We start from the raw sequence: 72,089 nt of genomic DNA, 5'->3' as shown, positions 1-72,089 counted from the left end.
TTTTTCTCCTATCAATGCATCTGAAATGATGCTATGTTTCAATGCAGGAGCCTTCTGGGACATATGGTGAGGAGGTTAAGCTGCCAGGGTGCTTAGGGGTGCTTACAAGGTGCTGCCACTATAGCAAAACTGTTTTAAAATGGAAAGGAAAGCCTCTGTCAACTTTTTTCCAGTAAGCCCTCAACCCACGCACAATTTTGTGATTTTTCTCCTGTCCTCCCAAATGTTTATCTCTCCTTTCCTCACCACTGTTTTGCTTTTCCAAACCTCTTCAAATGTTGTCAAAAAATGATCTACAGAATGTTTAATCCACCAGAGTTTGTAGTAACATTTATAGATACAATTAACTGTCAGTGTAACAGTTTGAGGTTCTTCAACAAAAATTGGAACACAGCATTGGAAAATGTAAACATGGGCTCATCATTTGGAAATTTCAGGACAGGATAAATTTATTTGGAAAGGTTTATCAGAGAGAGATTAGCCAGAGAAGGAATGCTACAGTTAGAAACTTTATGAGATAGGGATGAAGTATCATTTGTATTCATATCTAATCACATGGTTGGGACCAAGGCTGAAATTAATTCACATCTAAATCTTCTCCTCAAAATTCTCCACTGTATATTCTGTTCACTGGACCTCCTTTGAATATGCAAATATTTTGCTGAATTTTCACTGTCATAGTTAAAGGTGAATTACTAAAGCTAACTGATTGTATGAGCTGAAGAAATGGGACAATGAGAAGATGCATTCATCGACCTTAATTATATAATGATCATTCAACACTGAGATAGACATAAGCTCATTGGGTACAATTTTTATCTTACTTTTCTCTACTGTAAATATTATATATTAGTAACTGTAATAATATACAGTATTTGTATCTTTTTTAAAAATGACATGAAATTGTTAAAAATGTGCTCTTGCATAGTGATGGGCATGCTCTCTTGGCTCAATTATTACAAGCTGTTTTGGCAAGTGTTTGTTTCTGAGAGTTCTCTCTCAGTTCAAAATGTTGGCACATGCAAGCTGATGGTGTCATATGCATGCACATTATTGTATTGGGTTCTGGGATTTGTACTTCCCAGCACCATCTATGGCAAATAACAAGTTGGAAATGAAATCCCCTCAAAAAACAGACACACCCTGGAACAAGAGAAGGTATCAGAACTGGATGACAAAAAAACGACTCCAGAACAAAACCTGTTTGGTCATGTAGTTCACAGCAATCAACAAGACTTTGGTTGTTGGTCAGGGATTAATAGTAAAGTTCTTTTGTTCATATAACTACAGTACATCTGACTTTGGCTTCCTGATCAGTTGAACGCTGTCTGCAGATCCACAAAATATCATTTTGCATTCCATTACACTCTGAGCTGGAGAAAAACATGGGAGGAAATGACATTACATTGCTAATAAACCTGAGCATTACAAGCTGGAGAAATTCACGTTCCAAACCAAGTAATTCTGAACTTCAGTGGCATCACTACTCTTACACAGTTATTCTAATAGCTTCTGTCCTTGTCACTGTGGCAGAAATAATCTTTGACATTCAGCATGTCAGGAACTCCAGGGTTAACAGACAAGGCTGGGGGCTAGCCTAGTGAGATACATTCCAGAGCGTGGAAAAGTTACTTTTTTTGAACTACAACTCCCATCAGCCCAATCCAGTGGCCATGCTGGCTGGGGCTAATGGGAGTTGTAGTTTAAAAAAGTAACTTTTCCAAGCTCTACAGTGGACTATACACATTTTGGCTGCAAATGTCTCTTCAGTTGCTAAAGAGAATAGAATATGGGTGTGCAACATCAGCCCCTGTAATTGGCAAGCAAAACTGGCCAGACCTAGTATAAATACTAGGATCCTGGCCTTGTGCCTTTTACTGGTCAGTTTATGCTTGCTGTACTTCACGTTGCTACTCCTCCAGCTTCAGGGTCAGGCCGTCAACCTCATTCTAGATTCTAGTACAGCTATCCATGGCCACAGCTTGACCCTGAAACAGCCACACATCCATCAGGTGAATATAACTCGGTAAGTGGCAGAGGCAGCAGCCTCAGCAGGATGCAGATAAATGCTCTAGGTGGGGAGGTGACCTAGGAATGCTGCGCAGAGCTGCTCAGTGGCACCATTTGTCAAAGGGGAAGTGCTGGTGTGGAGAAGCAGTCAGGGCAGTGACACAGTGCAGGAACAGACAAGGAAGGTTAGTGCCCATTTTGACTGGCACACAACGTCACCTGGAGGCACTAGGGGTGATTGTGAGGGGGGCTGGCAAGGGGAGGGGAGTGTCTGAGATGATATTTGCAAGAACCTGGGGGCACATTTGTGAGTGCATGCGTTTCAGAGTCCCTGTGTGTGTATGCTTGCGTACATGTGTTTGGGGTGCCTGGTGTGTGTGTGTGTACACACTGACTGAGAAGATGGGGGGTTGGCAAGCAAAGCGAGCAGGGAGGGCAGACCCCCCTAGTATATATATTTTCATATATTCTCAGTACTACGTGAGGCATAAGAAATAAAACCCCAATGCAGTTATCACTTTGATACACACTGTGATGGAAACCAAATGATGTAATAATAAGAAAAAATAACCTTCTCTATTCCTGAGTTGCCATTCTGGACATAAACCAAAGCTCATCTACAAAGCATCCCCCAAGAAAGATTTCTTGGCTTTTAACAGGTTTGCCCTACTCAATATTATGTCCTAGTTTTGTGTCTAAGTGGCTTATATTTGATTACTAAATACTTAAGAACTCCAAGCTAACATAGCAACTGATATTCATTTCAGGTGATGTTGTCTAATATGAAAGTTTCTCTGTGATATTAGAAATATGTTTGCTTATTCACCCAGCGTAGCTATCAGCTGTTCATGCAGGTGTGAATTAGCCCTGTGATGCCTCAAGGCAGCCTTTCCCAACTGGTGTGCCTCCAGATGTTGTTGGACCACAACTCCTATCAGCCTCAGCCATTGGCAATGCTGGCTGAGGCTGATGGGAGTTGTGGTCCAACAACATCTGGAGGCACACTGGTTGGGAAAGGCTGCCTCAAGGTAAGGGAGGTAAACTTTAGATTTTCTTGGCCAAGTTCTGAACTTAGTCAGCCACAACTGAGGCCTTAGGTTAAAAATAATTAAACATCTTCTATCATTTCTATTTCCAAGCTGCTTTTCAAAAAAATTCACAGGAGCAATATTACTACAACCTTACTGGAAAAAAGAATCACATAGATTACTAATATGGCCAAGTAGTGAACTTACAGCTTGGATTCGTGAACAGTATGGCACCATGCTCAACTTAACTCTTGAAACCATGGAGAAAGTGGTGAATCCAAGAAGTACTTTCAGCTGATTGGCACTGAAGAAGATAGTGTGAAACTGCCAAGTGTATTTTCTGACTTGAAAGGCTTCAAGCCTATCAGGAAAGAGTACTGCAAAGGCAAATACCACTTCATGTGGCAGAACATGTCCTACTGGGGCAAGAAGAAGATGGGTAACCATCAGGACCTGCAGCATGCCACCTGTGCATTATGAGATGAAGGCCTAAAACACTGTGCTGGGATCCCACTATGGCAAGTATGAAATATATTACAGCAACTTTTCCAACAGCCTCACAGTTCCCATCTTTGTCCTAAAGCCTAATGAAACACAATTGTGCAATAAATTGCCCAGCAACTGTGCAGAGCACCATATCATGGCAAACCCCATGGCAGATTTTGCCGGAAGACAAGAGAACCAAGCCCACCAGATATTCCACCAATACAGAAAACAATGTAGAAAGTTGTACAACAGTAAGCGGGAGATGGAACACAGGAAGCACATGTTCACCCACAAATGAGGTTTGTCTGTCCCAAGAACCAGGCCAGCCTCTCCTTCAAGCTGGCCCTGAACCACATAGCTGACTTCACCCAGGAAGGGATGGCTGCGATGAGGGGGAAAACTCAAGAGCACAACACCCAAAAGGCAAGGTGATGTGTGTGGGCCTCATCCTTCCAGAGAGCTTGGATTGGTGGTTTTATGGTTCAATGACTCCAGTTAAGGATGCATGTGGTTCAGACTGGAGATTTTTTTTAGCTCTGAAGCCCCAAGGGGATCTCTTCTTCAAGACTGAGCAGCTCATCCCATTTTTTCAACAAATCCTCAGTGACTGCTGTTGAGGCTTTGGGGGACTATGTCTTTGATGGTAGCAACAAGTATTTGAGTAGATCCTACAGCATGATGGCATTGCCAGCACAGAGTCCTATGGACCATATAAAGGCCAAAATGGCTAAGCTCATGGGGAAACTCTTGGGTTATATAAATGTCATCTCTAGGAGCACTGTGGCTCTGAAGGCTGCCATCTTCAAGCATGGCCCAGTGTCTGTCAGCATTGACACCTCTCACAGAGCCTACTATGTGCTCAAGTGTGGAAACAAACGAGACAAGCTGCATCATTCAGTCTTAGCTGTAGGTTACAGTGTTTTCCAAGGAGAACTTTACTGGCTTGTGAAGAACTCCTTCTCCATGTATTGGGGAAATTCTCATGTCCATGAAACATAACAACTGTGGAGTAGCTACTGATGCCACATTCCCAATTATGGCATGACCAGACCACTCTTTCAGACAACCTCATAGACAATCCAATCCAAATATTTTGCCTTGAACCACCATCAGGACCACCCCATTCCCCAAATCTCCTAAACTTCTCTAGCATATTTGTTTTTGTGTACTTAAATCTTTAGACATAAAAGACTCATTGATTTATTTAAAAAATGTTTTAAAATTATATTTGTACTAGCTCAGCTATATTGTATGCCACTTTGTGAAGGCTTTTCCCCCCTTGAAAAGTATGGTATGAATACCATCCTAAATAATTCAACAGGGATACTAGTTAGAAATATGCTTTATGAAGCCATCCTGAATTATTTGTGAACAGAACGTTAGCCATTCACTCCTGAACAGACTGCCTTAAGCCCAAATTTTAGGTTATTAAATTCTGGTACAATAGGGGAGTCATTTGGAAAATTGAAAAAAAGTCACTTAATGGAAGATAGTATCTTTTCCTCTGCGTTTTTTGACATGATGGATGGATTTTTCAACAGAAGAAAGATTAGTTGAAAGTATAGGTAATATTACTTTAATGTAGCAATGTTAATTTGTTCATGCACTTGTTACTTAATCATTAATATCATTATAAGGATATGGGCACACTGTGACCTCTGCTGTGCATTTATCCTTGCAAACTGTACCTGCCATGTATCTATTTTTCTATGTACTTCCATGGGATATTTTTCAAGGTGTTTCCATTTTGCTTTTCCCCCCATCTCTTGCTTGTGTACTGCAAAACTGCTATCCTTGCTGCTGGCAAAGGCACTCTTGCTTGATAAAGTTGCTGCTTCTGCTATCTGTTGATGTGTTATGAAACCAAAGGCAGATTCTGAGTTTGCAACAGAGGAACTTACATTGTGTATTTCAGCACGCAGTTGTTTTGTTTATATTTTCCCAATAGTCTTTTGATCATTGTGATGGTATCTCTGTTGGTGACAGTTTAATAACAGTTGCCACTTATCTACATGTTTTCTATCTGACATACGATCCATTTTTAAAAACAACAACCACAGTTCTTAAATTTCCTTCTCACAATTGCGCTTTTCAAGTTTAGTCTTTTAATCTATTTTTGTCAGCTTGCTGGATTTTCCCCCAAAGAGTGTATCAGTTGCATCAGAAATTTCAGCTTTGATTGTCTTATGGTTAAAACACTTAATGTGAGGATAATTTGTATGTATTCTTTAGAAAGTTGAAGATGAAAACATTATGATTCAGGAAAAAAATGGTATGCTCATTTTTAATGGGAGACAGAAGGCTGTCATTTTTATAGGCTGCTGAGTCTGAATATGTATGTTTATCACATGATAATTGAAGCACAAATATTTTCAACTGAGTCAATTCAGTACACCTTGGCCTAGTTTAACAAACAGGAACATTAACTGACTTCCCTAGATTGCTGTATTTAGATAGCTAAGCAGCTAAATGTGTGAGCTGACTCTGCTATGGAGTATTGTGTCTGAAGTGTTATGGATGTTCTAGCTGAGATGTCATATCTGTGGTGGCCCGTATCTGTGGTGGCCCGTATCTGTGGTGGCCCATTCACACTTGATGCAGCATCACATGAAGTACCTGCATGTGTAACTGTGCATCTCTGTTTTTAACATTATGATGAACAAGAAGTGCCAACAGAAAATGCCAGCAAATGCTAACAAGTTGTTCAGGGGCTGGAAGACATCCCAGTTTCTTAAACATCAATATTATTAATTAGAGTTTGTGGTTATAATAACCTAACCTTGACTCCAATAGAGGCCTTCTAGGTCTGGGCTGTGATATTGCAGAGTCTTGCCTTGATGTGGATACAGTCGTGTTCTGTGAAATATTTGATATCTTATGTGTTATCTTTAGTGTTGTTCTAATAGTTTGGTACAACTTTACAGGCGTGAACATGTCATGCCAATAATTCCCTATTATTTATATATTTCTGCCTCATTGGAGAGTAGCCTTATATTTCTGGGACATTTATCTGCAAAACTGAGGCTGCTTTCACACATGGGACTGATTGCACTAGTTTAATGGATTACAAAGGTAGCACTTCTGTCCCAATTTCTAAAATCCCTTTCACACTGCAGCACCTTTTGCATTAAGGAACAGCATTTTTTTCCAGCTGATATACCGGCATTTCGCACAACTGTTTTTCACACGGCTTGTTTTTGTCCCTCACTCATTATACACATGCACGCTGTTCCCCACTGCGTAGGAGGTCTAAGATCTCATCCCGTCACCATGCAAGCCCTCTCCCTTCAGGATCTGACTTTTTTTTTTTTGTATCGACACAGGTGTGTGTGTGGGAAATGCTGCTACTATCTGCACCAATGCCGGAATACCAGTACAATTTTTGTCAGGCAAAAAATCCCTGTGCAACCAGAGGGCGGGAATGCACTGCATGCTGGGATGTCTGTGACATGAGCGGCTGCAGCTAGCCAAAAACTCCCATGATTTTCCAGGTTTCCAGCCTTGCTAATGGATTATTTCTGGTATCATTTATTAAGGAAATTTGCGCTAAACTTGCACTACATTCCACTAGAATTCCAGACCTAGTTTGTTACTCGTGTGAAAGATAATAATAATAATAATAATAATAATAATAATAATAATAATAATAATAATTTAATTTCTGTGTCGCCTATCTGGCCAATGGCCACTCTAGGCGACGTACATCTTTGTTTCAATAAAATACATCATAATAAAACAATACAACGATAAAACGATAAAACTATAAACAATGACAGTTCAGAGTACTAGGCAATTTATCATAGTGATTAACCCTCCCCGGAAGTCCCAAAGGCCTGTCTGAAAAGCCAGGTCTTCAAGGCCTGGCGGAATACATTCAGGGAAGGGGCATCCCAAAGATCATATGGGAGGGAGTTCCAGAAAGTGGGGGCCACCACTGAGAATGCCCTCTCTCTCGTCCCCACCAACCTAGCTGTTTTAGTTGGCGGGACTGAGAGAAGGCCCTGTGTCAAAATATAATGTGCAAATTACCAAGTAAGAAATTGTCAGAATAACGGGATAAAGTGCAGTGTGAAAGTAGCCTGGGTGTATAATTTTCAGAAGGGAAGGATTTTATGAATGCTAAATCTGCCAGTGTGGTGTAGTGGTTAAGGTGTTGGACTACGACCTGGGAGACCAGGGTTTGAATCCCCACACAGCCATGAAGCTCACTGGGTGACCTTGGGCCAGTCACTGCCTCTCAGCCTCAGAGGAAGGCAATGGTAAAAACCCCTCTGAATACCGCTTACCATGAAAACCCTATTCAAAGGGTCGCCCACAAGTCAGAATCGACTTGAAGGCAGTCCATTTTTTCAATTCTGAACATTAGTTTATTCCTAAACTGAATTATTGTATATGATGCTAGGATGTTGCTCAAGTTGCCCAATCATTTCCTTTTTTTTACCTTGGATCTATGACAGTTGTTCTGAAGCCATAATAAACTTGTGAAGTACATGTAATTACAGTTTCTCATATTTCTTGTTTGCAGTTCTTGTCTCTCCCATGCCTTCCTTTCCTCTGTCCTAGCCACTGTCAAAATCCTCACTGAAAGTTCACTGGAGCAGGTACGTATCATTTTCGCCTATACTGTAATGCCATCATCATCCTCTTCTTCCATCTGTGAAATGATTAGATCCTCCACACATTGTGTTGACTGGTTTACTGAACACATGGTTGTAAAAAAGAGGCCATGGGAACACAATGGTTGATTTTATGTATGGCAGCCTGCTGTTTGTTCTAGGAGGAACTGCAGCTCAAGTGCAGTGTGGTATAATAGGAAGAGTGATGGGCTTGGAATGTGGAGGTGTGGATTCAATCCCCATTCACCTCTTTAATAGTTAGAGGGTGGCTTTAGGCAAGGTATAGTGTTGTGGTTAAAGCATAGTGCCATGAACTAATTGAGTGGCCCTGGGGAAGTCACTATTCTGTCATGTTCAGTCTACGGGCTTATCCAAATGGAGCGGGATAATCCACGGTTTCCATATTCGGTTTGTCATCTGATAGTCCTCACTTTGCCTTTTAATTCACTCTTTCCCAATTAAAAAAAATGCTTTTTTGCACCCGCATACGCAGCGGTAAGACCCCTACATTCTTTTCGCTTTTTCCAAGGTCCGCCTCTAAAACCTCCCCCTATCAACCAATTGGTCAGCAAAAAAATAACGTATGCTCCTCTCCCCCTTTGCAATGAAGCACAATATGGCTGTAAAGGAGTTCTCGCCTGGGAAGGAAAGGCTGCTGGTTGGTTTCATGCCTGCCTTCCCACGAAGAATCAGATTGACAAAGCTTTCTGGAGCAGGCTTGAAACTGACCAGAAGCCCTTTTCTTGTTTGCATTTGCGATATTACACTTAAACGAATGTATGCTTTTCTGATTTGAAGCAAAATGCCCAGCAAGTAGAATAAAATTGACGAGGTTTCCGGAGGCAGGCTGAAACCGACCACCCCCCTTTCTCGCTTGCTGTGCATTGCAGATCTCACCCAGAGCGGCTGCCCAGTTTGCAGGCTGGCAAAAAATAAAATGCATCTGCGCAGTAGTTGCAGACCCCCCCCCTCCAACACCCCACCATTGTGATGATTGGTTCAATTTTCCCGGGCTTATTCTCGCACATGTGCAAAAGTGCAGATACATGATTGGCTGGAATGAGGAGAAGGGGCAAGGGGAAACGCCCAAGAACCACCCATCAGCTGTAAAGTCCACGGTATTGCATCCTAACTCCTGAAGGCACAGCAGATGATTCCCGATTTTAAACAGCAAATCGCATTTTTGCCGATATTACAAGGAGCAGATTTAACCCACGAAAATGTGTAACAGCGCGAGACGTCATTTGGACGACTGAAAAATAATGAACACACATAGTGGGCGTGTCACACATTTTGCAGTCGTCTGGATGAGCCCTACGTTATGGGGATAATGCTTACTTACCCATTTGAAAGGGCTGTGTAAGGATTCCTTGCAGTTCTGTGAAACTTTCAAAACACTGTATAAATGTTAAGTAGTAGTAGTGTTATCAAGACTCTGTAGCTCAGTCTAACCTATCTCACAGATACCCATCCGAAGCTTTCTGTACGAAAGCAGGGATACACATTATAAAAAGCTAAACAAAACGTATTTATGGAGGATAAGTCTCAAAGGCTACAAGCCACAATGGCCATGCTCTGCCTCCACAGTCTGAGGCAGTATCTTTTTGGAAGCCAGCTGCTGGAAACCACAGGGGGGGGAAGTGCTGTTGTGCTCAGGTCCTGCTTGTGGATTTCCCACAGGCATCTGGTTGGCCACTGTGAGAACAGGATGCTGGACTAGGTGAGCCACTGGCTTGATCCAGCAGGATCTTCTTATGGCATACACAGCCTGTTTCTGAAAAGGACAGACTGGACACAACTGAAACGCAACCAGTGTATATTTTACTATCTCCTTTCTGCCCTTCTCCTTCCTTCTACTTGCTTTCCTCCACCCACTCCTCCCGCTCTTTTTCCATGTGCATCCTGGGAAGTGTAGTTGGAGTAGACAAACTCTAAGGAGCAACTTGTAAACATATATTCAAGATACCAAGATTGCTCCTGGATTCCTGGTTGCATTTTTATATAGTAAATATAGAAAGTTCTCTGCCAGAGGAACCATAGAGAGATTTAGGGCTTATAGACAGTATGGAACTCGTTGGATCCTTGGTTTGACTAGTCTAAGAGTGACCCTTTTGTCAAGTGGTGATTTACTATAGAAGGCATATAACCACCTTATGTCTTTTCAGTCTTCTCCTTCACACACTAATCCAATGCATATGTCTGCTACTATACAAGGGGCCCACCCAGGTGAAAGATGAGAGTGGAGAATTTGTAGTTCAGTGGATGCAGGGCATGCCCTATTAGTGCTGTGGAGACATGGACAGTCTGTTATATTTGTATGTTTGGGAGAAGGATATGAATTTGTGGGGTAGTGTTGACTGTGGCTGGTTTATATATGAGGGATTGGTTGGTTGAGTTGGTTTGTGTACAAGGGGGGAATAGATATTGTACAAAGTGGTGAATAGTTGTAGTGGTTGTTTGGGGAATAGATAGTGAGAGTGACAGTATGTGAGGGGTTTTATGTTGGATGTTTTATGATGGTTGGGAGTCTGTATCATGCTGCCTATTACTTTTTCTGTTCTTTGTTATATCGATATAGTTAATATGGATGGACATTGTGTATTTATATATTTGGATTTTTTAAAATGCTAGGCATCTGAAATTGTGCTTATATTAGATTTATGTAGTTTTATTATGTAATTGGACTTCCTTATTGTAAACCACTTTGAGATCTGTCAGTGGTAAGCAGCCTATAAAGGGACTAAATAAATAAATAAAATACATGGAGGCGGGAGTGGTTTTGTATTGTTAACCCTGCCGTTGATGTCAATGCATCCCATTGGCCCCCACCCCAGGCCTCTATGCAGAAAACCACAGGTATGAAAATGGAAACTTACCTATACACAAACATACAAATGAAGACTCATCAGTGCTGCATGCACTCTGAGCCATAGTCCCCTGAGGTTCCCAATCAGTGGTGCAGTCAGCGGAGGCTGGTGGCTCTGATGTCAGTGGAGCAGTGAATCCACTCTGGGTTTTAGTCCAAACTTTCAAGGAGCTGTTCAAGGTGCTTTCAGTTTGGATTAAATTGAAGTGGATTCATTGCCCCACTGGCATTGTAGCCACCAGTCTCTACTGGGTGCAGTTAGGTAATTTGACACTCTGGAGATAATGGTCTTACTCCATCCCCTTCTTTAGATGCTAATGTATATTAGTTGGTTTATTTCAAAAGGTGGTAAGGAAGTCTTACTGCAAGTGGGGGCCCGTGCTGAGTCAGGTCCTGGACATTTATCCTAGAGTCCTGCTCCAATGGTGCCACTCTTCCTAGGCATGTGGAGCCCCTACATGTGCACATATAGGCTGCTCTTTTCAGGTCTCTGCAATGAGGTCTGAGTAGTGGCCCAGTGGAGCATGATGACATTGGGCAGGGCTAGCAGAGGTGATCTTGCTCCCTGCTATATGTGTTTGCTCTGTGCATGGAGATAATCTGTGAAAGGGGCTTTGGTAAAGTAGGCTGCAATCGAATATGCACTTACCTGGGAGTAAGTCCTTTTGAACCCAATGAAGCTTACTTCTGAGTAGACATGTATTGTATTGCAGCCTGAGTCATCTGTATAGTCCTGCCAAATGGTGAGAAGATCCTTACTTCACTTCAGGTAAAAGGAAAGCAGAAGATCTGCAAGATTTTCTCCAGTCTAGGCCAGCTCCAGATTTGAAGAGAGGGTCCTTTGCAAAGTGCCTTTAGTGGGCACCCTCATATGTTGGTGGGTCCCATGGCTGCAGCTGTGGTAGGTGCCTATATTTACAATTTCCCAAAATGCTGAGCATGCATAATGTCACATCACTCCAGACCATTTTGGGAATGGTTAGATAACTCTTCATCACCTATCACTTGGGGGCCCAGGGTAGGTGTCTGTCTTGGTGGGCCTTGCTGGGGTCTGGGTTCCCATCAGTTGTCCAGAGATACCAGGTACTGAGGCCAGACCTCAGACAACCAGCTTTCCAAGCATTTACATCCATTCCATGGTAAATTACAACTTGGCAAATGGTTAGTATTTATCCTAAATGAGTTTTTACCGATGGATCCTGAAGAAGTCTTTACTGATGGTGATTAATTTTGGAATGTCTTGCAAGATTTATTTATCTTCTTCTGTAGCTCAGTCAACATTCCCAAGGCTGTCTGCTTGAAAATAAGATTGCCATTCTACATAATTTTGCCTTCAACAGATTTCAGTGATGATTTGTCTGCCAGATGGCATCATCTTTTGATTTGTTTTATGACAGAAACAAATGCAATTACATTTGTATTAAATCCTAATCATTTGCTTCACTGCCTATAATACACTTGATCATTTTGTCTGTTATTGAATCTTCGTAAGATGCAAATCACCTTATATTTAGCACAGCTATGCTGAAATGCTTAAAATTAGGAAAACATATATGTAGGTGTAAGCAGGCTATTAATGTTGCTCCTTGGGTTTTTTTAACCCAATATTGCATACAGAGCTTGGAAGTAACTAGTTACAAGTAACGAATTACTTGTAATTCATTACTTTTTTGAGTAACAAGTGGGTAATTCCTTTACATTTTGATTGTAATAGAACTAGGAGTAATTTTACTACATTTGTGGAGTAATTGTAATGTTTCCAGAATTACTTTTGGGCATTACTTGGGGTGGGGGAGCAGGGGAAGTCTTCTGCTCCTCTGATTTGTGGATGAAAATCATGTGCCTCAAACTGGGCTTCTGTGCAGTGCCTCTCTTTCCTCATGCTCTGTGGGTGGGTAGGAGGCGATGAGGGAAGAGGCGGAGAGTGAGACAGGGTGGAGTGGAAAAAACAATTTTTTAAAAAAACAGTTAGTGGTGGTGAAAAATGGAGTGGAGGGGAAAATGATCCGGAGGTCAAGAATATGGATAAAGGAGGAGAAGGAGGCAGCAGCAGAATGGAGATAAAGAACTGTGGAGGTGAAAGATGATGAGTGTGTGTGCGTGTGTGTGTGTGTGTGTGAGAGAGAGAGAGAGAGAGAGAGAATACTGTGCTTGCACTTGGCACAGAAAGTGGCCTCCACCACCCTCTCTGGCTACTGTGCTGCATTTGCAGTATTTTAACTTTTTTGCATCTAAGGGGAAAATGTTTGCTTGAGTGAGTGTCCCTTAGTTGGTGGCAGGGCAGGGTCTGGGAGGTGATTAAGTGAGAGAGATTATGCTTGCTGGCTGAGTGGGAGGGGTTGCACTTGGTTTGACGTGCTAAGATCTAAGTAGTGGCCTCTGCCTCCCTCCCCACCACCCTTACCAGCGGAGAGACCACCATTGCTATCTTGTGTATAAAAATAATTATTCTACTATCTCTGTATGTGTTTGTTTATTTTTAATGTCATTTTAGGCTACTTATATGTGCAGCAGCCAAGGCCAGCAACTTGTAGGCGTTTTTTAAAGTAACTGAAATGTAACTGTAGTGATTACTTTGGAGGAAAAGTAAAGTAATCAGTTACTTTCAGAGCAATTGTAATTGTAACAGTAATTACTACTTTTGGGGGCCATGTAACTGTAACTGTAATTTATTACTTTTTCAAAGTAATCATCCAAGCTCTGATTGCATATTTGATTTTGTCCAATTCACATTTCTAAACATAAAATCTACTGTTGGACATGCCTGTGTCGCCAAGATTATGATATGAAAAATACACGGACTGTGGGTGGGGCCAGAGGAAGGTCAGGAGGTGGAACCTTTGCAGGGTGTGTGGGAGTTTTAAAAACCCAGCTGAAAATACCTGGCTTATTCATCAAAATACCTCATGGTGAACGAGAAGACAATATACTAAATAGGCAGGTAAAATACCTAACACTTTGCAATTCTGCAGTGCCAATTACTTCACTCGCAAGTGAGCTAAATAAGAAAGTTAAAGACTATCATATCTATATCTATAGTAACAAGGAAAAATGTGAAGATAGTGTGCACATTATGGATGTGCATTGGCTGTATCTCTCAAAAAAAGGTGAAGCAGGATGGTAGGAGTCAGACTGTCATCTTGTCAACCTGGATTGCATCATTAACAAGGCATGTCAAAGAAGATCAGGGAGTCACCAGTCTTCCAACTACCTCTGTTGCCTTAGTTTTGTTTCCAAAATGTTAAGTGGCACACACAACCTCCTCCCCCATTTTTTGCTGAGAAGGGGCCGTTGGCCTTACCTGAACATAATTTCTCCTGGAGAACAGACCATCAGATGGGAAACAGCACCACCTAGCATCAGCAGGCAGGAATCGTATGTTTTTTGAGGAAGTAGCAACCCTCGAGAAACCCCAGACCATTACTGATGAATGGCTGAAAGGATACTCCAATGATGATAACTTAATACACACTTAAAAGAGAATGAAAATCAGAGACAAGAAAGAAGGCAAAAACCTATACATTAATTACTACTACTTCCTCTTAAAAACAAAAGGTAACCCCTCCAAAAAGAGAAGAAATCATCATTTATCCCATGAAACAAACCCCCATGAATAATGAGAATAAAGCACTTCTGAAAACATCTCATATAACCTTAATGTGGACAAGAAAACATTATGTTACTCATTATGCTGTACACCGCCCTGAGAGCCTCAGGCTTTGGGCGGTATAAAAATTGAATAAAATAAATAAATAAATAAATAAATAAATAAAATAAACCTTGGGCAGCCAGTCTGTGATTACATACTTCCCCCAGTGAGTGGGTCCTGATGGTCTGTTCTCCAGGAGAAATTATGTTCAGGTAAGGCCAACAGCTCCTTCTCCCTGGAGAACAGCCCATCAGATGGGATGTACTAAAGCATCTAAATACAAAGGGTGGGAAGCTGCCCGAGACCGATCAGGAAATCACATAGAAAGAAGGCCATCAGATATGCTTTATATATGAATGGTGACATGTTGTAGCACACGGCTGCCAAAGGTGGCTTCTGCAGATGCATATAACATGTGATAGTGTAGGGAGGTGCAAACACTCATAGGCCAACCAATGCAAGCCTTAAGTCAACCAGCTAGGGTGGCAGAGGACACTTGTTTACCCATAGATCTTCGATGAAAAAACAATAAGAGTGATACAGCCTGTCAAAAGCTGTTCATTGAACATAAACCTCCAATGCTCAACGAATGTCCAGCAAATGTCATGACCTTTCTTGTGGATGGACTGGGTTGGGACAAAGGTAGGTAGAATCAGCTCATGTTGGGAGAGGAATGAAGACTGGATCTGTATGAAGAAACACTCTGTCCACATAGAACAAGCAAAGATGTTTGACATTTAAGTCCAAAAATCTTAGTGCAGAGGTGACTGCCCTGTAGTGCTTGGAGAACCCCAGCATGCTAAGATGGTGCCAATCACATTGAGATGGTGTCAGTCACATGCCATGAGAGACCAGCCTTCTTCAGATATCATCGCTTAATTGCCAGGCTGTCAACCTCATCCAGACCAGGTCTGGATGGTTCACCATCTCCTGGGACATTCAGCCAAGCCAGGCTAGGATGCTGAAGGGGGCCTTGAAACAGAATGGTTAGATGTGCCGGAAGATGCCACAGTGGAATAATTGCCAAGATACTTATTTCCAACAAACATGACTGACCTGGCCAGAATGAGATGGTAACACCACTATAGTTTGTTCATACCACATCTTTCCAGCACCCATGACAGTAGAGATATTGGAGGAAAGGTGAACAGGAGACCTGATAGTTATGTTGAAAAACGGAACAGAAATCTAGGTACCTGCCTAGAAGGTTAGAGTAACTGTATAAGAGCCAACCCTTTGCAATCAACAGTCAAGACCTCCCCTCCCTAACCAGGGACATGGAAACTGACAAATACCAGAGCACTTTGCTAAGAACCCACAAGCACTGGAAACAGCCAAGTTCCTATTGAAAGAATAAGCAGTTGCACTGATGAGGCAGCTAGAGGTGAGAGTGCACTGCCTACATATGGAGGTTTGACTTAAAAAGGAGAGAGTTGGCAGAAAACTCTGAATCCTTTAATGAAGGAAAAGCCTGAGCAGCAATTGCCTTCAGAAGCCTATCCAAATAGCTCCTGAGACCAGAAACCCCCCAATGATCTGACTGCCATTGCTGAAAAGACCAAACTCCAGAAGGTTGCCTGGAACAGAAGTCCTGGCCTTATTGGCAACCCCCATAAATCTATGTTGGACAGACTCAGGAGAACTGAACGCCATGGCCAGTTTCCCACAAGATGGGAAGCCAGGTCGTCCCCCCAGGAGTAAAGAAGGCCAAGCATAGAGTAGACTGCCAGAAGTGTTAACCACCTCTGCTTCCATCTTGAGACAGCTAGTGAAGAAGCGAGGGGAAAGTGAGTGTTGTGAATCAAGTTGAACAGATCCCCGCACATACAAGCAACTGGAAGAAGACCTCATAATGCAGTCTGCATCCCCATAGCCCCACTTGTTGCTGCTAAGCTGGAACAATGCTTAGTTTCCTGCTAAGCCATTGAAAATTGTAGGAACGTCTGTCCCTGCTAGAGGACTGGATGAAAACTTGTCAGCAGAGTACCCCCCATGGGACATGAGCCAAGAAAAAAACAGACTGAAAATGAAGTATGTATATTATTTCTTCTAGTTAGTGTCAAGGAATTATTGAAGCCCTGGCCTCAGCTACTGGAGACCTTATACAGACACCACCAAGATTCCAGCAAGTGTTGACGGTAGCCTGTCAAGCCATGAGGACTAGGAGGGGAAGCTAGCCTTTGCAGGAAGCTGAATTATGTGCCCAAATGCCACACTCAAATATTTGTATATTTGTGTGTTTGTTTTTAATGTTTTTAATTGTGGTAAACTGCCCAGAGATCTTCAGGTATGGGGCGGTATGCAAATGTAATAAATAATAACAACAACAACAACAACCAAATTGTGCTAAGTAGATTGCTGAGGTGTGTCAGGCATGTTAAGATGGGACCTCACACAACAAGATGGTGGCCATTGCATCCCTTAAAACAACAGCATTCTCAGAATCCCCAGTGGTCCCACAAGTGGTATATGACGAACTGAGGAGATGGGCTTTTTTAAAACCAATGCACTTTTAGAGGGCCCTGGGACTGCAGCTGGATCTCTAGCAGCGTCATTCAAGTTCAAGGCCTCTAAGGTTTTTTATAGTAGAGACACAAAATGTACTGGTTGGAAGAGTCTATGAGACAAACGTTCTTGCACTATAGGCCCATCACTCCACTCTCCTTCATCGCTGCAGGACTCCTGTAATGATTCAGGGCAGTCCATGGCAGCCCCAGCACCTTTGGATTGAATAGCGAAAGGACCCAAGGGTACAGAGTTCATGAATGGATCAGGCTCTCCATGGTCTTCCACCTCTGAGGAACGACCATTGTCCATACACGTGTTTTGAGATAATGGGTTAGTAGCATAATGTTTGTCAGTAGTGCGTGTCTGCGTGTGCACAGATAGAGGACCCTGTGGAGGCCTTTGTAAGAATTCATTGGAGAAAACGTTCAGCAAAGCATCTTTGAGTTGGGTTAGAGCCTCAGGGGTTAACTGCAAAATTTGAGGGCCTGGATGATGTGGAGGTGGGTTAGAGCCACCAACAGATAACTGAGGCACAGGTACAGGCAGATGGGATTCAGTACATTGCTTGCCAGCCATAGTATGCTCTTGAGCACCGATGTACAGTGCTCTCTTAGAGGCCCTGGTAACCGTTTGTGTTTGTAACTGAAGAGGCTTATCACTTCTTGTTGTTGTTTTTAATTGCTTTACATTTTCAATTTTCTCGCTGGCCTTATGCTGTACCCTCTCTATAGCATGAACGTGAGAGGCAGCTTTACGGTGCTTCTTCTTTTTAATGGCCTTTTTGTACTGTGATATGACAGACACCTTAGAAGAATGTGGCTCAGAATTAGAGGGCTCTGCAACAATGCCATTGGCATGACAGAGCCACTGTTCTGATCTTGGACTCCAGTCATAAAAGCTATATCCGCCATGACAGCACAGCTCAACTCACACACACAGGTGGGGGGTGAAACAGCAAAGTAAGCCCAAAGGCTAAACGGGATTTTAAATTGCCTAAGTCGCCCAGAAACCTATTGGCAAAGGGCAAGACTTAACCAAGCAATCAGTTTAATTTACAATATCTTGCTAAGGTATGTTTACCCAGGAGGAAAACCATGGAACCCCTAAATCTTCCAAGGAAGTTCCCGGATGAATCCCGTTATTTACTCAGACAGTTATGAAGGGCTGCAACTATTGAGAGAAGAAAAATGGAGCTTTGCCTGACGCTCTAGAAATAGCGGAAAGCGTCATGTAATTGATAAAGCTGTCTTCAGCTTAATTTACTTATCTTGCTTATTTATGTTTTCCCCTCCAGGATGACAGTAAGAACCTCCTCTTTAAGGAAGTCACTGAATAAAGTCAAGAATTGCACAGATACGAAGGCTGCAACTGTTCAGACTGGAGCTTTGTGCTGAAGCTTATGAGCAGTTCAAATACCCTCTCTACACTGAGGCACCCTATGATGGGCTGTAAAAATTTACACCGACAGTTATGAAGAACTGCAACAGTTCAGAGGGGCAGACTGGAGCTTTGAGCTGAAGCTCATGAAACAGTTCATATACCTTCACTACACTGAGGCCCCAAGATTAACCACCAGGTTATTCTACTGTTGCCTCTGTAAATGTCCTGCTGCTGTGCAGGCCTGGGAGAAGTGGAGCTTTGAGCTGAGGCTCATGAGGCAATTCATATGTCCCCCCCACACTGAGGTCCTCTGGAGGAGCTACCAGAATATTATATTTTGCCTCTGGAGATGGCCTGCTGCTACTCAGGTCTTAGGACAACTGGAGCTTTGGAACTGAAGCCCATGAGGCAATCCATATGCCTTCACCACACTGAGGCCTCCTACAGGAGCCACCACAGTATTCTACAGTTGCTCTGAAAACGGCCTGCTGCTGGTTCAGGCCTAGGAATAAGGGAAATCAGGTCTCTTAGAAACACTGAACCTGCTGTTCTAGTGCTTCCAATAAAAAAGGCAGAAAGTGGACCCTGAAGGTCGCTGCAACAATTCATTTGAAAAAACACGCAAAATGGCATCTTTGAGTCGGGCAGGCCTCAGGAGTCAAATGCAAACATTTGAGGACCAGGTGGAAGTGGAGGTGGGTGAAGGTATGTGGCAGATGACTGAGGCAGGAGATGTTCAACACACTCTCTGTCAGCAACTGAATGGCCACCACATGCAGACAGTTTCATGGCTGGATGCTCTGGCATGGCAATGTACAGAGCTCTCTTAGTGGCCTTGGTAACAGTGGACTTCAGTTGTGCCTGATGAGGTTTGTCATTTGCCTTATGCTGTACACTCTCAGTAGTGTGAGCATGAGAGGCAGCTTTGCGATGCTCTCTCTTTTTAAGGCCTTTTGGTGCTGTAATATGGAAGTTGAAGCAGGCACTACAGAGGGATGTGCCGCAGAGGCAGAGGACTCTGCATGTAGAATGGATATGTCATTGGCATCATCTGGCATGACTGTGCCACTTTTCTGATCCTGGATCTCAGCAACAAGAAATATATATCTGCCATGACAGCACAGCTCAACTCACACGCACGGGTGGGGGACGCGGAGAAAGCTTATGATACAGACTGCTCAACTCACACGCACTGGTTGGAGGCGTGGAGGTAGCATTTTTCAAACTGCCTCTATGTTAGTGTGAATATGGACACTAATTCGGTCCCACAATAAACTTTCCCTGCAGTGGATCAGGAAAGATTGAAAAGTAAGAAAAAGTTCTTTGTTGTTGTTTTAAAAAACAGTTAGGAGCTCACCAGCCACTGAGGAAAGCAAGTGGTGTAGACAGGGTGAGAGGGAGACAGAAGAAGCTCTCTGAAAGACTCAAAAAGAAGGTGAAGGCACAAAAGGGGTGCTAGCCTCACTGCCACTGTAAAAAACCAACGGAGTGGTAGGCAGGGGGAAAAGAAAAAACTAGCAGAAAAAACGGCCAGCGAGGGTCAGTGACACACACTGGGAAACGGGAGAGGACCAGATAAACAAAGGAAAATGAAAAGATAAGATAGGGTTAGAAAAAGTAGACAAATGAGGCTACTCAGCAAGAGCGAGGGAAAAAACCATCCACCTAGATGCAGGAGGCAGGAATGGTCTGGGGTTTCTCGAGGGTTGCTACTTCCCCAAAAAACATACGATTCCTGCCTGCTGACGCTAGGTGGTGCTGTTTCCCATCTGATGGGCTGTTCTCCAGGGAGAAACCAAAACCATAAACCAGAGGGTAGGGGATATAGAGGAGAGGGAAGGGGTGAAGAGATGGGGGATCTTTCATTTTAACAGTCAGGTCTCACTTTTAATCACAGTCATTTATTTTCCCAGTGTACTCCAATTAGTGTGACTTTGGGTGTGTGTGTGTGTTGAAGTAAGCACATGAGTCATCATTCTCCGAGTTTTGACAATGAGAGCAGGGCATAAGTGGCATTATATATAATGCAGACAAAATCAGCTAGCATGATAGCCCCAGGATCTGTTTGTCTGGAATTTGGCAAGTTTCTTACCCAGGAACACCTCCCTCATGTCCCCAGTATTCAAACAGATTGCCCCCCCCAAAAAAAAAAAACTGGGAAGAGAACATTCTTTGTTTTTCCACCCCAAAACGGTAAGACTGCAGTTGTGGGAAAACCACTGTGCTTCTTGGTAGGCTGAAATTTGGTAGGCTGAATCCCCTTGGAAGGGGAGCCAAGCCTGAAATCTGCATCCAATTCTGGCAAAAAAAAAAAAAAAGTTAGAGACCTTGGTCACTTCCAGATAGTCTGTTTATTGAACATTTATACTGATTTGTTTGTGGGGAGGTTAGACAACATAGTGTCAAGCAAGTGTTATCTCACATATTCCAGTGTATTTCCTCTCACTTTCCTTATTACAAAAAAGATTGATCTTTTGATGAAATGGGTTTTGTTCTCCAAGCCCTCCAAAGCAACTTTAAGAGCACAACTTGAATTTGCCAGGATATTATTGAACCCCACCTGAAAATAGCATCAGTATGGAAGCAATGTGCTTTGCTTTTCTCCTTTTAAAGAAATAAACCTTAAAGGTTCCCATCATGAAAACCCATGTATGGATCTGCCTGAAATGTGATAGGCTTAATACACTAAGAAGAAACTCCTTTGTCTGCAAATTTTATCATGTGAATAGGAAAAACAAGTCTGAGTCATTTTTTGATGCCCCAGTATAGCCAGTGGGAGTGAAACAGACCTTTGAATTCGAACCAGAATAACAAACTGAATCAGAATGGCACATGCCAGATACTAAACAGACAGGGCTGCTTTCAAATATTACAGATACAAGGTGAATCTTGTGGTCACTACATACCCCTAGTGTACATTATTAAAAGCGATCTCAATAAGGATTCTTATAGAACAACCTTTCTCTTTCCATGTTCTTTCAGGCATATTCAGGCATTCTTATTCAATGAGGGGAGAACAAAGATGTGCTAGCTAGCACAGCCCCATCTTTTGAACCCCCAATGTAAGTAATTTTTCACCCAAACTTGCTCTGGATACCTGTAAGGAATCACCTAAAAATATATGCACCTAATTGTGATTAACAAAAGAGAGGTTTTTATTGGAATACCAAAACGTTTCAGCTTCCGCCTTCATCAGCTGCCAACATACAAATGCTGCTACCAAGGTGGCAGTTATAGAGCATTGAGGATGGAATGCTCAGAGGGGCATCATTTGCAGAAGTTAAGTAGTGGTGGTACTGTACTCCAGGTTCAGGCCATGTGGTGCCAATGTGTCCAGAGAGTAAATCCAAAAGTTCTCCCTTTTTAATCAATGCTGTTGGATCTGTTGGCATCTCTATCGCTGTTATACAAAAGTCCAACAGGCTGTGACCCTCAATGTTGAAATGTTTTGCAACTGGTTGCTCCACTTTTTTTGTTAAGATTGTCCATTTGTGGTTCCTGAATTGTGTGTGTAGGTCAGTTGTGTTTTTTCCTATGTATTGGATATGACATCCTGGTCTTTTGCATTTGATGACATAAATTATATTGCAGGACCTGCAGGTGATGTTCTGTTTGATGTAATAGGTCCTGCCTGTCCTAGTGCTTGTAAAAGTGGCTGTCTCCCTGAGGTACACACAGGTGTTACAGCGTTTGGAGTGACAAGGATGAGACCCAGGATTGGTGATAGGTGGCTTAACCACAGCTCTCACTGTCTGTGCAAATTAGGAGGCTGGCAAAATGCTACAACAGGAGGCCTGCTGATGGCTCTAGCAAGATGTTCAGAGTTGGCCAGCAATGGGTAGCTCTCCCTGATTGCTCGGTGATAGTTAAGAGATGCTGGATGGAAATCCACCACAAATGGAATCCGTTGCTCTCTGCTCTTCGACACCTCAGTATGATGGAAGAGGTTTTCTCTGGACAGAATGGAGGCTGAGTGCATGTTGCAATCGATAATATGTAAAGGATATCCTCTGAAAAGAAGGTGTTCTTTAAGTTCACTGATCCTTCTCTGGTATTTATCTTCAGTGTTGCAAATAAGTTTAATTCTCAGAGCTAAGCTATACACAATGTTCTTCTTTATATTTTCTTTATATTTTTTATTTTTTTATTTTTTTATTTTGTTGCATTTATATACTGCCCATAGCAAGTAGCTCTCAGGGTGGTAAACAGAATAGGATAAAATACATACATCATAATAATAAAATCAAAAACATATGACACAATGAAAACAAAATACAATTAAACAAAATATAAGATGATAAAAGGATTAGTATTACAAGATTAAAAAGATAAAAAGATTAAAATGATTAAAATGCCTGGGAGCATAAGAAGGTCTTTATTTATTTATTTTATTTATTTCATTTCATTTATAAACCGCCCGTAGTGAGTAGCTCTCTGGGCGGTGAACAAAACAGGATTAAAATACAATATTACAATAAAATCAATAACAAATAGCAGCAAGTTAAACTAAAAACATTGAATATGAAACATTGAACATTAAAATGCCTGGGAGTATAGCCAGGTCTTAACCTGGCGCCTAAAAGAAAGTACCATAGGCGCCAGGCGTATCTCCTCAGGTAGGCTGTTCCACAGTCCGGGGGCCACCACAGAGAAGGCCCTAGATCTAATAACAATCCTCCGGGCATCCTGATGAGTTGGTACCCAGAGGAGGGCCTTAGATATTGAACGAAGTGGACGGGTAGGTTCATAGCGGGAGAGGCGTTCCACAAGGTATTACTGTCCCGCACCATGTAAGGCTTTATAGGTCAAAACCAGCACCTTGAATCTGGCTCAGAAACAGATAGGTAGCCAGTGCAAACGGGCCAGGACAGGTGTTACATGCGCGGACCGATGGGTCCTCGTCAACAACCTGGCTGCCGCGTTTTGCACTAGCTGAAGTTTCCAAACGGTCTTCAAGGGCAGCCCTATGTAGAGCGCATTACAGTAGTCCAATCTAGAAGTTACCAGACGTGAACAACTGAGGCGAGATCGTCATTGTCCAGATAGGGGCATAGTTGGGCTACTAAGCGAAGATGGTAAAACGCATTCCGTGCCACCGAGGCCACTTGAGCCTCAAGCGACAAGGAAGGGTCAAAAAGGACCCCCAAACTACGAACCTGTTCCTTCAAGGGGAGTGTAACCCCATCTAGAACAGGATGAACATCCACCATCTGGGCAGGTAAAGAGCTCACCAACAGTGTCTCAGTCTTGTCTGGATTGAGTTTCAGTTTATTAGCTCTCATCCAGTCCATTATCGCGGTCAGGCAATGGTTCAGCACATCAACAGCCTCACCTGAAGAAGATGAAAAGGAGAAGTAGAGCTGTGTGTCATCAGCGTACTGATGGCAATGCACTCCAAAACTCCTGATGACCGCACCCAGAGGCTGCATGTAGATGTTAAAGAGCATGGGGGACAAAACCGACCCCTGAGGGACTCCACAATGGAGAGTCCAGGGTGTCGAACAATGTTCCCCAAGCACTACCTTCTGGCGACGATCCGCTAAGTAGGAGCAGAGCCACTGCCAAGCAGTGCCCCCAACTCCCAACTCCGCAAGCCTCCCCAGAAGGATACCATGGTCGATGGTATCAAACGCCGCTGAGAGATCAAGGAGAATCAACAGAGTCACACTCCCCCTGTCCCTCTCCCAACAAAGGTTATCATACAGGGCGACCAAGGCTGTTTCAGTGCCAAAACCGGGCCTAAAACCGGATTGAAACGGATCCAGATAATCGGTTTCATCCAAAAGCGCCTGGAGCTGGCCGGCGACCACCCGCTCCAAGACCTTGCCCAAAAAAGGGACATTCGCCACCGGTCTATAGTTGTTCAAAACATCTGGGTCCAAAGAAGGTTTCTTTAGAAGAGGTCTCACTACTGCCTCCTTGAGACTACCAGGGACTACTCCCTCTCTCAAGGAGGCATTTATCACCTCTTTGGCCCAGCCGGTGGTTACAGCCCTGCCGGCCTTCATCAGCCAAGATGGGCAAGGGTCCAGGGCAGACGTGGTCGCCCGCACCATTCCAAGCACCTTGTCCACTTCCTCGAGCTGCACCAACTGAAATTCATCCAACAATAAAGGACAAGGCCGCGTTCTGGACACTTCAATGGAGTCATCTGTCATAACATCAGAGTCTAAGTCCCGACGGATGCAAGCAATCTTGTCCTGGAAGTGCTCCGCAAATTCGTTGCAGCGGGCTTCCAATGTTTCCTTAGTATCATGAGGGCCAGAATGTAGAAGCCCTCGTACCACCCTAAAAAGCTCCGCTGGGCAGCAAAGAGATGATCTAATGGTGGCAGCAAAATAAGACTTTTTTGCCGCCCTAACCGCTTTTACATACAACTTAGTGGAAGCACTCACCAAAGAATGACTACATCTGTCAGGAGTTCGCCTCCACCTGCACTCTAGCATCCTTCTCTCTTGCTTCATCACTCTCAGCTCCGGGGTATACCACGGTGCTGTTTGAGTTCTTTACCTGGCGCCGGAAAGATAATAATGTAGGCGCCAGGCGTACCTCTTCGGGGAGGCTATTCCATAATTCTCAGAGCTAAGCTATACACAATGTTTTTCTTTATATGCCTAGGATGGCAGGATTTTCAGTTCAAATAGGTGCGGGCATCAGTGGGTTTGCTGTAGAGATCAGTGGATATTTTATTCTTTTCAATGGTAAGAAGGACATCCAGAAAAGGGATGTGCGGATTGTCATTTGTACTATTAAATGTAGATGGATGGATAGAGTTGATGTAATTTTTAAATTGTTCTAAACTCTCTTTACCATTTGTCCAGACCATAAAGATGTCATCAATGTATCGCCACCATATAAGTGGTTCGTTGATGGCCTTTTTGAGGATCTCCTGTTCCAGTTTACCCATAAAGAGATTTGCATATGATGGAGCCATGCGAGTCCCCATAGCAGTTGCAGGTAGTGTTCTCTATTGAATGTAAAGTTGTTGCAAGTCAGGACTAGTATAGCTAAAGCTGTGATAACCTGTGTTGGAGGATTGTTTGTATTCCTGGTGTTAAGGAACTCATTTAAAGCCTGAATCCCATCGTTATGTGGTATATTGGTGTAAAGAGATGTGACATCTAAAGTAGCTAGTATTGTTGTGGAATTGATACTGCTTGTTTAAAGACTCAATTTTAAGCAAGAAGTCCTTGGTGTCTTTGATATATGATGGGAGGTTTTGCACCATGTTTTGTACATTTAAGTCAATGTACAGAGAAATCTTTTCAGTAGCTGTGCTGTTACCTGAGGCAATTGGGCGGCCAGGATTGTTGGCTTTGTGGATTTTAGGCAGCATGTAAAACCTTCCAGGGGTGGGTTTTGGATTAACAAGGAGACCAGCAGTTTTACATGGTGCCTAAAATCCACAAAGCCAACAATCCTGGCCGCCCAACTGTCTCAGGTAACAGCACAGCTACTGAAAGGATTTCTCTGTACATTGACTTAAATTTACAAAACATAGTGGCAATGTGAACCTGCACCACATGGCCTGAACCTGGAGGACAGTACCAGCATCACTGAGCTTCTGCAAATGAAGCCCCTCTGAGCATTCCATCCTCAAAGCTCTATAACTGCAACCTTGTAACAGCACTTGTATATTAGCAGCTGATGAAGGCGGAAGCTGAAACGTTTTGTCAATACAATAAAAACCTCTGTTTGGTTAATCACAATTACATGTATATATATTTTAGGTGATTAACGGAATCCTTAAAGGGATCCAGAGCAAGCTTGGGTGAAGTTCATTTTTGTAGGTAGTTTTGACAAAGGTATACATTTTTGCAAGCCATTTGTCATCATTTCATGCCGTTTTGCATGTTGTTTTCACTCATGTATTCATTTTTATGCACACTTTCCCCTAATCGATGCATTTTTGTAAATGTTGTTTAGTTGGCAAACTGCACCCCAAAATTCTAATAAATGCACATTTTGAAGGCTGGCTGTGTTTTGGTTCTGATATTGTTTGGGAAATTGCAAATTTGATAAATTCTGCTTGAAATGCGAACGGAATCAAAATTCTCATCCATCCCTAGTGAAGAGAAAAATGCCTGCAGAGAGCTTTCTATATTCACATAGTAAGAAGCATATATTCAGTACTTTTAATGTTACAAATGTTTCGGCAAAATCCATACATAATGTAGAAATGACAGCATTGTTCTGATGACATATTTAGATGATAATTAATTCACAACTTTATTTAGAGATATATTTAGAGAACGTCCTGCCTTTTAAGTTGCCAGCTTTCCTTCTGTACTTCACAAACTTTGGGAAATGCAAAATTTGTTAGCAAGGAGGTTCATGGAAGCCTCTTTTTTCCATCATCTTATTTTAGAAAGCAATCTAGAGCCAGCATGCTACAAAATGCATTACCTGAAATAGCTTAGTCCATTTTGGGAGTCCCTCCTCCCTCCTCCCACCCCTCTTCAATTTGCTCTAGAGTGTTTAATAGCAATCTACAGGTTCGTCTTCCCTATTCCCTAATTCCCATTTTCCACGCGTAGGAGTTAATGGGGTTATAATTTTGTAATTAAAGGAGATAATTTTAATTTCTCTGATGACTCTTTATTATGATAATCTTGTTAAGATTATGGTGTTCGTTTGTTGCTGTATATGATCATTTGGCTTTTGTGGAGATTGTGTGTGCTACTGAGCTACTAAATAATTAAACTGAGAATGCTCCAGCCAGCAAAATGTCTTGCAGCTAATGGAAGACCAAAGAAAGATTTAACTCTGTGTTAAACCTATTAAGTGATTCAGACACAGAAAATATTGTCAGTTGTCCACATTTTGCAGACAGTACCCATTAATAAAATAGCCAATTTCACATTTAATAAAATAAAAGACCTTCTTGATTAACTAGTAGGGCAGGCTTCTTTGAGGCAACTCACCATAAAAATGTGATGATTCAAAACTAATGAGTTCAAATGCTGTGCAGAGTTTCATAATAAGTTCCCATTTTTATCAGAATACAGTCTGCCTCTCAAACATTCAACAGTCTGAATTGCCTATTTTGAGGCATGCTGGTAGCCAGACCTGCCCTCTGCTCTCACATCTGGCTGGCAGATTGCAAAACTGAAAACTGAAATAAATGCCCTCTCCCAATTTGTTGTAGAAGGGGAGGAGCAGGGTTTTCTCCCCCCTTGCTGACCAGTGGACACATATTTTTCACAGAATGCCCCCAGGAGGTTGCCTAGTAGCTGCCAAGAGGAGCTCTGCTACACCACAGAAAAGGATGCTAAAATAACAGAAAAAGAAATGTCTGCTGCTCCACTCCCACCACTGGCAAAATTCCCAAATATTTTGAAGAACTTCCCCTAAATCACATAAAAATGTCAAGTATATCTTGCCCCACCCCACATTTGAGCTGCAAGTTCAGGACAAAGAACCTCCAGCCCAGTACTAGGTGGAAACTGCCTTAACCAGATGGATGGAGAAGCAATTTGGATGGATAGACTGATGCCTACCCTTTTGTGATGAGTAGATTTATTAATAGAACATGGAGATTCTTGAGGCTTACAACGTTCTGTCTGATAGGCTTGTCTCTCTAAGGTCTGCTGATACCCAGGGCCAGGAGAATAATGCTTTGTGAAGTTGGTACCCTAGTTTGAAATGCCTAAAATTCTCTCCTTTGATCAATGGCCCTGGATGAATCAGTAATCAGTGGCAGATCTATATGCTCCTTGTTTGAGTCCTGAGGTGTCTAACCTCTGCTTGCTGTGACTTACTGACTGTACCCCACTGCCAGGAGGTTCTCCTTTACTTTCAATATAGTTGGCACAAGAGACTACAACATGAAATGAAGAAAGCTATTGAAACATGAAATCAAAGGTCAGTGACTGCATGGACTGTTTCATACCTGATCCTTCCATTGTTCTCCATCATCACATGCCTACAAATCCTAGGCTAGAATAGTTTCTCACGGTCTTTAAAACATATCACCACCATGAGACATCCCTTGAGCATTACAGGTCATCCATCACGGTGCCCCTTGGGCTGCACATTTGAAGGCTCCAGGGTAGAGAAAAAAGTGCTAGCACAATTGTTATCCTAGGTATGGCTTTACTTTCTCAGGAAGCATAGTGGTTCCTTCTCGCCAGGCTTTGCATTGGACACTTTGAGGTGAAACAGGCATCAGCCAGATTCTGGCCTTGCTGGAGAAGGATTCCTAATCTCGCTCCAGGGATTGCTGCCAGTTTGTGTGTAGCAGAGCAATCCAATTAAGGGGAAGCCTAAGTTGTGCTGCAGCAAGAGAAGCCAGCATTAAGTTCCACTATATCCAACTGCCATTCATGAGCATCTGGGATGGCGGAATGCTGGCTCAGCTGGGAGCTGTGCACAGGGACCAGAAAGTAAAAGTCTGCTCTCCCAAATACCCCTACCAGCGAGTAAGCCCTCTCCATTGACTTATATTGCAATTATTTTCTTAGACCAACTGTAACTTTTGCTGGGATTGGGACCTGCAGGAGTGCTCCAAACATGAGTTGGATGTGGCCTAAGTCCCCTCACCTCGCCCCCTCCCCTGACATACCCTCAACACACCCCTTTTTCAGGCCTTACACAGGCTTACACTGGGTCCACCTGCACCGATCTTGGCTGAGCTGGCTGGGTCCCATCTGAGCTGGACTGCAAGACTTATGCTGACATAGCCTGGCTGAGTCAGAACCAAGCCAGCTCAGCTGGAGATCCACCACATCCAACTCCCCTCAGCCTGGTGTAAATGCAAGTTGGATTGTGCCCTTAGTCTCTCTCTACACCGCTGGTTGAAGGTCTGACTTATTTAGAACTGAGTCTGAGCCTGTCTGCATCGGTTCACCCTCCACAACTTCAATCTTAGTTCCATTTCTTGGCCATGCCCAACTGTGATAGAATTTTGGGAACTGGCTTTTATAGAGCCAATAAATATGAAGTGTTTCATGAACCAAGCAGGTGGTGGAATGTTCAGACAATTCAGAGCAGATCTACTCAACACATCTCCACACAATAGAGGTTGCATAAACTGGCCATTGATTCCATAACTAGGTGGTGTAATGGCATGTAAATGAATTACCCAAATGAAAATAGCACTGAAGAGTGACAAGAATAATCTTTGGAACCACTTCCATATAATTACTTTCAACAATGCCCAACTGAAATGGATGATTAATTGGGCATAAGAAGTTTCTATCAGTACATCCTTGGGATTTCTTATGAGATAAAGATTAAACAAAAAACGAAAGGTGCAATACTAAAATGGAGTTATTGCGTTACCTCATGCTCTTTTAATAAACCAATTATTCCCCCCTATGTTTATGGTGAGATTTGATATAAACCTGCCTTCTATCTTTGTGCTTTTAAATAAGCTCATGCTAAAACTGTAGATAGCACTATGGAGAATGGAGTCTTTGCTTCTTTGGGATAAATGTGGCTTTTGATAATATAATAAATGTCTAATGTGGGAACCAGTAGTAGAACCCCTAGTGTAATTTCACTATATTGAGGGCAGTAAAATTCTTGGTGAAGAGTTTACCCCTGTGGACACACAGTAATTGGATATGACTCTCATATATAGACTACCTGAGTACTGAGCAACATTCCATGCGGATTATTGTAATGTATGATCATATAATTTGTGTTATACCAAGTAACTTTTTGAGTTGTATTATTAAACACAATTATCTCTTTCTTTCTTTTGGAGGGAGTGTGGTTCATGAACAGAATGCTGTTTGAAATTTAGTGTAGGAACCTGCACACGATAATTTCTGAATAAAAATGAAACCTTTAAAAAGTGACACAGAAGGCTTGTTGGAGGCCACACATTCGGCATGGACAAAACTGACAATTTCTTTTCTCTCACTTCCTCATTTTTTTCCAATTTTAAATTTGGTACTCCACATTTCTGCAGCAATTTGCAATATTTTTTTTTATAAAAACAAATCCTCATGAAAATTCCCCAGCATTTTAGTGCAAATTTATCCTAATAAACACTTTTTTGTAGGCAATTTGTATTCGTTTGTAGACTAATGTACCATTTTTTGCAACCCATTTATCATCATTTACTCAATTTTTGCAGGTTCTTGTAAACATTGTTTGGTTGGCAAAACTGCATTGCAAAATTTGAATAAGTGTGAAGTTTGATGGCCAGCTGTGTTTTCGTTCTCATTTTGTTTCGGAAAGTGTGAATTTGATAGATTAGGCTTGAAATGAGAACAGAATCAAAGTTCTCACCCATCTCTACCACAAATATGAACTGATATTCCCATTAGGTGGTGAAGGATACATCACCTTCAGACCTGATGTCAGCATACAACATTCTGAGGCAACTGCCAGAGCCCCAGAAATTGTAGGCTATAATGCATAATGGCTGGAGAATGAACAGCAGTTAACCAAGATATGCACATTCCCCAGAGCCTATAGTAAATTATGCATAATGGAAAGAGAATGTACAGAATTCAGTCTATATGCATGTTTCCCAAGGCCTGTTGGAGATTATGTATATCGACTGGGAAATGTGCACAATCGTCTCTTCATGGAAGGATTATGTGCACATTTCCCATGAGGCCTGGTGAATGAGCACGATAGCCGATTGTTATGCACATTAACAGCTCAATTTACATATTCCTTAAGATATATAAAACATTTCTGGGACTCTTTGGTCTCTTTAAATGACTGTAAATTGTTTCTGTATGCTCAGTGCAAAACTCTATTGAATTCACACTTTGTATTATATATATTTTTAAGTTTAAAACATTTTAGACTGCTTTTTCACACAATGTCCATTCGAAGCAGTTTACAACCATGAAGTGGTAAAGAGAAAACAATAATGCAGTTAAAAAAACAGACACACACAGAATCAAAACAAGTCATCCAAACTCCTCATAAGAATAAAAGGGCAGAAAAAACATAATTAAAAAGAACCATTGTTCAAGCACTTTGAGTATCTGAAACATCTAATCAGGGGTGACTAACCTGTGGGACTTATCATTGGCCTACTAACACATTCCATTCAAATGTGTCTCTGTAAGTTTTTTGCTTGTATTTTTCTTCTAAAGAAAAAGAAAGAGGAGTTTCTGTCTTCTTTGTTCATTTGATAAAATAAATATTTGTTCAATTGAAGCTCACTGACAAATAAAATCTTATCATTTATTAAATGAAAGCAACTATCTTGGTAGCAGTAGCTTAGGATAGGCTTCAATGCTTTACTCTTAAGCAAAGCAAATCTTACCCAACTTAAACATAAGAATCAATGGAATTAAAGAAAATCATATTTTAAAAAAGCTATATTGGAGAGTCATTTTTATACATTTTCTGCTCCAGAAAACTGAAATTGCTTTAAAAAAAAAAATGTGTCACATTGATCTTCAAATTAGAGAACATTTTATGCTTTTTGAGGTTTTCCATGAAAATAACATAATAGTTATAGCTATACATCCATTGTATCTCCACCCAAGCACAATCTACTGGAATGAAAATGTGTTCACATTTAATGATCTTTTAAGTAGGCTACTTCAAGCGGCTTAAGGATAGGAAAGACAGGGCAATTGGGCCTCCATAACTTCAAAAAAACACATGTAAGATAGAGAGCAGCATGCTGTATACATCTCCCCCCCCCCCTGCACATACAGTATGTCTCCAGTGCACATATGAATGACCATTCTTCTGAAAGGGTTTGATAAGTAAGTTGAAACTGAATTCTGAGGGAGTTTAAATTGATTTGATAAGATAAAGTAAGATTCTACAGCAAAGTCTGTGTTCATCCCTAAGTATTTTTTTTGGGGGGGGGAGAGAATAAGAAAAAAAATGACATTAAACCCACTAAACAATGTTTTTAAAAATCTGGTGCTAAAGCAGATTACATATACACACACAACAATTGGGGTGTGGAGCCCTTCAGATGGTTTGGACTCCAACTCCCATCAGCCCCAGCCAGCATGGCCAGCGGTCAGGAATGATGGGAGTTGCCATGGATAACATCTGGAGAGCACCACATTGGCTACCCAGATTTAAACCTTGCTGTAGATTCTATGCAGAGTTAAAAAGAACTATGCCTGTAATCAGGCCTGTAGCCAGAGGGGGGCAAGGAGGGGTAACTGCTATGCATTCCCCTAGGATTTTTTTGGGAAATTGTCTTTTTAATCAGTGACATGATGGACAATGAAAACACCCATTTAAACAATTATAGCTTGTTTTAAGAACAGGAGCAATTTAAGAATAGGACTCTCTGAAAAATTGAGTGAATATGGCAGGGCAAGTGCACAATAACAGTCTCATCTGGAAGAGCCCCCAGGAGTCTGCTCACTCAAGACTTTTCCTGACTGAGGGTGGAATTTTCATCATCACAGTCACCCTATAATTAAGTGATCCTGGAAAAAAGCCCAGCTTGTATAGTAGCATGACCCTTGAAGAATTAAATATTGATATTATGGGGTAGAGTTAGACTCCACTGCTTGGATTTTCCTTTGCTCTGCTTTTCAGTGTCAGTTTCAGTTGTGTTCTCTACTCAGACAGCAATAAAGAAGTATGTTTATTTGCCTTTACTCTCTCAAAGCACTCATTATATTCACAGTTATGGTGGCTATTTTTCTTCTTTTTCTTGAGTACTTGATGGCAAAGGATAAAAAGGAATAGAAACACTATTGTGCACACTACAGTTAGCTGGCTGGCTGGCATCTAGGCTACAACTTTGGCCTAATTTCTGATTTTCTTAATGTGTGCAGCTTAGCATGAGGCCTTATCAGAGTCTCTGGGCAGAAAAAAATCAACCCAGCAACCAGTAAAAAAAAACCCCCACACAATTGCCTTCCACATTTTCCAATTGTCTAGTTAATCCTTTACATAGCAACCAGTTAAAAAGTTTTCCCTTGATTGTCTAGCAGGAAGGAAAATCTAAATGAATTTTTTTCTCTCTCTCTCTCTCTGAAAAAGTGCATTGTCAACCTACCATTCAGAAAGCTTTCTTATGTGTTTATCAAGCATTTTTGTAAGTTATGACAGCAAGTCTATTATGCAGTAAAAATCTTACAGAGTTAAGGACTCAATTTCATTGACTTCAACAAGAAAGTTATGCATTTTGTTCTCAGCACCACTCTCCCTAAAAAAAACCCAGCAACCAGTAAAAAAAAATATCAAACTGCTTTCAACAATTAATTCCCAACTGCTTAGTTAACAAACACACCCTAAAGTATTTATTTTCTCTCTGCCTTTCCCTAAACTTGCAGTATGGACAAGTTTGTTTTTCAGGTGGAATCTAAAACTGAGATATCTAACGCAGCATCAAAGCAAAACTCGGGAGTTCACTGCCTTTACCACAGTAGTTCAGTTTATGGAGAATCAGAACAGAGGGCCAGACTACAGGTGAAAGGGGACTGTAGCTATAGGTAAAATCAAGCTTTTGAGTCTGGTATTCCTGGGGATCTCTCTCTCTTGAAAATGGGTGAGACAATTCAACAGATTAAACTTCATTCATGCAAACTAACACATTCTCTGGATGGAGGAGGAGTGAGCTGGAGTCTGGCTCACAGCTTCTCCACCAATGGGGGTAGGGTGAATTGGCTAGCGCTATGCACTTCTCCCCCCACAAATGTCCTCCCACCTAGAAATGTGGCTGCCGCACCTAACAGAGAAGACTGGTTACAGGGCTGCCTATAATGGGGAGTTAAGTTGCAGACAATTAATACTGGAATTTATGTTTCATTTGGAAAGGTTTTTACTGTCGGTTTCAGCTTATATTGCCATTTGAACCGCTGGGTTTTTGGTTTAATGCATTTAACCATTAATCTATTCATTAAATCAATTAAAGCTTAATTTGAAACCAGAAACCAAATAATACTTGTCTGTTGACTTAGCTGATTGGAGCATATTACAGCCAAAAGTTTCACCTTAACAGACCTTAGCGGTTTTATTGTTTTACTCCATCAACAAAAGCCAACTATTTCACTAAAAATCTTTTACAGAAGTGGCTTAGTTCCAGTCTCTGAGATGGAATTTGCCAGTGTTAAGACTAATGCATTTATCACAAACAAAGTGCAGCTAGAAGCTGGAAGCTTAGTCGTTTCCTACAAATACAGTACTGTGTCACTGAAGACGCTAGGAAACACTTTGTCTGCTCTACTTAATGAACCACAGCAAGCGGTGCTTGGAGGCTAGTGGTATTGTGTGCGGTTTAGCATCATTAAGTTTACTGAGATGAAGGTAACATTTATTTTTGTTGAAATGCAATAAAATGCACTGTTTTGTGATTATAAAGTTTGCCACTGAATAAAAGGAAGAGATAGATGTAACCTTTTATGTTTAAATATTAATATCCTAATTCACAAGCTATTCCCAAGTAAAACAGGCCAATTTAGTGATATACTTTTTCCAATTATGTGAGAAAGTTCCCCCTCTAAATTGTCACAAGTTAATATTGCATAAGAATGTTAAGCCATTTACAGCACAATCCTATGCATGTTTACTCAGAAACAAGTTCCATTGTATTCCATGAGCCTTACTCCCTAGTTTGAATCTCCAACGCAGGGATGGGTGGCTAATCTGTGGTCTTCCTGATCTTATTGGGCTACAGTTCTCATCCTTCTTAACTGTTGGACATGATGGTTGAGGCTGAAGGGATTTGGAATCTAACAACATCTGAAGGGCCACATCATAGCCATCTCTTCCTAAGGATTGCAGCTTGACAGGGAAATCTTGTGCATGTCTACTCAGAAGTAAGCCCCACTGATTTCAATGAGGTTTTGTTCCAATTGAGTGGGTATAAGATTGTAGCGTAAGTCACACAAGTAGACTAAGGATGCAATCCTATACACCACATAATATACTGGCTGGGGACTTTTAGGATATGATAGAGCCGCCCTATACCAGTGTATCTTGAGACAGGCCTCCATCAGAGAAAGTATAATGGCATAACATCAGGGATATACCCCTGATATTCTATATAATGGCTAAGCAAGCAAGCTGTGAATGAGGTAGTCTCCTATAACAATCTGACTATTCACAAGTTGTGCGGGGTTTAGCAAACTGGTTCTCATCCTTACTTTCCCTTCTGTAATATGGAAATAATGATTCTGACCTGTCTTAATTACGAATTCGAAAGCCAAATTTACATTAGTAACAAAATGAACTGTTTTTATGAAGGTGCCCCCATCTCCTATGGGTCATCTACATGAGCCATGTGCTCTATGTGGGGCTACCCTTGTGCCTGGTCTGGAAGCTCCAGCTGGCTCAAAGTGCTGCAGCTAGACTGTTGATGGGGACAAACTACCACCAGCACATTGCTCTAGTGGTTAAAAGCTTGCACTGCCTGCCCGTATGTTACTGGGCCAGGTTCAAGGTTATTACATTAATTTACAACTTAATTAAATAACAACTTATGTAAGGATATCTTAAGGACTGCCTGATCCCTCACATCCCAGTCTAATCACTGAGATCTTTGGGGGAGTCTCTTTCGGTGGTCCCCCATGGCTCATATGCACGGCTCATAACAACTCAAAGCTGAGCATTCAGATTTGTGGGCCCAAACCTGTGGAACTCTCTCTCAACTGAGATTAGACAGGTACCCTGCTTGTTGAACTTCATGCACATGACTAAAACTTTCTTCTTCCAACCATGTTAAGGTAGTGTTTGGTTTTATGATTTTATTGTTTATTTTGTGTATGGCTTGTTTTTATGTACACAACTTAGAAATGCAAATCATTAAGTAGAAAAGAAATGCTTTAAATAAAATAAAATAAAAATACATGATTCTGGATTTACATTCGGGATCAACAACAGACAAACCTGGGGCTATATCATGCCCAAATGTGTTATTAACCCAGAAAAGTGGAAACAAAGACAGAACATGGTGGCACTTTCCTATGGTTTAGGGGTGGGGAGGTAATGGGGCTCTAGACTACAAGTGACGGTGCATGAAAAGTAATTGCTTGAGATATATTGAAATTGACAAATATTATTACATCTAAAATGTTGGTGTTTGTATAAGTGAAATATGCATCCCATTTCTACTGAGTACTTGCTATTACAAAAAGCAATGCTTAAATGCAAAACACCATTCCAGTTTTTCTGTACCAAGCCATGCTATTGTAGGTTACCTAGGTGGGATTCTAGCTATTTCTGACCCAGGCCCTTGAGAGGTTGTAAATGCTGCTTGATCAATGATCAAGTCTATTGAATCAGCAGGATATTCTGCAAAGTAAATATACTTCTGGGTTATCATTGGCATTTGCAGGCAGCTCATCCTTTATAGATCTCCTGCACTCCTGTTAAGCATGAGGAGTGACAGAAAAGATCGCTTCAGCATACTACACAAAAAATGAGTAGGTATCTTAAAGAGTTTTTATAAGACCAGAGCAATTTTACGTAGGGGTTCCTCTTAGGATTGTCAGGTCAAAAGCATCCCAAATGCTGAGATTTTAGGGGTGGGCCCTAGTGATGTCAAGGGGGTAGTCCCTGATGATGTCACAAGGTGGACTGTGATGCCATGGGGCAGGTCCTAGTGATGTCATTAAGCATGATACATTAAGCATCAACCACAGTTGCTTGGAGCATACCACTCAAACAAACAAAAAACCTGACTGGAAATTAAGATAGCAATCTGAATGAGGATGTTCTCAGGTCCAACTGAAGTGATGGGATCATTCCTTCTCATCTGCTTAGAGAGCCTGGGTAGGGAACATTTAATCTAGCTTACTTACTTCTGGTAAGAAGGGTTTCAGTGCCCTTAGGTCAGAGCAGTCACCAGAAGGCCATTGTAGGAAGAAAGGAGCCTAGTGTTATGGAGATGTTAGATGGAAGCACTCTGGAGTAAAGATGGATGCCCCTGAAGACTACAACACTTAATTAGGGCCTAAGCCCCATAGAACTCAACAGGACTTCTGAGTAGTCAAGGTTAGGATTGTGCTGTTGGTAAGGCTTGACTAGGGATTGTCTGCAATGATATCCATATCAGAGCAGGATTGGCAAGCCTCTGTCTGGAATGCCCTGCCTGCCTTTCAGTGTGACTGCTCCAAATTTCTTTACAGACTTGACCCTTCACTGCAGAAAGAGTTTGAGAAATGAGCAAATGTTAAGAAGATTCTCTACCCTTTCCTGCCTACTCTGTGAGCCACTATAAACTCACTTGGATAGTCAACCCAATTCCAGGGAGTAATAATTGACAGAGAGAAAACACACATGGCTTGGTCTACCTTCACAAGCAGTAGCTTGGGAACAACAGCAATTGAAGCCGCACTTCTCAGTATGTAAATTCTCTTTTACCACTATTGGGCAAGAAACAAACTATCATGCAAACAACAAGGCACATCATCAGTGGGTTTAAGGGGTTGAGCTGAGTGCATGGAACCAGAGTTGCTGAGTCTATGGATGTAAGGGAGTGAGAACAGAGGTAAATGAAATGCAAATAGAAAAGCAAAAACAAAAAAGTGATGAATCCTTAGTGCAATACCATACCAACCACAACAAGATTCCTACAAGTAAGGCAGAAGACTCAGCATCCCACAACCATTCAGGATTACTAACCAAAACTAAAAAAAAACACCTTGCACCCAGTCAGTCAATGTGACAGAAATCCCCATGCATCACAACCTGACCTATGGGTTGAAGTTAGTGTAGAATGCTGTGACATGATTGCTGACATGACAAAATAAAATCAGTATTAGTTTCCTACAAAATAAAAGCAGTGACACCTAGGTAAACCCTGTCTAATTGCTTTAAACAATAGGATTCGAGAGGGAAAGAAAGATTTACACCAGCACAATCCTTTGCTATGTTCACTCAAAAATCCCATTGATTTACAGCACAATCCTACCACAACTACTTAAAAGTCCTATTGAATTCAATACTTCAGGTATGTGGGATTAGCATTGCAGCTTTAGTCCCAGAAAAGCAAGTATAGGATTAAAGCTTCATATTGGGAAGGTTTTCAAAACAGGCTATGAATTACACAAATAAACTGTTCTCAACAGCCCAGGAAAACTTAAACTTGTTTGAATCCTCATAATTAGAAAAGTAGAACACTGGCATCATAAGCTGCATGTACACTTTTTTAAAATTTCTTTTCAAAAATTTTCAAAAAATTTGAAAGATAAAATGTATATTATGCTGTTTTTGGAAGCAATTAAAAAAACCTTGCATGTACACTTTTAATATAATCATAACTGAAATTGTTTACAGTAAACAACTGCCTACCAAGATCCTCTGTGATTTTTTGATCTATGAGAAAGGGATTTTTACTACTGCTGGAAGCTATAAACTTACTCCAAGTATGAGATTTTCAGACAAGCAGGAAAGGACAACATTTTTGAGGGACTTTCAATGGGTTCTAGCTATTGACTGGAGGTCAACAAATTCCTTATCAATCCCAACCCTGAATTCACTTATTGGCTATGAACCAAAGGGCAGGGTTAGAGCAACCAGCTATGAGCTCATTAAACAGAAGTTGCAGGGGGGTGACATTTTGATGTATATCTCTTGAACCAGACCACCTAGAAATTTAATTTTATTTAAAATGAAATTTAAAATGAAAGCTGTGAGTCCAGAGATTGAGGTGACTCACTTGAAGACCCAGAGATCACCCTAAAAATCCAGAGTCTGTGTGAAAACTGGAGAACTGGCAACCATTGTTCCTCTCTAGTATTTCAGTTGAATGTTGTCCATGAATGTTGTCTAAACATTCATGTTTAAATATTAAGACCATCTGATGCATTCCTTACCTTTCCTGGTTCAGATATATACTGTTTGCAATTAGGTAAGGTCTTCTCCCCTTTAAATTGCTAAAAGTTAATGAAAGGGGGAAATCCTATAAAGGATCAGGGTATCATCATGAAATGACCTATGTATGTTCCTCACTTACTTAGAGGCATCTGATCCTTCTGTGACTGTTGTCACTGAGCTCAGATGGCATTGTGGAACCACCAAATAGTGTATGTGGCTAACTTGTTATAGTTAGAGGGTGCTCGGTCTTCCAAACAGTGGTCTGAGAACATTATACAGGCATACCCCGCTTAACGTTGCTTCACCTAATGTTGCCTCACTATAATGTACATGCTCCATACGTCCCCATATCCCACTTAACGTTTGCGTGCTTCGCAATAACGTACATTTTATTGTCATGACGCCGCTGCCATCTAGTGGTGATTGCGTGCAGTACAAGTGAAGACAATTGCTTCACTTGAAGTAGATTTTCACTTAAAGTATACTCTCTGGTCCCATTGCGAACCTTAAAGCGGGGTATGCCTGTATATATTTTAGGAACATGGGAAGCTGCTTTATACCAAGTCAGGGCACTGACCTATCTAGTTGCAGTACTGTCCACATTGGCTGGCTGTGTTTCAGACATTGGTCTTACTATGTGGAGATACTGGGGATTGAACCTAGGATCTTCTGAATGCAAAGCATGTGTGCTGTCAGTGGCTTATGGCTCTTTTTCGTGTAGTCGCTTTACAACCTGACCCTTTCCAGAGCGTTCAGTCTCTAAAGCAAAATTAGGATCATCTTGTGGTAGCAAAATGGACGTCATAGTTATGGAGCACATGCACTCAGGCGTTGCTGAGATATTGTCCACATCAATAAAATTTGGATGTAACATTAATGCTACCTAATGGTGAAGAGAAGGCAATAATCTCACTAGTCATGAGATCTTTTCAAATTTTCTGCAGGGACAGATATCATGAACCCAACAGATTACCCCACATCATGGAGAACACAGAGAAGTCTATGACACAAGGAACAGAGTTTGTATAAACTTAATCCAGATTCTAGCAATTTATCCATGTACAATGCTGCAGCAGAAGGCAATCACACAGCTTCCTCGTGCTCACAAGTTTGTCACAATTTTATTCCATATTGATTTCAGCCTGTAGTAGCTTCTGGACAAGATCATCAAAGAGTTAATTGAGATCTCCTGTGACAAAAGGAAATGAGATGAGAGTCAGAGCATTGACGTGTACAATCACTAGTAGAGTTGCTTATTTCAATTGGGCTTTAAATTAGGATAAAACTGTCTAAATAAAAGATAATTAACATGGTTTCATGGTTTCTGAAGTCTGAAGCCCGGAAATCTGGATTGTGCACAAATAGTTGTCAGGAACTGGTCTCCTGTCTTCTAAATGAAAGAAGCAAGCTCCCAATAATAAACAAAGATCAATCATGCCAAAGGAAAGGAGGGAAAAACTTTTAAAACAAATGTAGTGATGAAAAAAGGGGAACTACAAAAAAAAAGGAAAGGCAGTAAGACTGAAATTTCTAGTCTGCTGCAAAGCACTTTTCACATTAATACCTTAAAGGACATTTCCTGACAGACTTTTGCAATAAAATGCTATTAAAAACCTGAAAAGAGCAAAACATTCTATGGCTACTCAGCAAAAAAATCTGGCATTAAAGATGTGTAAGGTCCTTTTCTGCAGTTAGATACTGCCATCTCCTGGACATTCAGGTATGACATTGGCCACCCAGACCTAAGGCCTTGGTGGTGGGCTGCTTCCATCATTCCCACCAGAAAATGTTGTGCAGCCATTATTCAGGGGAAGACAAGTTTTAGTTCAAGTATAGAAGAATTTTGAAAATTTGCCTTGAAAATGCCAAATCTTCCCTCTCTAGAACAGCTTAGTAGCTATGAATGGAAGGGTTCTTAGAATGGTACAGGTGATTGCTTGCACATATTGGGATATCTTGCCTTGTTGTCCAAACACATCTCCTGCCACTGCATCAGAAGCTTCTACCAAGATTAGTGGCTGCATGTTTGGAAATGGTGTTATGTCATTGTGGTTACGAAACTGAAAGCCAAGAAGCACGTTAAAATTGGGATCATTTGAAATTAGCAGCTGATGCAATTTCCTTAAGCATTTTGGATATTATTTCTTCATTCTACAGTACAGATTTTGAGACGTTAAATGCTGTGCACAATTCAAACAGATAGATACATGAGCATTTCTTACTGGAAATAACTGTTTGGTTTCTACAGTGGTACAGATTAAATGGCAAACTGCAACCCAGGGGTTGGCAACATGGTGCCCTCCAGATGGTGTTGGACTTCAGTTTGCATCAGCTTCAACCAGCATTGCCAATGGTTGAGGCTGATATGAGTAGGAGTCCAAAAACTAGGGCTCTGCACAGCCCTCCCTATCCACCTTGTGGACCTGATTTGTGGGCCCTGAGGAGGGCCAATCCCCCCCTGTTGCAAAGATGGTGCTACCCACCCAGACCCTGATCCATCCCCAGAGTTATTTGGGGGCAGGTATAAGGGAAGGAGATGCTACCTCTTCTTCTCTCTTCCCTCCCCCAACTGAGAGCAAATGGGTGCAACCAGCACAGGATGGAATTATTTTGCTTACCACCTGGTAAGCTGGACAATTCCATCCTAAGCATTGCCCATCACTGCTGCTTTCCAAGCAGCTTCTCTGCATGTAGGGAAGCCATCTGTGGACTAGCAGCAACTGGAACCATGGAGGATGAATCCTTCCACTTATCAGCTGATAAGCAAGAGGATTCCCTACTGAGAGGTGCTGCTCCTTTCCAAGAAGCAAAGGGGATTTGGTGCACAAGACTTGGGGAAGCCTGGCAGGAGGAGGGAAGAGACTGAATGGAAAAGGCAGACACTTACCTTCGCCCATAAAGGGGCCCATCCTTCTCCTTCCTGCCCACTCTGGGCCACTGCCCCCAACCTGTAGCAATCCGGGGCTTTCTCCACCTGGCTCAGCTGAGGCCCAAATGCCTCTGAAGAGGACTGATTCAGCTCAGCCTAATATGGAGCACAGCCCTACCAACAACATCTGGAATGCAGCATGTTGGCTGCCCCTGCTGTGACCATATAGGTAGATGCAGAAAACTATCTTATACTGAGTCAGATCATAAGATTTCCGACAGGGATCAATGCAAGCCCTACATGGATGCCTTCTGCATGAAAAGAAGATGCTCTGCCACTCCTCTTCCCCAGAGTATAAATGTCACTGTGGCCTTTCTCTTTTGTAAACTATATTTAATTTGAAATGCTTTTCACAACCATAATGTAGTGTTTCCTAGCATTAGAATACTCCCAACAAGCTTATATTATGCTGATAAATTATCTAATAGAATTCAATAGTACTACAGTAATAATTGTTATTTTATGCCACATTTCTGTTCCACCTTTGCCTCCAAATAGCTCAGGGTAGCATAGACAGGAGTTGCATTTTATCTTTACAATAACCCTGTGAGATAGGTTAGGGTAAGAGCGACTGTCCCATGGTTGCCCAGAGAACTGCACAATAGATTATGGATTTGAACCCAGGTCACTCCAGGTCCAATGCTCTATCCACTATACTACACTACGTATGATCGCTTTTCAAAAATAACAAGTGGGAAAAATCACAGTTATTGTCTTGCAATACCAGAATACAATTTCCCCTTTGTTATAAACTATAATTGGGGCTATATTAATAGCTGCAGTTCCAAGGATGGGGAAATTGTTTGTTATTAGCTTCAATAATATTTGTAACTGCTCTGCAGTCTTAATAGCATGAAGGACATTTGAGGGCCATGAAGTGGAAGGAAAATAATTTCACTGTTGTTCCTAGATAGAAAACCAAATGTTCCCTGGGCTAAAAGGATTATATCTGGGAATCTTTCCCGAGGACAAAATTAGAACTGCATATTCATTTATCAGCCAGAAGATTCTCCATAAAGTGCACTTCACCTCTATGGGTGGTAAGGAATGCAATTAATTAATTCCCAAAATTAAAACAAATCTGTTTTCACTTCAGCACATTTCTGATGCAGAGCTGAAGCTTGCACTGGTTTATTTTTGAAAGATATATGTCTGGCTTCTATTTTTTTATTTGCAAAGCTATTACTTTAGAAAAAAAAGGCATTAAATAAACATTGTACCGAACAGAAAACAATTCTGTTGCCAAATTGGTTACGCTTTAGGCAAAGATGAGGATTTTTTGTTTTTGTTTTTGTTTCTGTAACCCAGCAGTAACAGCAACCCTGCTGATTTCATTTTCATTTAAATATTTTTCTGCCTGTCTTTGTCCTAGCGATAATGAGGAAGAAAATATGTTGTTCTAATAATTGCTTATATGATTTATGAAATATTTATCCCAGCGCTACAATATTTCATCTCCCTTTCTATCCTCTCCACCTTTCCCTCTCTTGTCGATGTTATAGGACATGATCCTAGTGCAATCCTACGCAAGTTTACTCAGAAGTAACTTACACTGTGTATAATGGGGCTTACTCTGGTATAGGAGTTTAGGACTGTATCCTTTGTGAGGCACTTTTGACACCCCATTGTTTCCAGTTCCATTCCTAACTCCATAGTGGAAATAATGGAATTTAATTCTAGTGCTTCACTTTAGCTGAATCGTGCCCTTAGATTGTAAATCTGCAGACACACTCCTCATTGTCTGTGCAGTGCTTCCTTTATACTTCAAAATAAAATAAGTACTGCACAGAGTCAATTAAAAGGTTAAGCAATAACAAAAATAAGAATAAAGAACATCAGGAAAATAATTTGAAATTTATTAATTTTATAAATGACAGCAATGGCAAAGATAAGCAAATCTCCAAATCTGCCCTTGATAAATGAGTAGATTCTGAAATGTTAGAAGCTAATAACTGAGAAACCTTGAACAAATCAGAGACTGTAATCTAGTCAATGTTGATTTTCAATATAACTGCAGTAAAACTATTTACTTTTGGGATATGCATTATGGATAAAATGATAATGTAGGTCTGTGTTTCTCAAACTTCTGATAGTGTAAGCACATTTCACTCTTATATCTCAAAATGTTTAAAGTATATAACCGTCAGAATTGCCTACCTTCTAAGAAGCTCTGTGTTTCTGCTTGAGGTACTGAATTGGGCACTGCCCATGAGTGGAAGGAAAGAAGGCCAGAGCTGTGACATGCACAGATATAAGGAGCAACCTCTTCAGAAGGCAGTAATTCTATTGTTCAACTGTATGATGAGTGATTAGATGGTACAGTATTACTCAGAACAGAGACACAGCAAAATTATCCACTCCCAGAATAGGCTATGTACTGCCTTCAAGTCGATTCCAACTTATGGCGACCCTATGAATGGGGTTTTCATGAGGCTGAGAGGCAGTGACTGGCCCAAGGTCACCCAGTGAGCTTCATGGCTATATGGGGATTCGAACCCTGGTCTTTATATATATATAAATGTAATTGTGATTAACCAAACAGAGGTTTTTATTATATTAACAAAACGTTTCAGCTTCCACCTTCATCAGCTGCTAACATACAATATACATAATGACATATTACTATTTGTTACTCCTTTTCTCCTTTCCACATTGATGTAAATTATGTTTAACATAATACTGCACAATAAAATAATCTTAATTTTAAGCCATACCTTGCCTCACTTGGGCTTTTTTCAGATTAGATCCCCACACTCCTCCGGCAACATTGATAGGATGAAGGAATTTGCTTTTTTGCAAACATTAATCTGGCAACACTTTTCCTGGGGCTAAATCCAGCCAATTTCAGATGAAAATCCACTCCCAGAGGCAAACAGAAAGCTTCCTTCTTGAAAATGTCAATTCATGCATGCATGCATCTGCTCCATTCATCACATTCATGCGATTAAGGTGGGCAGGGTAAACAATCTGAATAAACAATGACAATATTCACTTCTTGTATGTCCAGTTATACCCAATGGCTTATGCTATGCCAGGCATAGACTGCAGGAACTATGGGAAATTAAGAAGTCTCAGAAGAAAAGTCACCTCCAAAAAACTGGATTGGATTTCCCAGACCTGTCATACTCTACTGACATACTGTATGGATGAGCCCTGCAGATTTACATCTTGAATACAAACATGTTGCTTGATCCTTTCACCTGTGCTCCTCCCCATCCAGTCCCAATTGCTGTGACATGAATGCACAATAACACTTGTTTTGAAGATGGTGGCAACTTTAATCACAGAATACTGCTACCATCATGAGTATCTTCAGAATGCAAAATGAAGTTTCTGGGTGTGTTCAGAGATTTTCAGGATGACAGAGGTAAATGAAACCAACATGTTCCACCACTTCCTTAGTCTCACTGAGATATGGTAGATGTTTTGTCATCACCCAGCAGCATGCAGCAACTTTCACTAGTTTTAATGGTTGAAGGATATAGAATATTGGAAATAGGTCTTCAGTTGCAAGGTGAAACACTTGTCTGCCATCATTGTATGATGACAGAGAATGGAAGGGCCATCCCATCGTTACCTTTCTGTGTCAGAAAGTGGATATACAGGATACCAAAGCCAGCATCACACAAGTGCATGATTATTTATGATCACCCCTGTTGATTTCAGCAATCTGCATCATTGTCCGTCATCACTAGATGTCTGGGTTGCAACTAGAGATGGGATCCATTGGTTAGTGTCACTTCAAAAGTGTCCCATTGACCTGACAGGCAGTATTGATTTTAGTTCATTCTTTGTCTGCTCTCTGTTGCTTTTACTGGTCAATTATTTTTCTTCCAAAATATCAGTATAAATATTGATAAAGGACATATTGATATTTTGAAAAGAAATCACATAAATGAAAGGAAATACATATATTTCGAAAGGAAATGTTGATAAATAAGGGACATATCGATAAAGGAAAGCCACTTCACCTCCTCCACTGTGATTGAGGCTAGTGAGTTTTCATATTAGCAAACAGAGACTGGCTGCTGTCCTTTTGGAAAGAAAAGAAAGAAAGAGCTCTCAGTGTTCCTCTTCCTCCCCCATCACCTCCTTGGCAAGCCTAGAGTCCTTAACATGGGTGAGACTGCCTAGTTTCTAGGCTTGCCTTTTAATGAATTGACACTACAGAGATTAGAAGGCATGCCTAGAAACTAGGCAGTTGTTAAGGACTCTAGAGATTCTGTAGGGCTAAGATTGCCTTTTGATCTCTATTAGGCTTGCCTTGCTTCCTCCCCACTTGGAGCTTGGATTATGAGAGAGAGAGAGAGAGAGAGAGAGAGAGAGAGAGAGAGAGAGAGAGACCTGTACTGTTGTGCTGTGTTGCGAGTAAAATCAACATAAGAACAATTTATTTGAGGGAATATTCAAGGGGAAAATATCTGGTGTCGGAGGAAAGCTGCTGAAGTTCAGAGCAAACAGGATTGCTTCACAAAGATGGCAAATGTGAGGACCACTGGAAAATCCAGTGCTAAATCTGAATGCAGCTGAATTCTTGCCCATCCCTAGGCATAACACATATAAACCTTGTTTGTTTAAACAAGCATTGCAATTGTATAGTGCTGTGGTATGGATGTTTTAAATTGGCTGTTGCAGTAACATTTATTTTCTGGCTTTTATTTCATGGTTTCTTACCCTGTGATCTTTTTACTTTTTATGGCTGTTTAGATTTGGATTATGAGCCACTTCAAGTGCTACTTCAAGCAGATTGGATGAGGGAAGCTATACATTTAATGCATAAATGAATCCTACGATTCTGAATCATGTAAACAGGCCATAAATAAGGGAGGCTAGCACCAGACCTGACATGAAAACTTTACTAAAAACAAACAAGGAATTTGCTTCTGTGCTAATAGAAGAGAAATGAGAAGATATTTGATAAGGTCAGTGAAGTTTTTTTTTCATACAACAATTCCAGGTTGTCACTGGATTTTACCAAAATTTAAATCTGAAGCAAATTTGAAGGTTTTTCCTGAAACCATTTTCTTCAGGAGAGTACTGGATAAGTCAAACAAAAGTGATGAAAGATGTTCTAAGTAAACTGGCATATAACTACATCCAGATGGTAGACATCCAGCATTTCAAAAAGAACTCAACTTTGAAATTGTTGATTGTCTAATAACAATCTGCAACTTGTCACTAAAATCTGCTTCTGTATCAAAGGACTGGAAAATAGCCACTGTAACACCAATCTAGAAAAAGAGATTCCACAGTGGGGGAGAAGAGTTGTGAAATTGCAAGTCCATCTCCCTACTCTCTGACTTGAGTAAATTGGCGGAGAACATTAACATCACAATCTCATCCATGAACTAGGCCCCACTGTGCTCAAATGGGGCTTGCTCCCTAGTAAGTGTCCATAAAATTGCAGCCTAAGCCAGAATTCTAAAATATATAAAAGAGAAGAGGAAGAATCAGGATGACTTTTGCTTCACAAACATTTTAGATTCTTTGGGGTGTTAAGAAACATATTGATAGAGACAGTCACATACATCTAATATACTATCCTGTATGAATACACTATATATAAATTATCTGAAGTCTGAGCAGTGAAGTGGCCAAATTTACAGTTATGTTCAGGATAGTAAAAGTGCATGATGATACTCCCAGATTAAATGACTGAGGAATTTCAAAGGAAGATAAAATACAACAACACAAACTTTTCTGGGAAGTCATGTGCACCTCTAGTTACCATACATACCTGCTGACCATCCATCACTCCTAGTGCTTCTTTCATTCTAACCAGGCACATGAATGCTACAAAAAGGATCAACATTCTCTGAGATTAGTTGTGCAATGAAGTGTTAACCATTGTTTTAATAATTTAATTTATTTATTTAATTGAAAATTATACATCAAATTAAAGTAAGGAAAAACGTAGGATTATGCCACTGTAGAATATCTGTCATGCTAATTTCATTTGTTTCCATAAATCAGATTAATCAGATGTTCAAACAAAACCAAGACTAATACCAAATACAGAGATTAATAAAAGAATGTAATCAGAGTTTCTGCACATGGTGATATAACAGAACATTTGGACATTTAAAATGTTATATTTCCAGCTCCTTTTTCAGACTCTGGCAGTGCAATCCCCACTGTTTTGTTTAGTTGATACTTCCTTTCCTTTTCAATGTCATTCTTTCTCTGTTCAAATGTACTGTTTGTCAGTGTTGGTATAGCCCCCTCCATGTATAAAGGCCAGGATAATTCCCACCATTGCCCTCCCAAAAATGGACTTGTATTATACACCAAAAGGAAATATTTTGCTTCATCTGAATGGGGATAAAATGCTTACAAGTTTTAGACATTTTGTTTTTCATCTAAAACATTTGTATCCTTAACACACACTCAGTGTGTGCACCAGCCACAAGATTTGGTTTGGAATCAAATTCAACGCGTCATAAAACAGCTTGATTCACTTGGCCCAATTAAGAGACTGCCCAGTTTGGTTCAGAGATCCCAAACCACTTAATTCCTCCCACTCATTCACTATTGGGGCTTTTAAAAAAAAATCAGCTATACCCTCTTCCCTTTTGACAGAAGTGACTGAAATTTGCAGGCCTAGTAAACCCTTAAAATAGGAGAAAGCCTGCCAAATTACAGGTAAATAGGTCGAGGGACATTTGTTCTTCTGGATAAGAAACCTGCCAAACTGCAAATAAATAGGTCTAGGGGCTTTGTGCTAAGCTGTAGAAAGGACTAAATAACTAGGTAAACTTCATTCTCTCTGGGCTATTTATTTAAAATATTTCTAGTCCACCTTTTTGAGCAATATCCATTCAAAGTGGCTTACAACAATAACAATTACAAAATAAACGAGTAATTAAAAGGTATCCTTGTAACAAGTAAACAATTACAAAAAGGTATCCATTGTCTCTCCCATCAACAAATTCCTACATGCTACTTCTAAGTACTTAGCTGTGTATAGTAAGATGAAAATGCTGTGGATCCCCCCCCCATCAATTATTAATAATTATATAGCATGGAAACCCAGACTCAGTTGTTTAAAGTACAATGCAACATATTTAATATTGCATAGGAAATCTTGCTGTTGTCTGTGGTGCTGTAGCAGTGATGAATGCTCAGGAGAATTACTTGTACAAAACATTTTTTTAAAAGATGCCTTATCAGCTAACTTATTCTCAGTAACAGGCAATTTTCACATGTGAGCCAAACTGGGTATGCACCAATAAAATACTAAGAATACAATGAGAAAGGAAATTGTAAAGCTACAAGAAAACAATGTACAATCACGTTGTAAAGCAAACCAATGATACATGGAGTTACTATAGCAAAAAAAAATCATTTATGTTATTACGGTTATATTCCACCTTTCTTCTATGGAATACAAGGCTATAGCTTCCATAGGGGTCTCCTATCAAGGCACTAGCCATACCTGGAACCAACTCACTCCCCCAGCCCACCCCCACATAGTTTAACTAACCTTGGAAAATGTCCAGGTGTGATGGAATGATCCACAGTTTGTGAACTTAATAGGGTCAGTTAGTATGAATATTAACTGAATCATAGGGCTGTGCACTGGATTCAACTGAAGCCTGAACCATAATCATGATGATCTGGGCTTGGGCTGAGTTGGATTGAGACAGCTCCAAATTGCCCTAAGTCAGATCGCTGGGGATATATAGTTGTAAGCAGTATACTTCTGAATACCAGTTACTGGAAATCGCAGGAGAGGAGAGAGTTCTTGTGCTCAGGTCCTGCTTGTGGTTTCCCATAGGCATCTGGGTGGCCACTGTGAGAACAGGTTGTTGGACTAGATGGGCCAGTGGCCTGATCCAGCAGCCTCCTCTTATGTTCATAACTATCCCTGATTTGCTACATTGTAAACAATGATAGTTTAACTGTCACTCCCTGCTGATACACTGCACCTCTACAGCCCCCAGCAGGAAGTCATGACAGTTTACAGGCAGCTAACCCTATACATTCAGCTATCTATATATCTCTTTATACTTTTTTTAAAAAAAACCTAAAACTGTACCTTAGAAACAGGATGATTTCTCCACAGTGTGTCTGAGTAGAAAACATACTACAGTTCAGATGAATGGATCTAGGAGCTATCGGGCTAGGTGTTTTTACCTTCACTACAAACAACAACAACTTAGCAAAGTCAGTTTTTTTCTCCCTTCCAAGAAGTATCCTACATTAAGAAAAAAGAGATGTGATTTGCAATTGATTGTTAGGAAAAAAGAATGATTGCAAAAGGGTATGGATGGAAGACACATGAGGCCACCACCTTGCTGAAGCTAAGCAAGGCTGGGTCTAGTTGGTGCCTGGATGGGAGACCACCTGGGGACCACATGTACGCTGCCTTGGGTTCTGTGATGAAAGGTGGGATATAAATGTAAGAAATAAAAAGGAGCAGGCCACCCCAATACTCTATCTCTGCCATGTATGCCCTGCTGTCAAAGGACATAAAATTTAGAGGATGCCTCACATGTTTACCTCAACATACACCCCTGCTGAAAACCATTGCAATTGCACTGAGTAAAAGTTAGACATGTATGTCAAAATCAGAGCTTGGAAAAGTTACTTTTTTGAACTACAACTCCCATCAGCCCCAGCCAGCATGGCCACTGGATGGGGCTGATGGGAGTTATAGTTCAAAAAAAGTAACTTATCCAAGCTCTGGTCAAAACAAAAGATCCCATCACTACTACGCCTCTATCCACTTTGCTCTTCTTTCAATGTCTGGGTGTTTCCTGAGGGAACTTGGTTTCTTTTATCAGAAAGGAGTGGGACAAGCAGCCAGGTGTTTAACTTTATTTATTTATTTTTTATTTAATTAAGCTTATATACCGCCCGACTAGCAACAGCTCTCTGGGCGGTGAACATTAAAAATACAATAAAAATAACACAAAACTGTACACAAAACTGTACAGTCTAAAATCAAAATATAATAATTTAGAATTAACAGGAATTAAAATGCCTCAGAGAAGAGAAAGGTTTTAACCTGGCGCTGAAAAGATGATAGTGTCGGCGCCAGGCGCACCTCCTCGGGGAGACCATTCCATAGTTCGGGGGCCACCACTGAGAAGGCCCTAGATCTTGTCACTACTCTCCGGGCTTCCCTATGAGTCGGAACCCGGAGGAGGGCCTTCGTAGTAGACCGTAGTGTACGGGCAGGTTCATATCGGGAGAGGCGTTCCGACAGATATCGTGGTCCCGCGCCGTATAAGACTTTATAGGTAAGTACCAACACTTTGAATCTGGCCCGGAAGCATATTGGAAGCCAGTGCAAATGGTCTAGCACAGGTGTTATATGCTCAGACTGCTTAGTTCTTGTTAGCAGTCTGGCCGCCGCATTTTGCACTAGCTGTAGCTTCCGAATCGTCTTCAACGGTAGCCCTACGTAAAGCGCATGGCAGTAGTCCAGACGCGAGGTTACCATAGCATGTACCACTGCTGAGAGGTCCTCCTTACTCAGATAGGGACGTAGCTGGGCTACCAACTGAAGTTGGTAGAACGCATTCCGGGCCACCGAGGCTACATGAGCCTCAAGTGTGAGGGAAGAGTCTAAGATGACTCCCAGACTACGCACCTGTTCCTTTAGGGGGAGTGTAACCCCATCCAGGACAGGGTATATATCCACCATCCAATCAGAGAAACCATCCACCAACAGCATTTCAGTCTTGTCAGGATTGAGTCTCAGTTTATTAGTTCTCATCCAGTCCATTGTCGCAGCCAGGCAACGGTTCAGCACGTCGACTGCCTCACCTGAAGAAGATGTAAAGGAGAAGTAGAGCTGCGTGTCATCGGCATACTGATGACAACGCACTCCAAAACTCCTGATGACCGCCCCCAGCGGCTTCATATAAATGTTAAAAAGCATGGGAGACAGAACCGAACCCTGCAGGACCCCACATTGGAGAACCCACGGTGTCGAGCAATGTTCCCCAAGCACTATCTTCTGGAGACGACCCGCTAAGTAGGAGCGGAACCACTGCCAAGCAGTGCCTCCAACTTCCAATTCCTCAAGCCTCTCCAGAAGGATACCATGGTCGATGGTATCAAAAGGCGCTGAGAGGTCAAGGAGAATCAACAGAGTTACACTCCCTCTGTCTCTCTCCCGACATAGGTCATCAAACAGGGCGACCAAGGCAGTCTCAGTGCCAAAACCAGGCCTGAACCACGATTGAAATGGATCTAGATAATCGGTTTCATCCAATAGTGCCTGGAGCTGGTCAGCAACCACACGTTCCAGGATCTTGCCCAGGAACGGAACATTGGCTACTGGTCTGTAGCTGCTGACATCCTCTGGGTCCAAGGAAGGTTTTTTCAGGAGTGGTCTCACTGCCGCCTCTTTCAGACAGCCAGGGACCACTCCCTCTCGTAAAGAGGCATTAATCACTTCCTTGGCCCAGCCAACTGTTCCTTCCTTGCTAGTTTTAATTAGCCAAGAGGGGCAAGGATCCAGTACCGAAGTGGTCGCATGAACCTGTCCAAGCACCTTGTCCACGTCCTCGAACTGAACCAACTGAAACTCATCCAACAAAACATGACAAGACTGTGCTCCGGACACCTCAGTAGGATTAACTGCTATTAAATAGGAGTCTAAGTCCCAGCGAATGCATGAGATCTTATGCTGGAAGTGTTCAGCAAATTTATTACATCGAGCTACCGATGTATCTGCCGTATCTTGTAGGCCTGGATGAAGTAGGCCACGAACCACTTTAAAAAGCTCCCGTGGGCGTGAGAGAGATGACTGAATAGTGGCGGCGAAATGTTGTTTTTTTGCCACCCTCACCGCTCCTACATAGAGCTTAGTAGAAGCACGAACCAGCTCATAATTGCATTCGTCGGGAGTTTGTCTCCATCTCCGCTCAAGCCGCCTCCTGTCTTGTTTCATCGCTCTCAGCTCCAGAGTATACCAAGGAGCTGTATGAGCTCTACATAGGAGAGGGTGCGCAGGAGCGATCGTGTCAACAGCCCGGGTCATCTCTATATTCCACAGATCGACCAGGGCTTCGACAGGAGCGCCAGTCTTATCAGCCGGAAAACCCCCCAGAGCCTTTTGAAAACCTTCAGAATTCATTAGTCTCCGGGGGCGGACCAATTTAATAGGTCCCCCACCCTTGCAGAGGGAAAAGGCTACTGAAAGTCTAAACTTCAGCAAGCAATGATCTGTCCATGACAACGGGAGAGATGTAAAACTCCCCACATCCAGATCACTATCCCCATGTCCAGTAGCAAAGACCAGGTCAAGAGTATGCCCCGATGTATGTGTTGGGCCACTAACATATTGAGACTGCCCCATGGTTGTCATGGCGGCCATGAAGTCCTGAGCTGCCCCAGACAAAGTAGCCTCAGCACGAATGTTGAGATCTCCCAGTACTAATAGTCTGGGGGATCTCAACAGTATCTCCGAGACCACTTCCGTCAGCTCGGTTAGGGAAGCCATTGGGCAGCAAGGTGGGCGGTACACCAAAAGGATTCCCAGTCTGTCCCTCTGGCCCAGCACAAGGTGCAAACACTCCAGACCAGTGATTGCATGGACATGGTGCTTGGTGAGTGAGATGGAACTCTTATAGACCACAGCAACTCCACCTCCCCGACCCTCAGATCTACCATGATGCTGAACCAGATACTCCGGTGGGCAGAGCTGGGAGAGACTAACTCCTCCCTGTTCGCCCACCCAGGTCTCGGTTATACATGCCAGATCGGCCACCACATCCACAATCAAATCATGGACGAGGGAGGTTTTATTATGTACCGATCTGGCATTAAAAAGCAGCAACTGGAGATCTGAGAGTTGGCTGATAGGACAACCAACAACCCTGCGGGTATGAGAAGGACCAGAACGCGGCACAGCCACTACATGTCTGGGCCGCGTTCTCCTTACCTGGCACGTCCCTCTCATATCACCATACCTCCCTCTACCCGTCACTACGGCAATTGGGGCCCCCTCAGGTCTCCCCTCTTGATGATAAAATCTCTTCCCGAGGCACATGATAAACTATAAATACAAAAAACTATAGATCTTCAATCAGATCAGCAGAATACTGCATCATCCCAGGATGGCCAGGGCAACAGAGATGACGTCATTGTCATTGACAGTGATGATGAAGAGGATGAGGATGAGGAAAATGATGGGGAAGCAGAAGAATATGAAGATGAGGAGGAAGATGACGACGACGATGATGATGAAGACACAGGAATGGGAGATGAAGGTGAAGATAGCAATGAAGGCACTGGGAGTGTTGATGGTAACGATGGATACGAAGCAGATGATGCTGAGGGGGCTGATGGAATGGATCCCAGTACAGAAACTGAAGAGAGCGTTGCTGGAGGTGAAAGCAGCCAGAGAGCAGCTGACTCTCAGAATTGTGGGAGCACAGGTGCAGCAGAGTCTACGTTCTCTCAGGAAAGCCCAAGGGAACAGCAGCCAACATCTGCTTCAGAGAGACAGGTGCCACATCCAACTCGGCCCCACCCATTGCCTCCACGACTGACTATTCACGCTATTCCTGCTCCACCACAGGAGCTGGGACCACCAGTACAGAGAATCCAGATGACACGGAGGCAGTCTGTAGGTCGTGGACTTCAGCTAACCCCTGGCATAGGTGGCATGCAGCAACACTTTTTTGATGATGAGGACAGGACTGTTCCAAGCACCCCAACATTGGTGGTACCTCATCGTACAGATGGTTTTGCAGAAGCAATTCACTCCCCTCAGGTGGCTGGAGTTCCTAGGTTCCGGTTTGGACCTCCTGAAGATATGCCACAAACCTCCGGCCAGTCAGATCTTGGCCAACTTGCATCACAAGGAGGGTTAGGAATGTATGAAACACCACTTTTCCTTGCCCACGAAGAAGAATCAGGAGGTCGTAGTGTCCCAACAACTCCACTGCAGGTTGCAGCACCTGTGTCTGTGTTTACGGAAAGTTCCACTGCTGATGCTTCAGAACATGCTTCCCAGTCAGTCCCAATGGTTACAACATCCACTGGTAACTTATCAACTACTTCAGAATCTGGAACAGGTGATGATGGTGATGAAGTTTTTGTAGAGTCAGAGTCAGAAGGAATTACTTCAGAGGTTGGTCTAGAAATAGATAGCCAGCAAGAAGAATCATCATCTCAAGCTCCTGATGAGTCAGATCTCCCTTCAACCAGTCAAGATCCTCCTTCTAGTTCATCTGCAGACACAAGCAGTAATCATCCCAAGCCTTTCCGGCGAGTTAAGACTTCAGCCACCAACCTTAAGAACTGGAGTTCGTGGTCATCAGTTTAACAGACAGAGGGGTATAACTCATGCCATGGGTGGCAGAGGAGGCCTGAACAGAGGCAATATTAACTAAGTTATGTACAAATGCTAAACGGTGCGTACTGTCTAGTCTGCTCTTATCCTGTATTAGTGTCATGGCTGCCAAGCTTAAAGCAGTTTTTTAATTTTGAATTTGGATTGGTGTATGAACATTTCATTGTCTTTTATTAATAAAAACTAGAGAAATTGACAAAAAAAACAAAAAAAAACTCATATACATAAAAATACACATTCACTCACAACATACACTCATATAACACCCATTCATCCACTTCAAACCCACACAGAAGACACAGTCCCGTATTCTGTGCGCCCAAACGCCAGCTCTAAGACCGTTCTTCTTCCCACGTATAACGCCACCTGGGGCCTGGTCCTGCAAGATGCCCACGTGCAGAGCAGGAGCCCAAGAAGGAGAGAGCAGAGATGTTGGCCAAGCAGCAGCAGCAAAGCAGGCAGATGGCTCTCCCTCCCTGGGCGGTGATGGTCCTCTTCCCTTGCAGGCAGTGGGTCTCCCAAGCCCCCTCAGCCAGCCGGCTTATATATCCCCTCCAGAGAAGGGACAGGTGGAACAGTATCAGGCACAGCTGGCTGAGTACCTGGAGCCTGGTCCTGCAAGGTGCCCACGTGCAGAGCAGGAGCCCAAGAAGGAGAGAGCAGAGACGCCAGCCAAGCAGCAGCAGCAAAGCAGGCAGATGGCTCTCCCTCCCTGGGCGGTGATGGTCCTCTTCCCTTGCAGGCACTGGAAAAAAAATTTTATGGAAAAAATCAGGCAACAGAGCTACTTGGAAGATTGGGAACTACCTGATTAAATTCAACACACCTTTTAACAGGGTAATCCAACTCAATAACATGAAAGGCTACCCCAAATCACTCCAAGTCACCTCATTATTTGGGATACCCACACAGCAATACACACCCCTAGTATTAATGGTTAATAAAAATTATGACCTCAGCTATCCAACAATGGACCAATGAGACACATGCCATTTCTTTATAGCATGCCACCTAGATTTTTTCTTGCTTATTCCTTTGCCCTTAGTATGTCTTCTGACAACAGTAAAAAGACAGAATCCAAGAGAAGCATTTTATCAGATTGACGAGGAATGAAACGTTTGAGTTTCTGAATTCTCAGTGCTGTTAACTAACTTTTCAACTTTGCAGTGTTTCTCTTTGAACATCCTGGATTTATTGACCTTTGAATTTATTTTTCCCCTTCCTGTTTCACAGGAAGGCTTGTAAGCTGCTTTTGGCTTAATGTGTCACAAGCTGTGAAGACCTGTGCATTACATTTTGGCTTTCCTTCACCCCAACTCTTTACATGTACCTGATTTTCCCTCCCTTTTACTGCTCTTTTATTAAGAATTCTTCTGCTGTCGCAAGTCACTGCATGTACTGTTGCAGAGACACATCTGAACAATGGAATGCCCCTCTGGTTGAAAGTAACAACTAACTCATCAGACCTGAATTCAAATTATACTCTGTGTACATGCAGAGAACAAATGTCTCAACTATCAATAAGATGGAGAGCAGATGGTTGTACTGTTTACTCTAGACAATTGTACTCTGTCCAGTGTTCACCAAGAGGATTTTGTAGGTCTCATATGGGACCCTAGGTGCCAGTAGCACAATGGGCAAACATGATACTGAGACCTCTGACCTGTTTAGGAAGCTCTTGAGGCATATAAGTCTCTTCACATAGGAGGCTTATGGGACAGCTGCTTTCTATTTATCTTCCTAATGTCAAACCCAAACCACTCCATCATCTTTGATATATCCACAAATCTCCTCCCCATAGCACACTGAGTAAAACAATAAGCCACAAAACTGGCATATAACACGGCTATATATTAAATAAGAGAATGAGAATTAGTAAGCCTGCATAATATATCATTGTACCTACTTTGGAGACTCATTATTAGTAGTCAAAATGATAATCAAATTATTTGTCTGCACTTGCAAATGATAAAATGCTTTGCTAGCTGTTACCAGTTGTAATTTCAAGTTTCTCAGCTTTAGCTAACTGACATAGAAGACTACATTTAACATGCTATTGCATATCTCCAAGGTACTCTGACATGTAAAGAAACACAAATATACATACATAATATATATATATATAAAATCCTTCTATTCTCACATTGAGCTATTTTTCTGATTTCCTGTAATTTCCACCTCAGCAACCACTTCTGAAAAGCCATAACTGGACCTCCAAAATTTCACCTATTAGATGCTGTCTCCTTCCATTACTGTTTGACTTTCTGATCCATATTTACTGATCCAGTTCAATTGTCACGCTGGATCAACTGCCAAAAATCGCTTGGCAATTGATAACTTTGTGCCAAAATCTGTCCTCCAGTTTCTCAAAAGTGTTCTTACTTTGTGAAAGAGGCTTCTGTTTTTCTGCCTCATTCTCTGAGCACTTTAGAATTTTAGTGGGTGTGGCATTGTGAGGTCACTATTTCCTTGCAAGGTCTCATGCATGTGTTTTTCTTCCCTGTAAACATTTCTCCAGCACTCTGCAGCCTTCCTAGTCGCCCATGCTTCCTTATCTGAAAAGCCCCATGGGAATGGTTACCTCATGACATCTTCCCTTGGAATTGAATTGAGTGCAGACCCTCTAGTGAAATGACGTGCAGAATAAAGAAAAGGCTCCCACAAACATCCAACCTTGAAAATAAAATAAGTGCATCAAAAATCCTTCACCTGACCCATAAGAATTTTAATGAACATTTCTCCTCTCTTTGATATTTTGTGAATCAAATTTCTTTTGTCATTATTTGATGGGAAATAATAAAAAAATGCAGGAGAATTTTTTGGTACAGCACTAGTAATCAAGAACACACAGTAAGTTCACATATTCTCCTCCACACACACACACCACCACCATCTCTCTCTCTCTCTCTCTCTCTCTCACACACACACAGTTTCCTTAGGGGTGGGGTGGAGAATGCTAGAGTTACTGGCTGAAACCATTTTTGCTGTCCAAATTTTGATTCTAAAATCTGCATTTTGAATTTTGCTTCCATTATTCATCTAGGTTTTTTTCCCTTCCAAACCTTTTCCTAACATCCTGCAGGAAATATCTACAACTGTGTGCAGTTGGATTTCCACAAAGAACAACTGAGCTTGCAAGCAGCTATATATGATAAGTGAACAAGTTTGTACTCACATGAGAGTTCCCACAAAAGAACTCCATGAATGCACAGATGATTGAATCAAATGGCACTTCATATGTGAATGAATGCTTATGCATATAGCCTTCAGTATTCACCCAGCTGTAGTTATAGTTACAACCAAATCAATGTAAATATATTTCCATACTTCAGTTGCTAGTCTTGTGTAATGAATTTCATTGATCTGAAACAGTTTGAGTGGCCAGGTAAGACACTTAAATAAATTCAACAGTCCTAGAAAAATGACAAGAGAGACAGAAATGTAATAGAAAATTAGAATTGAATTGGGTTGAAAAGTTACTCTAAAATGAGAGAGAATGAAAATTAATCTAAGTCGTATCCTTATTTTCATGCTTACTAATAGTAATGTCATCAGAAAACGAGACCACTTGAGAGTAAAATAGCATGCCAATCTCACCCAGGAATACTGTATAGATATGAAACTAAGTATTGTGATTTTTATTTCACTGTAATAATAGGGAGCACACACAGTTTGCCAACTGTTTTCTTCCTCTGCTCCAGTGGTATTATAGGTTTTACTAAATACTTTTCTCTCTACGATGATAGGTGGCAATGAAAACTTACTATCAAACTGCAGGGAGGTAGCCAGGAATTATTTAAAGTGAAGACATCTGTGCCAGCTACAAGCAATGAATACAAAAGGAGAAATGAAAGGGCTAACAGTTGCTTTGAGATCCAGCATTTAATGCTATAAAATCAGAGTTGATTGAACACCTTTATATCTAATTAAAGCATTCAAAAACAGTACACGGGACTATAGCTATAGCACTTCAGAATCTCCTTGAGAAGTTTATTGAAAAACACTGGTTTTTGTTGTTGTTGTTGCTTCCCCCCAAATTTCTCAGATGTTTTGCTTCACATTGGGTTTTTTATTGTTGTCTAAACTTGTTTATACTAAAGTAAACATTCCTGTGGCAACTCTAGTGTGAATCCCTACGCCAAAGAAGAAATCACACAGCAAATGTGAGTTTCCTTGTTGCTGTGCTAGAACACACTGACATGAGGATTTGATAAATAGCAATGACTGCATTCCTTGTCATTTTCTCCCATTTTATTAGTCTCCGTATGTCACAAGAATTTCAGGCATGATAATTTATCATAAAAAGGAGGTCCAACACAACAATTATAAACACGACTATAGCCTCAGCTGTCACACTATGACATTATTTGTGCCTTCCTGTCTGCCATAAGAATCATTTTTCACAATGTAGTTAGTCATGCTCAAGTAATAGCTTTATGCATTCATTTACTAGTATTCATTCTTGAAAGCTTCATTGGGGAAGCACTGATATTGCCCACAGGTGTGTACATATGCATGTGTTTGCGTAGATCTAGTCCCAGGTTATTCTGATGTGTTTAGCAATTTAGTGTTAGAGCTGGAAGGGACGTTGCACAAGTTTAAATCTGACTCAGCCTTACCTTCTTTCAAGGAATGTCTGAAATAAATGGGAAAGATTATAACTAAGAGCTGGTACAGATATTTGTAAATAGGAGCCAGTCTCAAGGACATGCACCTTTCCTCACTCTTCTCCCATGTCTAACATTTTATACAGTACTTCCATTTGAACACAGAGAAGCTCTGGAAACATTTCTGTCAATCTACTGTTCCCTGGCCATTCAGGTCTCTGTAGCACTCAGCCAATCCTAATCCAAAATCATAGCTATGGCAAAAAGGTTCCTTCCATGTGTTTCTAAGAGAGAAAAACCATGTGAAAACTGAGTAGTAAAACCATGTGAAAACTGCCAGCGTTCGAGCTTATTCTGAGAAGGCCCTTATTCCATCTTTCATTGTGAGGACTAACTAGCAGTCTCAATACAGGCCTACTAGGGCTGCCTTGAAGGGCAATCTGAGCATGCTCGCAGCTGTTTTCTTGAGCGCCACACCTCAAAGCACATTTTTTTGTAACTAGCCAGGAGAAGGGTGTAGTTGCTAGTTTGAGCAGCTTTTTAAAATTATTATTTGTTAAGAACATAAGAACATAAGAACATAAGAAGAGCCTGCCGGATCAGGCCAGTGGCCCATCTAGTCCAGCATCCTGTTCTCACAGTGGCCAACCAGGTGCCTGGGGGAAGCCCACAAGCAGGACCCGAGTGCAAGAACACTCTCCCCTCCTGAGGCTTCTGGCAACTGGTTTTCAGAAGCATGCTGCCTCTGACTAGGGTGGCAGAGCACAGCCATCATGGCTAGTAGCCATTGATAGCCCTGTCCTCCATGAATTTGTCTAATCTTCTTTTAAAGCCGTCCAAGCTGGTGGCCATTACTGCATCTTGTGGGAGCAAATTCCATAGTTTAACTATGCGCTGAGTAAAGAAGTACTTCCTTTTGTCTGTCCTGAATCTTCCAACATTCAGCTTCTTTGAATGTCCACGAGTTCTAGTATTATGAGAGAGGGAGAAGAACTTTTCTCTATCCACTTTCTCAATGCCATGCATAATTTTATACACTTCTATCATGTCTCCTCTGACCCGCCTTTTCTCTAAACTAAAAAGCCCCAAATGCTGCAACCTTTCCTCGTAAGGGAGTCGCTCCATCCCCTTGATCATTCTGGTTGCCCTCTTCTGAACCTTTTCCAACTCTATAATATCCTTTTTGAGATGAGGCGACCAGAACTGTACACAGTATTCCAAATGCGGCGCACCATAGATTTATACAACGGCATTATGATATCGGCTGTTTTATTTTCAATACCTTTCCTAATTATCGCTAGCATGGAATTTGCCTTTTTCACAGCTGCCGCACACTGGGTCAACATTTTCATCGTGCTGTCCACTACAACCCCGAGGTCTCTCTCCTGGTCGGTCACCGCCAGTTCAGACCCCATGAGCATATATGTGAAATTAAGATTTTTTGCTCCAATATGCATAATTTTACACTTGTTTATATTGAATTGCATTTGCCATTTTTCCGCCCATTCACTCAGTTTGGAGAGGTCTTTTTGGAGCTCTTCGCAATCCCTTTTTGTTTTAACAACCCTGAACAATTTAGTGTCATCAGCAAACTTGGCCACTTCACTGCTCACTCCTAATTCTAGGTCATTAATGAACAAGTTGAAAAGTACAGGTCCCAATACCGATCCTTGAGGGACTCCACTTTCTACAGCCCTCCATTGGGAGAACTGTCCGTTGATTCCTACTCTCTGCTTTCTGCTTCTTAACCAATTTCTTATCCACAAGAGGACCTCTCCTCTTATTCCATGACTGCTAAGCTTCCTCAGAAGCCTTTGGTGAGGTACCTTGTCAAACGCTTTTTGAAAGTCTAAGTACACTATGTCCACTGGATCACCTCTATCTATATGCTTGTTGACACTCTCAAAGAATTCTAATAGGTTACTGAGACAGGACTTTCCCTTGCAGAAGCCATGCTGGCTCTGCTTCAGCAAGGCTTGTTCTTCTATGTGCTTAGTTAATCTAGCTTTAATCATACTTTCTACCAGTTTTCCAGGGACAGAAGTTAAGCTAACTGGCCTGTAATTTCCGGGATCCCCTCTGGATCCCTTTTTGAAGATTGGCGTTACATTTGCCACTTTCCAGTCCTCAGGCACGGAGGAGGACCCGAGGGACAAGTTACATATTTTAGTTAGCAGATCAGCAATTTCACCTTTGAGTTCTTTGAGAACTCTCGGGTGGATGCCATCCGGGCCTGGTGATTTGTCAGTTTTTATATTGTCCATTAAGCTTAGAACTTCATCTCTCGTTACCACTATTTGTCTCAGTTCCTCAGAATCCCTTCCTGCAAATGTTAGTTCAGGTTCAGGGATCTGCCCTATATCTTCCACTGTGAAGACAGATGCAAAGAATTCATTTAGCTTCTCTGCAATCTCCTTATCGTTCTTTAGTACACCTTTGACTCCCTTATCATCCAAGGGTCCAATTGCCTCCCTAGATGGTCTCCTGCTTTGAATGTATTTATAGAATTTTTTGTTGTTGGTTTTTATGTTCTTAGCAATGTGCTCCTCAAATTCTTTTTTAGCATCCCTTATTGTCTTCTTGCATTTCTTTTGCCAGAGTTTGTGTTCTTTTTTATTTTCTTCATTCGGACAAGACTTCCATTTTCAGAAGGAAGACTTTTTGCCTCTAACAGCTTCCTTGACTTTGCTCGTTAACCATGCTGGCATCTTCTTGGCCCTGGCAGTACCTTTTCTGATCTGCGGTATGCACTCCAGTTGAGCTTCTAATATAGTGTTTTTAAACAACTTCCAAGCATTTTCGAGTGATGTGACCCTCTGGACTTTGTTTTTCAGCTTTCTTTTTACCAATCCCCTCATTTTTGTGAAGTTTCCTCTTTTGAAGTCAAATGTGACTGTATTGGATTTTCTTGGCAATTGGCCAGTTACATGTATGTTTAATTTAATAGCACTGTGGTCACTGCTCCCAATCGGTTCAACAACACTTACATCTTGCACCAGGTCCTGGTCCCCACTGAGGATTAAGTCCAGGGTTGCCGTCCCTCTGGTCGGTTCCATGACCAACTGGTCTAGGGAATAGTCATTTAGAATATCTAGAAACTTTGCTTCTTTGTCATGACTGGAACACATATGCAGCCAGTCTATGTCTGGGTAGTTGAAGTCACCCATTACTACCACATTTCCTAGTTTGGATGCTTCCTCAATTTCATATCTCATCTCAAGGTCTCCCTGAGCATTTTGATCAGGGGGACGATAGATCGTTCCCAGTATTAAGTCCCTCCTGGGACATGGTATCACCACCCACAACGATTCTGTGGAGGAGTCTGCCTCTTTTGGGGTTTCGAGCTTGCTGGATTCAATGCCTTCTTTCACGTATAGAGCGACTCCACTACCAATACGTCCTTCCCTGTCCTTCCAATATACTTTATATCCAGGGATAACCGTATCCCACTGGTTTTCTCCATTCCACCAGAAAGAGCAATGATGGACAGAATGTGTGAGTATCTTTCTATAATACCTATTAATTGGTCTGTTAAGACTGATAGTTGAAAGAATAGAGAAATCTAAGGTTTATTATCAGAAACAGAGAATGTCATATATGCTGAAGCAGCCATGCACCGTGCACTCAGGAAGCCGTTTCTAACTGAGAACAAAGAAAGGAAGAGAAGGGATGAGAGGGAGGAGCAAATCCTGCAAAACCACAAACACTTTAGAGGAGGAATCAGCAGAGGGAAGAATATTTTTCCTTTCTGTCTATCACCCCCCCCCCCGAGATCACTTGTAGCATGCATTGGAACTTTACTCCCAACATTTCTTCTTAACAATGAGTGTTCAAGTCCACTTGATTCATATTCTTTCTCAGATGTTGAAAGTGGTGTCTAGGAAGTGGCTTAGTAAGTATATCTGCAATCCTGCCCCCTGTTGGTTGATACTCCATCTTAATAATTTATTATTTATTTATTTAAAATATTTCTAGCCCGCTCTATTTTTTTCCCAGAAACTCAGAGCCGCTAACAACCTAATACCAGTACATAAAAAAGAATAAAACAATAAGATACCAAATCTACATAGATCGAATACAGTTAAAAAATAAAATAATTATATACTCGTTACCATGATTTATTAAAATTCCTATTCTACGTATAGTTAAACGCAACCCGAAAAAGGAATGTCTTCACCTGACGGCGGAATGCCGCAAGTGAAGGAGCCAACCGAACCTCAATCGGTAAAGCATTCCAGAGACTAGGAGCTATAACTGAGAATGCCCTATTTCTGTTTCCTGACAAGTGAACTTGTGAGACTGGAGGGATCATAAGAAGTATTTCTTCCAAGGACCTCAAAGAACGGGAAGGTTCATAATGAGACAACTGGTCAGACAAATAGACAGGGCCCAAGCCATGTAGGGCTTTAAAGGTTAACACCAGCACTTTGAATTGAGTCCGGAAGCGAAGCGGCAGCCAGTGGAGTTGTTGTAACAAAGGCGTTGTATGGGCTCGAAGGCCTGCTCCCGTCAACATTTTTTTTTATCATTAATTTTTATTCAAATTTTTCAAAGACAAAAAACAAAACAAAACAAAACAAAAATAATTAAACAATAAAATAAAATGTTGACTTCCGATTTGTCGCAGATCAGTTATAGGTCTACAATATATAACAATCCTGTCTCTTAAATTATATTATAAAATCACTTTCCTCCAGTAGTTATCTTAATTAATCATCAAATCTCATAAACATTACTTTATTCTTTCCACAAAAAGTCAAAGAGAGGTTTCAATTCCTTGAGAGATATATCTTTCAATTTTTCTCCAAATAAACATGTTGATTAATCCATCTCATTCAAATCTTTTAGGTCCAATAATTTCAATAGCCATTCTTCCATTATCAATATTAATTCCATCTTCCATCTTCAATAATCCTGTTAAGTCCAGTAATTTCAGTAGCCATTCTTCCATTATCAGTATCCCATAATAATCTTGTTGTCATAGCCATAGTCCAAATAAACATATCGATTAATCCATCTCATCAAATCTGTTAGGTCCAATAATTTCAATAACCATTCTTCCATTATCAATATTAGTTCCATCTTCCATCTTCAATAGTCCTGTTAAGTCCAGTAGTTTCAGTATCCATTCTTCCATTATCAGTATCCCATGATAATCTTGCTATCATAGCCATAGTCATATAATAGGAGTCTGATGGGGATTTCCTTTATCAGAAATATTTCCTTGCCATCAATTCTGAATATGTTGCTGAAATATTGTTGTAAAGTCATATCTCTGTTCTTCTTTTTTACAAAATGCACTTGCTCATCTCTTGAGAATTTTTCCATTGTCACATATCTGTAGTTAATTCAATAGATTTTTTCTATGTCAAGCTCCATCACATCATTCCAGTCCAGAAAGTTATCCAAGACATTGATAACTTTATCACTAATATCTTCATTAATTTCTTCAGAGACAACGTTGAGTTCCAAACAGTAAACTTTATTTCTAATATCCATAAACTCCAGATCTTTTTCCAATTCCACATTTGTTCCAATCTCCAAGGCTTGCATCTTCCCTTTAATTTTTCTTTTCTCATCTCTAATCTCAACAATCTCCTCTCTCACAGACGGCTTCCTTGCTAATAAGTCCTTGCTCATGATGTCTCTCAACAGGTGGTATTTCACATCAATGTGCATGGTATGTGTGCTGATGCTTTCAGTCTGTGAAACCTTTATGCAGTTTTGGTTATCTTCCAGGATTGGTATGGGCCTTGGTTCATCTATTCCTAGATCCTCCAATAACTACATAGCTATTTTAGTTCCTGTTTCTTACTTGTCCAGATAACTGATCTGCCTCTATAGAAGAACAAATTTCTGTTGGTGGATTTGCAATCTGCTGTGTCTCTGGCCCGATCTGCATCTGTGTAAACTGCTAGTCTGGGACTATTGGTGACCTGTAACATCTGATTCATTTTCTCATTCCATGCTCTTGCATGTTTTAGTCCATATATACTTTTATGAAATTGCACACAATCGGTTTGTTTCCTGACTTTTCAAATCCAGGAGATTGTTGTAGATTTCCTTCTTAATTTCTCCATAGATGTAAAGACTGCTTCCTTACAAGTGTTCAACATGGATCTTTCTTGATGCTGCCACACTTAAAAGTGTCTGTATTGTACTATGCTTCAGTACAGGAGCAAATGTTTCATTATGGTCCTTCCCATATTTCAGGGAATAGCCCTTGGCTACTAGTCTGGCTTTGTATCTCTGGATCTCCCCTTTTGTATTTTGCTTTGCTCTGAAGACCCATTTATACCCACAGGCCTTTTGCCCTCAGTTCTGTGAGTGTCCAAGTTCGATTTTGTATAGAGCTTCTATTTCTTCTTGTACAGCTTTCCCCCGCTCACTGGGCTATACTGTGGGCATTCATTCAATCTCTTCCTATGTTCCTATATAGCACTGCTGCCTTTGCAAGGTAGGACAGCCATGCAGCTGGTATGTTGGGTCAGGATGAATATCTCAGTTCTGGTTCAGGAGCCTGGTTTGCTTGGCATAGTGATTTCTGACTTTGCATTCTCCTCTGCCTTTCCGCATCTGCTTCTGCCCTTGCATGGTCTTGCATCTCTTCATCTTTACCTGGTGATGCAAGGAGGGGGAATCCTCAGCTTTGCATACTGGTTGGTGTGTTATTTGCCCTTCTTGAGTATGGATTTCCTCTGTTGGGTACTCCACATCATCATGGTTTGTGTTGGTTCTCTCACTTTCACCAAAGTAGACAACACTGCTCATTGTGACCTTTCCTGTTCTCGGATCCAGTATTTTGTAGCATTTGTTCCTGGAGTGGAGCTGGCCATTATTTCTTCTGAGGCTCTGCCATCCAGTTTCAACCTCTTCTCCTTTGGTACATGTGTATAGGCCTTGAATCCAAACGGTTTGATGTGCTGCATGCTTGGCTGTCATCCATGCCACAATTCAAATGGAGTTTTGTCTGTCAGCTTGGTTGACAGTCGATTCTGCAGGTAGGTAGCTGTCATCACAGCCTCTCTGCAGTATTGGTTGGGTAGCTCAGTCCAGCAACATGCATTTTACCATCTCCACAAGACATCTGTTCTGCAATGCCATTCTGTTCTAGTGCATAAGGTATGGTGTGCCTGGGTGCTATGCCCTGCTATCTTAGGTATGCTTGGATATGGTGTGCCATGTACTCACCCCCACTGTCTGTTTGAAGAGCTTGAGGTTTCCTGCCAAATTTGTTGCTCATGGTTCTGAGGTACTCCTTCAGAAGTTGCAGCATCTGACTCTTCTCCTTCAACAGATAGCTTATTCAATCCCTGGAATAATAATCTACAAATGTTAGTAAATAATGGTTTCGTGCTTTAGAAGTTTGAATGGGGCCACACAGATTGGAGTGTAATAGCTCTAGTGGTTTCTTTGAGTGCTTTTCATTCTCTTTGGGAATATATGGCCTTGTGCCTTTCCCATTTATAAAGTTCATGCATCTGCCATTGCCACTGTTGCACATTTTTACTGTTATGCATTTGGCTAGATTCAAAGTATGATGTTTATATCTGCTGTTGTTTTCATATGCCTTCAAGTCAATCACAATTTATGGCAACCCTATGAATCAGTGTCCTCCAATAGCATCTGTTAAAAACCACCCTGTTCAGATCTTGTAAGTTCAGGTCTGTGGCTTCCTTTATGGAATCAATCCATCTCTTGCTTGGCCTTCCTCTTTTTCTACTCCCTTCTGTTTTCCCCAGCATTATTGTCTTTTCTAGTGAACCGTGTCTTCTCATGATGTGTCCAAAATATGATAACCTCAGTTTCATAATTTTAGCTTCTAGTGACAGTTCTGGTTTAGTTTGTTCTAACACCCAATTATTTGTCTTTTTTTGCAGTCCATGGTATGTGCAAAGCTCTCTTCTACCACCACATTTCAAATAAGTTGATTTTTCTCTTATCTGCTTTTTTCACTGTCCAACTTTCACATCCATACATAGAGATCGGGAATACCATGGTCTGAATGATCCTGATTTTAGTGTTCAGTGATACATCTTTGCATTTGAGGGCCTTTTCTAGTTCATTCATGGCTGCCCTCCCCAGTGCTAGCCTTCTTCTGATTTCTTGACTATCATCTGTGCCATAGCCCAAGGCTATTTGTATCTGCACAGCAATTCATGATGTTTGCCTATTCCCTTGGACAGTCTAGTTCAAATACACCCTGGTTTTCAAAAGCTCTGGCATACAGTTCTCCATCCATGGTTATTGTGCATAAATTGTCACGAAAGTTCACAATGCAGGCCTTTTTTGTTAAAGTGGCAATACTTAAAACATTTCCACTCAAGTCTTGAGCAAACATAATGACTCTTGTTTCTTTTTTATCACTTCCAAGCTCTGTATTGCAGGTCAGAACTCACACTCCATATTTCTTAACAGGCAGAAAGCTCACATTTGTAACAAACACATGTCCTCTTCTATTTGGGTCTAGTTTGCTGAGGGAGGGAATCACATCTGATGTCTCATGGGATGAATCCCCACTGTCAATGAGCCATAGTCCATATTTTAAATTATTTTATTTTATTGAAAGCCTGTAAAATTGCAATTTTATGTTCATTATCTAGTTTCCCTCCTGAGGCATTCAGTTGATCCACAAGAATCAATAACTTTTCCATATATTTCAAGAGATTCTTCCCTCCATTTAATTGAACAGAAAACAGTGATTTGTAAATCTGAATCTGATCTTGCATCCAAGTTTTCCCATATAGATTTTTCAAGGCTAATAACATCCCTCTAGCAGTTTCTTCATTCTTCACATGTATAAACTGTGATTCAGCCAAACACTGGATTAATAGGGGTCTTGCCTTATGATTTTTGGAATCCCATCCTGCGATGCTCTCTGCTCCTTCCATGAATCTTTCTGTGTCAGAACTTTCAGAAGCCCTTGTTCACCAAGGTCCTAGGACAGGTTACAACCCTTTCTAGGTTGTTTTTTTTAATTGTTTTTAATGCTGTATTTTAAAATGGTTGTAACCTGCCCTGGGACCTTTAGATGAAGGGAAGATGATGATAACAACAACAATTTCTTCCAGATGAATCCTGTACAGGTGCGTGTGGAAATTCTCTGGTTGCAATTTTTGGATCATGGCGGGTCCATTAATTTCTGCAGTGGAGTGCAGAAATAACTGATGTCTTAAGACTGGTAGTTGAAAAAATAAGGTTTATTACTACAAAGAGGTAAGTTGCATGTGCTGAATCAGCCATGTGGCCTGCATTCAGGGATCCATTACTATCTAACTGTTAGTAAATACTTACTAACTAACTGAGACCAACGACAGGAAGAGAAGGGGAAAAGGAAAGCTTGTAAAAAAACAAAACACGTTACAGGAGGAATCAGCAGAGGGAAGAATAGATTGCTCTTCTGTCTATTGCCACCTACTGGTTCAGGTCACTTGTAACATTTATTGGTGCTTTCTTCCCAACAGAACTGTAGCTAGGTTTGAGAGAAGTATGGAGGTTTTGCATTCCTGTTTTTCTTATGTTTTGTGTGCCTCTGTGTTGTATTTAAGTTTGGAACTGTAGATACAAATGTGTGTGTGTTTTAGGTTTGAAAGAAGTACGGAGATTTTGCATTCATGTTTTTCTTTAGGTGTAGTATGTTTGGCTGGCTACCATGAGAACAGGAGGCTGTTCTGCATGGGCCTTTGGTCAGATCCAGCAGTCTCTTCTACTGTGGTAATTATAAGATGTACTGTTTATGCAAGGGATACCTGTTGTAGAATCACCTTATTAAATATAGAGGTCCTTCATTGGTGAGGCAGGTGCACCCTGTGCATGTTTATTCCATTTATTTATGAGGCTTGTTGTTCCTAATCATGTCTCCTCTGTTCAAGTCTGTGAGAGGAGACCATGTTTATGAGGAGGAGTTGATGGTGCTAATGGTTAAGCCCCTTAGGCTGCATCATGCTTTGATTGGGTAGAATATTGCTTGCACATTTTCCTTCTCAGTATACCAATTTGCAAGAATCTCCTTTACTTTGCATTTTTTTAAAAAAAGCAAGCACACCAGACGATCTGGAGACTTAACTTAAAAATCCTCTCTGTCACTCTCTCTGATTGTGTCGTGTTGCGTGCATTGCTCTAGTATCCTTTCAATCAAAGGGGTAGCCAACGAGCCATGGCTTACAGCAGAAATGAAATAATACTCAAGTATCAGTTTAGAGGATAGCAAATAAGCTTCCATAAGCTTTCATGGATTACCAAAAATTATGCATATGATGAAATAGACTTTGGCCCTCAAAAGCTTACACAATAGGGCCCTGCTTGTTGGTGCCCCGCTTTTTGGCACTCTGCTAATATGCAGCCAGTGGGGCGATCAGCTGGGGGGGGCTGGAGCTCCCCACACTCCAGCTGATCGCATCGGAGGAGGGGAAGATCAGCTGTAGCGTGCTACAGGTGATCTTCTCCTCTTCCAGGGTGATCAGATTCCCCCACTCGAGCTGATCACGCCGGAGGAGGGGAAGATCAACTGTAGCGTGCTACAGCTGATCTTCTCCTCTTCTGGCGTGATCAGACTACCCCCGCTCCAGCTGAACATACCAGAGGAGGGGAAGATCAGCTGTAGCATGCTACAGCTGATCTTCTTCTCCTCGGAGGCAGTCAGACTCCCGCACTCCAGCTGATTGTGCTGGAGGAGGGGAAGATCAGCTGTAGCATGCTACAGCTGATGTTCTCCTCTTCTGGCGTGATCAGACTCCCGCTCGAGCTGATCATGCTGGAGGAGGGTGGGATCAGCTGTAGCATGCTACAGCTGATCTTCTTCTCCTCGGAGGCAGTCAGACTCCCGCACTCCAGCTGATTGTGCTGGAGAAGGGGAAGATCGGTTGTAGCGTGCTACAGCTGATCTTCTCCTCTTCTGGTGTGATGAGACTCCCGCTCGAGCTGATCGCGCCCAAGGAGGGGAAGGTCTGATCTTCTGGTGTGATCAGTGGGTTAGGTTCCAGACCCCCGTGCTACAGCTGATCTGCTTTTCAGCAGTTTTCGCTTTCCAGCGGGGGTCTGGAACCTAACCTGCTGTATGAGTGGGGCCCTACTGTACCAAAATAATTGTTTTGGTCTTTAAAGTGCTACTACTGTTCCTTTTGTTGTTTTGCTAAAATGGCAGTATGATCAACTTTACTGGGTTGTTGTGAGGATAAAGACTATAAAACACTCTGGCAAATTTGAGTGTTATTACAAAAAGTAGGATAATGTAGAGGGTGGTTCAGAAGAGGACTCAGTGTGCAGAGCTGTTATTTAGTAGGATATCATAGGTTCCACCCTACCTGCACATCCCACCTAGGCAAGCCTGTCTTAGCAGACAGCCACACATTAGATTTGCCAAGTACCTACCTGTAAAGCCCAGTGTTTGCAGGCTTGAATATCCTGGTTGTATTCTAGATTCTTTTTTCTTTGATTTGTAGGTTAAGATTTTTTCATGATTCTAAACCTGGGTTCCTTCCTCCAGTCCCCTTATTTATCAGTATTCCTCCAAGAAGCTCTGGGTGGCATTCATGGATCTCTTTTCCCCATGTTATCCTCCTCACAGCAACCCTGTGAAGTAGGTTATGCTAAGAGACAGTGATTGGCCAAAGGTCACACATTAAGTTTCATGGTTGATTTTGATCCTGGTCTCCCAGGGCCAGGGCCACTTAACATCCCTCTACCTTACTCAATTTTCCCAAAATAAGTTGTAGAAGTTAATAAGCTGGGGGAGGGGATTAATTTTTTTCATAGGTCTGGAAATTTATGGGGTTCCTTGTTAATAGTCCTGTGTGAATTATCCAATTCAGGCTGCAATCCAGTACACACTTATCAGGGAATAGCCCCATGGAATTCAATGGGGCTTACATCTGAGTAATGTACAGTGTCTTTGAATGAATCCATGCTAGAAATTACAACAGCATGGACCCCTTCTGAACCAAGATCAAACTCTTAAGTGCTAAGTATTAATGAAACTGCA

The 72,089-nt window shown here is 41.6% G+C and overlaps 2 pseudogenes; both read left to right on the top strand.

Moving 5' to 3' along the window:
- LOC133385757 (counting factor associated protein D-like) overlaps positions 1–4,141 on the top strand; it is a 19,250-nt pseudogene extending 15,109 nt beyond the window's left edge.
- A 15,028-nt stretch (positions 4,142–19,169) lies between these two features.
- LOC133385756 (nucleoprotein TPR-like) lies at positions 19,170–55,686 on the top strand (annotated as a pseudogene).
- Positions 55,687–72,089: the final 16,403 nt, after the last annotated feature.

Source organism: Rhineura floridana, chromosome 5, assembly GCF_030035675.1.
Source record: "Rhineura floridana isolate rRhiFlo1 chromosome 5, rRhiFlo1.hap2, whole genome shotgun sequence".
Taxonomy (NCBI): Eukaryota; Metazoa; Chordata; class Lepidosauria; order Squamata; family Rhineuridae; genus Rhineura; species Rhineura floridana.
Note: the sequence above shows the minus strand (reverse complement) of the source record. Positions and strands in the feature narration are given on the sequence as shown.